A 72,089-nucleotide genomic window follows, 5' to 3' on the forward strand; every position below is an offset into this window, starting at 1 on the left:
TAAGCTCTTGGCATCAGGTCCTCATTTTTTCCCTTCCCTCCCTGCTTCCCCCTCCCTCATGAGCCCTTGATAATTTATAAATTATTATTTTGTCATATCTTGGCTTGTCTGATGTCGCCCTTCACCAATTTTTCTGTTGTCCACCCCCCAGGGAGGAGGTCACATGTAGATCCTTGTAATCGGTTCCCTCTTTCCAACCCACTCTCCTTCTACCCTCCCAGTATCGCCACTCACACCCCTGGTCCTGAAGGTATTATCCACCCTGGATTGCCTGTGTTTCCAGTTCCTATCTGTACCAGTGTACATCCTCTGGTCTAGCCAGATTTGCAAGGTAGAATTCGGATCATGACAGTGGGGGGACGGGGGACGGGGAGGAAGCATTTAGGAAAGTTGTATTTTTCATCCGTGCTACATTGCATCTTCACTGGCTCATCTCCTCTCCTAGACCCTTCTGCAAGGGGATCTCCAGTGGCCGACAAATGGGCTTTGGGTCTCCACTCTGCACTCCCCAGCTCATTCACTATGGTAAGATTTTTTTTTGTTCTGATGATGCCTTATACCTGATCCATTTGACACCTTGTGATCGCAAGGCTGGTGTGCTTCTTCCATGTGGACTTTGTTGCTTCTGTGCTAGATGGCCTTTTGTTTACCATCAAGCTTTTAAGACCCCAGATGCTATACCTTTTGATAGCCGGGCACCAAGCTTTCTTCGCTACATTTGCTTATGCACCTGTTTGTCCTCGGCGAGCATATCATGGAGGTGTGCAGCCAATGATATGATTATTTGTTCTTTGATGCCTGATACCTGATCCCTTTGACACCTCATGATCACAGTCTGGTGTGCTTCACCCATGGCATCACATATATCTTATGAGGGACTTCTCAGAAAAGCAAATAAACCAAAACAGACCACATGTATCACCAGAAAAGTCATATCTGTGGGGGAAGGGGCATGCGATAAGACCTTCAGCCTCATTTTTCATAACAGAATTATGAGTTTTAGCAATAAGATACCATTATAAACTGTTTGAAATGAATGGAAAAAACCCCCAGGAAAATGAGAAGTAAATACAACACAGACAATTCATACCTACCACTACTCACTGCATTTACAGTTGTCCGAGGGTATAGTCCCAGTTTAGAGGGCATTCTCTGTTACAGGATGCAGGTAAGATGTATCTTTAGACTCCACTAGAAAGTGTGACTTAAGTCACCATCCTTTGATTCCCAGGGTGTATGATTTGCTGAAAGACAAAAACCATACTTCCTTCAAACAATTTTATGTGTATAAGAGCCATCTTGGATGGATAGAGAAAGCCCAGGACCACTGGAAAAGCACTTTCCAGATCTCTGTTGGAAGTGACAGATACCAGAGGCACAAGAGACTATAGGACAGAGCAAGAGGAGCAGTGCTGAGACAATGGAACCCTGAAACAGAGTGACAGGTAGGCTTCTTGGTCCATGGAGGCAGAGCAAGGAACCACGTGGTGGGGAGGTTGGTAACAAGGGAGAGACTTAGTTGCTGGCTAAGGAGAGGTGTTCCTGTGGACCACTGACTGTATCTTTATTGTTTAATACTCTAAATTTGTGGCAACCTATTAATTTTCCCAATCAACTTTCATATTTGTGAGCATTGTCTGTGCGTTCTGTGTGACCATTGCAAAAAAATGATCCAGTCCACCATAGAAGTTGAGTGCTATGAAGTAATTGTTGGTGTCAGGATAGGTAAAGAAGGATGGAGTTGGTAAGCATGTTTGGCCCCTGCTTCTTGGCAATGAGGAAGGCCAGAGGAGGTCATAGATGGCCTTCCATGCCACATTATTGTAAGTCATTATATCATGTGTGGGAAAATGTAAGTTTTGCCCTATGCCTTCTATAATTAGTTTCTCTATGTCCATCCATCCAAGCGGGTTTTGGGTCTCTACTATATCCATGCCCCTTCACATTGATTTGGTCACTTGATTTTGAACTTCTGATAACCTTTTCTTGTTGACACCTCATGATCACACCGGATGATGTGCTTCTTCCATATGGGCTTTGTTGCTTTTCTGCTAGATGGGCTGCTTATTTAACTATAAACCTTTAAGACCTCAGACACTATATTTTTTGATAGTCGGGCACCATCAACTTTCTTCACCATATATGTATATTTCTTTCCTCTTTTTTCTTTTCTCCTAGTCTATTATTATGTTTACCTGCCATTTACCTCTCAGTAATTCCTCTCAGATACATTTTGATTGATCAAACATGACCAGAAAAGCTACACCCTCCTCATCATCAATTTTAGAACACTTACTATTCCCCTGTACCCATCATTTCTAAGCCATGGTATTTTCATATTTGACTCATAACCACATGAAAATTGGACACTGAATAAGGATATCTGAAGAAGAATTGATGCATTTGAATGGTGGTGCTGGAGAATAATATTGAAAGTACCATAGACTGCTAAAAGGACAGATCTATCTGTCCTGGAAGGAGTATAACTAGCGTGATCCCTAAAGGCAAGACTGGTAATAATTGGTCTTACATGCTATGGACATATTGTCAGGAGATACCAGTCCCTGGAGAGGAATATCATGCTTGGTAAAGTAGAGGGGCAGTGAAAAAGAAAAGAAGCTCCTGAATGAGATGGATAGATGTAGTGGCTGCAACAATGGGCTCAGGCACTGTAAGGATGCTGCAGGACTAAATCGTGTCCCATTCGGTTTTGCATAGGGTTGCTATGGATCAGAACTCACTTGATGTTTGGCTCTAAGAAAGGGGGTGTTAACAAACCCATGGACAAGGGAATGACAACTGATCTAAAATCAATAACAAGGAGGGTGTAGGATGCCTGGTGGGACTTAATCAAAGGCAATGTTTCTGAGAGGAATTACTGAAATCTGAATGAAGACCGAACATGATAATGGGACAAGAGAAAAGTAAAAAGATATAGAGGAAAGAACTAGGAGTCAAAGGACATTTATAAAGGTCTAAATATAGGCATGCACATATGTAAATATATATATAATGATAGGGAAATAGATCTATGTACATATAATATGTTAAGTATTAAGGTAGCAGACGAACATTGGGCCTCTACTCAAGTCTTTCCTCAACGCAAGAACACTTTGTTCTAATAACCCGGCATTCTGTGATGCTCACTTTCCTGACACTGTCATTGAAGACAAAATGGATGCATAAGCAAATGTGGTGAAGAAAGCCTATGGTGCCTGACTATTGTCTTAAGACTCGAAGGTAAACAAACAGTCATCTAGCTGAGAAGCATCAAAGGCCACATGGTAGAAGCACACAAGCCTATGTGATCATGAGGTGTTGATAGGATCAGGTATCAGGGATCAAAGACCCAGAACAAAAAATTATATCAATGGGAATGATGGGGAGTAAGGAGTGGAGACCCAAAGTTCATCTGTGGACAATTGGACATTCCCTTACAGAAGGGTCACAAGGAAGAGGTAAATCGGTCAGGGTGCAGTATAGCATCGATGAGACATGCAACTTTCCTCTAGTTTTTTAGTGCTTCCTAGTCCCTTCTATCATGATCTCAATTTTCCCTTAAAATTGGGCTAGACCAGAGCATGTACAATGGTACAGATAAGAGATCGACACACAGGGAATCCAGGACAAATAAACCCCTCAGGACCAATATTGAGAGTAATGATACCAGGAGGTAAGGAGAAGATAGGGAGGTGAAAGGAGGAACCAATCACAATGATCTACATATAACCCCTTTCCAGGGGGACAGACAACAGAAAAGTAGGTGAAGGGAGACAGCGGTCAGTGTAAGACATGAAAAAAAATAGATAAATTATCAAGGGTTCATGAGGAGGGAGGGTGGGAGAGATGGAAAATGAGGAGCTGATACCCAGGGATCAAGTAGAAAGAAAATGTTTTGAGAATGATGATGGCAAATGTGCAAATGTGCTTGACACAATGGATGGATATATGGCTTGTGATACGAGTTGTAAGAGCCCCCAATAAAATGATTGTTTAAAAAAATGTTATTTCTACATTTTCTTCTAACAATTTAATGGTTTTAGACCTCACATTTAGGGTTTTAATCCATTTTGAATTTATTTTTGTGTGTGTATCCTGTTGCATTTTGCTGCATGTGGAAACAAATTTTTCTAACACAATTTATTAAAGAAACTCTTCCCTGTTGAATGGAACTGGTACTCATACTAAAAAACAATTGACCGTAGATAGTGGCTATTTTTCTGGACTCTCAATTCGATTGCACTGGTCTCTGTGTCTACTGTTCTAGCAATTCCAGGCTATTTTGATTACTGTGGCTGTTGATTCAATTCCAACTCATAGTGACCCTATAGGACAGATTAGAACTGATTCATAAGTGTGTACAAGACTGTAACTCTTTATAGGAGGAGACAGCCTCACCTTTCTCTTGCACAATGGATATTAGATTTGAATCATTGACCTTTCGGCAAGTATCCCAATGCATAAACCACTGCCAGGAAGTATGAATCCTCCTATTTTTCCTAGTTTTTCAACATTGCTTTCGGTTTTCTGGACTTCCTGCCATTCCAGGTAAAGTTAAGGATTGGTTTTAAATTTTTTATAAAGAAGGCTGTAGAGGGGTGGGGGAGGGTAGGGGGGTAAGGAAGTGGTGTTAACAAACACAGGGACAAGGGAAAAACATGGTACCCAAAATGGTAGAGAGGGGGGAGTGGCAGGCCTGGTGGGGAATGATCAAGGGTAAGGTTGCTTAGAGAAGAGGTATACTCTAGCCCAGGTGGCGACGAAGCATGGTAGTAGGGCAGGAGGAAAGTCAAGGGAGATGGAGGAAAGAGCTAGGAGTCAAAGGGCATTTATGGAGGTCTAGACAAAGACATGTACATGCAAATATATATAGGAGGATGGGGAAATAGATCTATGTGTCTATATTTATGGGTTAAGTATTAAGGTGGCGGAAGGACCTTGGGCCTCTACTCAAACACTCCCTCAATGCATGAATACTTTCTTTTACTAAATTCGAACTCTATGATGCTCACTCTCCCGAAACAACTGCTGGAGCCAAAGGGGGTGAACAAGTAAATGTGGTGAAGAAAGCTGATGGTGCCCGGCTATCAAAAGAGATAGTGACTGGGGTCTTAAAGGCTTGAAGATAAACAAGCAGCCATCTAGCTCAGAAGCAACAAAGTCCACATGGAAGAACACACCAGCCTGTGTGATCGAGTGGTCCCGAAGGGATCAGTTACCAGGCATCAAAGAACAAAAATTCCTATCATTGACTGCACACCTCCATGATAGGATCGCTGAAGACAAATGGGTGCATAAGCAAATGTGGTGAAGAAAGCTGATGGTGCCCGGTTATCAAAAGAGATAGTGTCTGGGGTCTAAAAGACTTGAAGGTGAACAAGCGGCCATCTAGCTCAGAAGCAAAAAAGCCCACATGGAAGAAGCACACCGGCCAGTGCGATCACGAGGTGCCAAGGGACCAGGTATAAGGCATCATGCAAAAAAAAAAAAAGATATATGTGTGTGTGTATGTATGTGTATATGTATATGTATATATATGTATGTATGTATATATATATATATACACCATATTAAATGAAGGGGGAAGTGCAGAGTGGAGACCCAAGGCCCAAGTGTCGGCCAATGGAGATCCCCTTATAGAGGGGTGTAGGAGAGGAGATGGGTTAATTAGGGTGCGAGATAGTACCGATGAAGAACACAGCTTTCCCCCAGATCCTGGATGCTTCCTCCCCCCAACTACCATGATCCGAATTCTACCTTGCAGGACTGGATAGGGCAGAGGCTGTACACTGGTACATATGAGGGCTGGAGGCACAGGGAATCCAGGGTGGATGATACCTTCAGGACCAAGGGTGTGAGGGGTGATGCTGGGAGAGTGGAGGGTGAGTGGGTTGGAAAGGGGGAACTGATTACAAGGATCCACATGTGACTTCTTCCCTGGGAGAGGGACAGCAGAGAAGGGGGGAGGGGAGACTCTGGATAGGGCAATATATGACAAAATAATGATGTATAAATTAACAAGGGCACATGAGGGAGGGGGGAGAGGGGAGGGAGGGGAAAAAAAAGAGGACCTGATGCAAAGGGCTTAAGTGGAGAGCAAATGCTTTGAGAATGATTGGGACAGGGAATGTATCGATGTGCTTTATACAATTGATGTATGTATATGTATGGATTGTGATAAGAGTTGTATGAGTCCCTAATAAAATGTAAAAAAAGAAAAGGGAGAAAAAATATGATTAGGGCAAAGAATGTACAGATGTGCTTTATACAATTGATGTATGTGTATGTATGGACTGTGATAAGAGTTGTATGAGCCCCTAATAAACTGTTAAAAAAAAAAAAAAGAAGGCTGTAGAGCTCTGATGGTGTAATAGTTAAAATACTTGCCTGCTGGTAGAAGAAAGATGCAACACTGCTCCCATAAAAAGGTTTTGCCTTGGAAATCATATGAAACAGGTCTACTATTGAATCATTAAGAATTGGAATAGATTCATTGACAGTGGGCTTTTTTTTTACACAAAGATGTTGGAATTTTGATTGATATTACATTGAATCTACAGATAGCTTTGAGATGTATAGACACCTTAACAATATTAAGTCTTACAGGTGATGCACACAGAACATTTCCCCCTTTACTTAACTTAAGTCTTCTTTCGACTTTCAGCTGTGTTTTATAAACTTATAATTTTTTCACATTAGTGTTAAATTTATGCCATGGTAGTTAAGTCTCTTAGGTACTATTGTAAATGGAATTTCCCCCCCTAATTTTGGTTTTCAGATTTTTCATTAATGGTATATAGAGATCCAAATGATTTTTGTTTATTGACTTTGTAACCTGCAACTTTGCTTATTTCCTCTATTAGTTCTAGATATTTTCTTGTGCATCCTTTGGGATTTTCTATAAGTAGAATCATATCGCCCACAAATAGACATAATTCTACTTCTTTCTCAGTATGAATACCTTATTTTATTTTGTCTTATTTCCAGGACTTCTAATACAAGTTTAAATATAAGTGGGGAAAGTAGGCACCCTTATCTTGTTCCTGATTTCAAGTGGGAAAGTTCTCAATTTTTCTCCATTACATTTAATATTGGCTGTTGTTTTTTCATATAGTTATCATGAATCATATTGAAGGACTTCCTTTCTATTTCAGTCTTTTTGAGGATTTTCATTAGGAAAAGATGCTGGATTTTATCAGATGCTATTTCTGCATCCATAAAATGGATCATATTGATATTGTGTATTACACTGATTGATTTTCTAATGTTGAACTGTCCATGCCTTCCTGGAACAAATCCTACTTTGCATGATGTATAACATTTTTTTTGGGGAACGACTCTTTTAATATGTTGTCGGCTAGTATTTTCTTTAGCATCTTGAATTTCTATACTTATGGGATATTGGCCTGTAGTTTTCATTTCTGTGGTGTCTTTGTCTGGTTTGGGTATCAGAGTTATGTTTGCTTCACAGAATGAATTAGGAAGAATCCTTCCTTTTATATATTTTGGAAGACTTTAAACAGGATTGAAGTTGGTTCAATTCCTCAGTGAAATAATCTGGTACAGGATTTTTATTTCATTTACTTGGTTTTATGCTTTTGATCACTGATTCAATCTCATTTGTTATGAAACCTCTATTTCCACTTGTGTCAGTTTAGGTAGATTTGTGCTCAAAAGAATTTGCTATTTTTATCTTGTTTATCCACCGTGTTTCCATTTAGTTGTTTCCTAATGTTCCACCATAGTTCTCTTTCTTTTTCAAAAATTTTATTATGAATTGGGTGAAGTTTTACAGAGCAGATAATCAGTTTTACATTCAACAATTCATACACATTTTTCATCTCATTTATTAAAGTTCCATCAATGTAATATCACTTATTCTATTTCCTTTGTTTCCTGTTTCCATTCCTTCTTTCCTAATTCTTTTTCCTTTAGTAAATGCTGACTTTTCGATCTTAAGTGATTGATTATTCTAATGTATGAATAACTCACTAGTGCTGTTGTTACCTTATAGACCTATTATTTGGCTGAAAATTGAACCAAACCTGAAAACTGAAGAAGGGTCACAGTTTTAGGGGTTCTGACAGTACTTATCTAAACTTGGTCTCTTAAGATTTTGAGACACCCCCCCCCATTTTCTTCTATATAGGATCTATACAGGATCTTTTAATGTAGTGGTTCTCAACCCTCCTAATGCTGTGACCCTTTCATACAGTCATATAGTCCCTCATGTTGTGGTGATCCCCGACCATAAAATCATTTTTGTTATTACTTCATAACTGTAATTTTGCTACTGTTATGAATCGGGCAACCCCTGTGAAAGGATCATTCGATTCCCAAAAGGGTCGTGACCCACAGGTTGAGAACCCTTGATCTAGTTCTTTAGTGCTTCCTCCCCCATCTAGTTATTCTCGTCTCAGGATCATGGAGATGGATGTTCTAGTGGTCCATTAGTCCACTGGACTAATTGTTTCCATGTCTATTCTGTTTTCATTACTCTTACATCTAGGCCAGGAAAGACCAATAGTTGTACTGACAAGGTTTTAAAAGATATCAGTTGCTATTCACCAAAGTAAGATGGACACCATTGTCTTTGTGGACTATGTTATTGATCTTTTTTTTTTAAACAAAATTCTGCATTTATATAAAACTTGATAAAAAATAGTATTTCAAACTGTACAGTCACCAGAAGTACACAGTTATCAAAAATGCACACACTTCACTTAGCATCTCCAGCACCTTCAGCTCTCTGTGCCTGGTCTGTTTTGGCATCTCCATTTTCTGCAGGATTGTTCCCGTCCTTGCCAGCATCAGCTTTCCCCTTTTTCCCTTTAGGTACCTTCTCTCCTTTCTTCGCAGGGGCCTTTTTCAGCTTAGGCTCTGGTTTTGGAGGAGCGGGTTTAGCAGATAACCTTGCTGATCTCCTCTGAGGTTCATCCTTCACCTTGGCTTTATCTCCCTTAGCATCCCCTTCAGCCTTTCTCTTGGGCATGGTGACGACGGCGGCGGGGCGCAGGCGCTGGATGAGGGGATGCTGGATGAGGGGATGCTGGATGAGGCGCGCAGGCTCTGGGCGATCCGAGGGTCGTTCTCGCCTCTTCACACTGCTCCTATGTTATTGATCTTAATGTCCCTGAGACTGTGGTCCTGATTTCCCCGGGCCAGTGACTTATTCCCTCACGGTGTTTGGTTATGTCTAAGAAGTTTTCATAATTTGTTTTCTTATTTTGTCACTACATTTAAGAATCTATTGCCCTTTCCGCCCGCTCCCCCCACCCGCCGAGCGCAGCTCAGGCCGCACCGCGCTCGCTCAGAGCTCCGGGCTCCTGCTAAGCTAGCGCCACCGCTGTCTCCCTTCAGCCGCCATCATGATCATCTACCGGGACCTCATCAGCCTTGATGAGATGTTCTCTGACATCTACAAGATCCGGGAGATCGCAGACGGGCTGTGTCTGGAAGTGGAGGGGAAGATGGTCAGTAGGACCAAAGGTGCCATCGATGACTCCCTCATTGGGGGTAACGCCTCAGCTGAAGGCCCCGATGGTGATGCAGCAGAAAGCACCGTGGTCACTGGTGTTGATATTGTCATGAACTATCACTTGCAGGAAACCAGCTTCACAAAAGAAGCCTACAAGAAGTACATCAAAGACTACATGAAATCAATCAAAGGCAAACTTGAAGAACAGAAACCAGAAAGAGTAAAGCCTTTTATGACAGGTGCTGCAGAACAAATCAAGAACATCCTTGCAAATTTCAAAAACTACCAGTTCTTTATTGGTGAGAACATGAATCCAGATGGCATGGTTGCTCTGCTGGACTACCGTGAAGATGGTGTCACCCCATGTAGGATCTTCTTTAAGGATGGCTTAGAGATGGAGACATGTTAACACAGTGGGCAACTCATGAACGATGCCTCATCCCGACTGGCTGCTGTTCATCCACACGACACCAGGACTTAGACAAACGGAACTGATATCATCGTGAGCTCTTCATTTACTTTTGACCCTGATTTATATGGAGCGGAGGCTTTTTTTTTTTTTAAAGGAAAAAAAAATGTCGTGTAGGTTGTCTAAAATAAAATGCATTTAAACTAAAAAAAAATCTATTTGCAGCAGAGGTAAATATTGTTCTTGTTGTTAAATGCCATTAGGTCACTTCTGACTTGTAGTGACTCTATGGACAACAGAACAATGTGCTGCTTGCTCCTTTGCCTCCTTACAATTGTTCTCACGGTTAAACCCAACATTGCAGCCACTGTATCAATACATCTTTGCTAGGGTCTTCCTTATTTTCACTGGTCCTCCACTTTACCAAGCATGATGTCCTTTTCCAGGGATTAGTCTAGTCTGATAACATGTCCAAAGTATGTGAGATGATGTCTCACCATCCTTGCTGCTAAGTAGCATTCTGACTGTATTTCTTCCAAGACAGATTTGCTTGTTCTTTTGGCAGTCCAGGGTAGTTGCAATATTCTTCACCAATACCACAATTCAAATTCATTGACTTTTCTTCAGTCTTCCTTATTCAATGTCCAACTTTCCCATGTGTATGAAGTTGTCTCCTTCTCTCTCCAGGGCTTATTTAGGATTATAAAAGTTCAGATACCAGTTTTCAGCCTTCAGTATCTCCCAATCTTGCCAGAGAACACTCTGTAGTCAACCAGTCCAACACTTAGGTACAATAGTGTGCACAAATGAATCTGCCCCATAGGGTAGCAGTTCTTTTTTCTGATTACTGGTCCCTTCCATTTTCTGTTTATGCAATCACTTGTTCAGCCATATTATCAAGGAGTCAAGAAGGAAGAGAATGTTTTGAAGCAGACTGTGGTAGCAATTATAAAAAGTTATTACAAAATAACTGCTTGCACCTGGATCTATGTTTATAGCAGCTAAAGCCCTGGACCTGGAGGAGTCACGTGGAGACCCATGCCAATGCTGAGATGCTACCACTGTCATTGTCACTGGATCTACAAGACTTTCCACTCACTGGTCTGTGATCTTCCTATATTCAGCATCATTGCATGTGTTTTGTGAGTCTGAAAAGGACTTTATAGATTGGTATCAGACCTATGGGCTAATATCGGACTTATGGACTTGATCTGGACTGGGCTAAAATGTTTTTTCAGTATTCAATTGCACTTGTATATAAAGCTCTTTCTTATAAACACACACACACACAAATAACTGCTTGATGTGATTGTGCTATGGGATGATATGATATCTGTATTAGCCCCCAATAAAAGGGTTTTGAAAAAAAGAAAACACACGCAGTGAGCTTCCTTTGGCGTTAGGTGTTGCTTTCAAGTTTTGCTGAGGCTTCCCTCCTTGCTCTGTTGTAATTGCTCATATGTGAGCTGACATTCAAGGGCAGCACAGGCACGCGATCCTCCATTTCAGGAGAAGGAAGTGCTGGCACTCTCCCCAAAAGAACCTTTGAGAGATCTGTCTTGTTGGTTTCAGAGCCCCAGGACCTTGTGGTGGTTGGGAGAGTCATCTCAACAGGGATCTTCTAGCTTCACTCTAAGGAAATTTCTGTAGGAATTTGTGTCAGTTCATCAGTTTAGAGTTAACATGTGGCGGAGAGGCTGTAACACTGAATGGACCCCTAGGTAGTTCTGCTTGTTGCTCCCAGAGCCTCACCCTCACATGTAGCGTGTTGGCTATGATGCAGCCTACACTTAAAGAGATCTATCTTGTAGGATAAGAAGCCTGGGCTATGGGGTGCTTAGGTATAGTGTTGACAATGGGAGCAGAATACACTGTAGCTATTTGCAGCAGCCTTGTAGCTGATAGTCTGAGCAGGGAGATACTGGCCTGCTCAGAAGAGCCACCTGGGAATGCTGATTATGTTGATTTTAGAGGAGAAGGGGTCTCTTTGTTCAGGCAGGAGCTGTGGTGGTTAGGGAAGCAACTTCTCTTTCTGAGGTTATGTCCCCTCACTCATAACAGCCAGTGACCTTGGTGGGTGGGAGGCAGTGAGGAATCAAAATTCTCAATGCATATGAGAAACATTTTTATCTATGCAACTCATTACTGGTTCATACCTGTCTGCAGTTCTGTATCACTGTAATTTCCTCCCTGATTTGGAGTCCCTCAAGGCCAAGCATTTTTTCTTTCTTTTTTTTTTTGTATTTCTTATTGAATTTGTGGTAGAGCACTGGAAGAATCTTTTGATTAAACTGCAAAGTATAGTAGCAATTCTTAAACTTCATGTGCATAAGATTCAGAAAGCTTGTTAAAATAAAAATTCCCCTCCCTCTGCCACCTTCTCATCCTTGTGAACACTTGATAAATTATAAAGTATTATTATTTTCATATCTTACACCAGTGGTTCACAACCTTCCTAATGCCACAACCCTTTAAGACAGTTCCTTATGTTGTGGTGACCCCTAACCATAAAATTATTTTCAAGGAAAATGAGCTGATTCCAGGAACCTAAGTGGAAGGCGGATTTTGGGAATGACGAGGGCAATGAATGTATAAGGGTGCTTTACTCAATTAATGTATGTATGGATTGTGATAAGAGTTGTATGAGCCCCAATAAAATGATTTATTAAAATTATTTTCATTGCTACTTCATAACTATAATTTTGCTACTGTTATGAATCATAATGTAAATTGTAATGTTTTCTGATGGTCTTAGGTGACCCCTGTGAAAGGGTTGTTTAACCCCAAGGGGTTGCGACCCACAAGTTGAGAACGCCTATCTTACACCTGCTGTCTCATCTCTGGCACATTTCTGTTGTTTTCATCCCCCTGAGGGTTGGGTGGGGTGATCATTGTGATCAGTTTCCCCTTTGAGGAGCTGATGCGAAGAGCTCAAGTCGAAAGAATATGCTTTGAAAATAATGATGATAACATATGCACAAATATGACTGATGCATTGATGTATAAATTGTTATAAGAGCTGTAAGTTCTCTCAATAAAAGGATTAAAAAAATAAATAAAACAAAAATTTTTGTGGAAATCAGGCGCAGGGCTGACAAATTAATGTAACTTCAATGAAACCCATAATACAACAAGAAAGAAGTAAAATAATTACAATCAAGGGTTTTGCCATTAATCTTCTATGCTACTCATTTGTCACATTAAATATATTACTTTTTATATAATTCATTGTTAGTCATTTCTTCATGTATATACAAGTCCTATCTCCTTTGGTATACCAGAAATTCCTTTAAGACAGAATATCCTCTTTTTTCATTACAATATTACTGCAGTAAGTATGACATTCTTTTCCAGGGAGTGGCATCTTCTTTTTCAAAAAATTTTCAAATAATTTTATTAGGGGCTCATACAACTCTTATCACAATCCATACATACATCAATTGTGTAAAGCATATTTGTACATTCGTTTCCCTCATCATTCTCAGAACATTTGCTCTCCACTTAAGCCCCTGACATCTGCTCCTCATTTTCCCCTCTCTCCCCACTCTCCCTTCCCTTATAAACTCTTGATCATTTATAAATTATTATTTTGTCGTATCTTGCACTGTCCGATGTCTCCCTTCACCCACTTTTCTGTTGTCCATCCCCCAGGGAGGAAGTTATATGTAGATCCTTGTAATTGGTTCCCCCTTTCCACCCCACTCTCCCTCCACCCTCCTGGTATCACCACTCACACCACTGGTCCTGAAGAGATCATCTATCCTGGATTTCCCTTTGTTTCCTGTTCTTATCTGTACCAGTGTACACCCTCTGGTCTAGCCAGATTTGTAAGGTAGAATTAGGATCATGATAGTGGGTGGGGAGGAAGCATTTAGGATCGAGAGGAAAGTTGTATGTTTCATCGTTGCTACACTGCACCCTGACTGGCTCATCTATAGGGGATGTCCAATTGCCTTTATATGGGCTTTGGGTCTCCACTCCGCACTCCCCCTCATTCACAACAATATGATTTTTTTTCTTTGATTCCTGATAACTGATCCTTTTGGCACCTCATGATCACACAGGTTGGTGTGCTTCTTCCATGTGGACTTTGTTGCTTCTGAGCTAGATGGCCGCTTGTTTACCTTCAAGCCTTTAAGACCCCAGACACTATATCTTTTGATAGCCTGGCACCATCAGCTTTCTTCACTACATTTGCTTATGGCCAATGTATGTGAGGTGAAATCTTGCCATCCTGGCCTCTAAGGAACATTGTGGTTGTACTTCTTCCAAGACATATGTGATAGTTATATAATCTGGTGTTAATTTGGGACTTGGAGGGGATTAAAAGTGAAGGGGTTGAGTCTAATCTGTCAATCATGATATAGCCAATGAGGCCCCTGTGTCTGCATGGCCTCCCCCTGAGGATTCTGGAAACTCCTGGATAGAGGGAGACACACACTCTCTCTACTCACTCTTTTCATGACATCCCTGAAGAGAAGCCACATGGACCTACCCTGATGCAGCCCTGAAAGCTGGAGTAGCCATGTGGAGACCCCTGCTAAGGCTGAGAGCCTTACAATACCACTGGATTCACAAGACTTTGCACCCACTGACCTGTGATTTTCCTGGAGTTGGCATCATTGTGTGTTTCATGAGTCTGAAGAGGACTTTATAGATTGGTATTGGATATATGGGCTACTATAGGACTTATGGACTTTATCTAGATTGGACTGGGATGTTTCCTCAATATTCAACTGCTCTTGTATATAACATTCTTTCTTATACATATTTGAGTGTATATGGATTTGTTTCTTTAGTCTACCTGGACTGACACAACATATTCATTTGCTCTTTTGTCAGTCTACAATATTTTAAATATGCTTCTCCAGCACAATAATTTAAATGTAACACTTCTTTTGTTTTCTTTATTTACTGTCTGACTTTCACATGCATATGAGGTGACTGAAAATTCCATGACTTGCATCGGGCATACCTTAGTCCTCAAAATAACATCCTTCCTCTTCAACACTTTACAGAAGTCTTGTGCAGCAGATTTGCCTACTGCAATATATCATTTAATGTCTGTTTCCATGAACTATGATTATGGATCCAAGCAGGATGAAATCCTTGATAACTTAAACATTTTCTCCATTTGTCATGATGTTACCTTTTTGTCCAGTTGTAAGGATTTTGAATTTTAAAAAAATAGGGTTGAATTGCAATCCATATGAAGGCTGCAGTACTTAACATTTGTCAGCAAGTGCTTCAAGCCTTCTTCACTTTCAGCAAGCATGGCTGTGTTGTCTTCATATCGAAGTTGTTAGTGAGCCTTCCTCAATCCTGATACCACATTCTTTTTATAAGGTCCAAGTTTTCAAATTGTTTATTCAACAGACAGATTGAGTAAGTATGGTGTGAGGATACAACTCTGATACATACGCTTCCTAATTTTAACCAGTCATTTTTCCTTCGTTCGATTTAAAATACTTTTTCTCTTGTTCAGTTTGGTCCATGTATAAGTAATGATTAATGAACAATGAAGTGCTCTAGAATTCCCTTTCTTCCAAATGTTACCCATAGTTTCATATGGCCTGCACAACCAAATGCCTTTGCATAGTTAATAAAACAAGTAAACATCTTTCTGGTATTTTCTGCTCTCAGTTAAGATCCATCTGATATCAGCAATGATACCTCTCATTCCATGACATGTTCTAAATAGGACTAGAATTTCTAGCAGCTCTCTGCCAATGTACCACTGCAACTATTGTTGAATGATATTATGAAAATTTTACTAGTATGTTATTTTAATGATATTGTTAGATAATTTCCTCATTCTATTTGGCCACCTTTCTTTTTATTTTTAAAAATCATTTTATTGGGGGCTCATACAACTCTTATCACAATCCATACATACGTCAATTGTGTAAAGCACATTTGTACATTTGTTGCCCGCATCATTATCAAAACATTTGCTCTTCACTTAAGCCCCTGGCATCAGCTCCTCATTTTCCCCCTCCTTCCCCACTCACCCATCCCTCATGAACCCTTGATAATTTGTAAATTATTATTGGGTCATATCTTACACTATCTGATGGCTCCCTTTACCCACTTTTCTGTTGTCCATCCCCCAGAGAGGAGGCTGCATGTAGATCCTTGTAATCAGTTCCCCTTTCCACCCCACCCTCCCGGTATCGCCACTCTCAGCACTGTTTCTGCAGGGATCATCTGTCCTGGATTCCCTGTGTTTCCAGTTCCTAGCTATACCAGTCTAGCCGGATTTGTAAGGTAGAATTGGGATCATGATGTGGGAGGAGGAAACATTTAGAAACTAGAGGAAAGTTGTATGTTTCATTGTTGCTACACTGCACCCTGACTGGCAGGTCTCCTCCCCGAGATCTTTCAGTAAGGGGATGTTCAGTTGCCTACAGATGGGCTTTGGGTCCTCACCCCACACTCCCCCTCATTCACAATGATATGAGTTTTGTTCTTTGATGCCTGATTCCTGATCCTTTCGACACCTCATGATCACACAGGCTGGTGTACTTCTTCCATGTGGGCTTTGTTGCTTCTCAGCTAGATGGCTGCTTGTTTACCTTCAAGCCTTTAAGACCCCAGACACTATATCTTTTGATAGCCTGGCACCATCATCTTTCTTTACCACATTTGCTTATGCACCTATTTGTTTTCAGTGATTGTATTGGTTAGGTAAACACACAATAATATGATTTCTTTTATTCTTTGATGCCTGATACCTGATCTCTTCTGCACCTTATGATCACACAGGCTGGTGTGCTTCTTCCATGTGGGCTTTGTTGATTCTGAGCTAGATGGCCGCTTGTTTACCTTCAAGTCTTTAGGTCCCCAGAAGTTATATCTTTTGATAGCCAGACTCCATCAGCTTTCTTCACCACATTTACTTATGCATCTGCTTTGTCTTCAGTGATCATGTTGGGAAAGTGAGCATCATGGAATGCCCGTTTAATAGAACAAATTATTCTTGCATTGAGGGAGTACTTGAGAGGAGACCCAATGTCCATCAGTTACCTTAATACTAAACCTATAAATATATGCAAACAGATCTATTTCCCCATCCTCATATATAAATATGTTTACATATGTATATGGCTTTACTTATAAATGTCCTTTGCCTCCTAACTCTTTCCTCTATTTCCTTTTACTTTCATCTTGTCCCACTACCGTGTTCAGCCTTCATTTGGGTTTCAGTAATTCCTCTTGGTTACATTACCCTTGATCACACCCTACCAGGCCGCCTACACCCTCCTCACCACCAATTTGGATCACTTGTTCCCTTGTCCCTGGGTTTGTTAATGCCACTTCCTTTCCCCACACGTCCCCCTCTCCCATGCCCCCCAGGAACCATCAGTCCCATTGTTTTCTCCTCCAGATTGTTTATCCAGCCTATCTTATTTAGACAGACCTGTTGAGATAATAACACATACAAGAACAAGACAGAGTAAAACTGAGCACGAAAAGAAAACAACAACAACATCAAGCCAATGACAACAACAAGAAAAAAAAGTCCTGTAGTTATTTAAAGGACTGTTTGTTGGCCTTTAGGAGTGTTTTCCGGTTGAATCTGATGGGGTGCCATGCCCTGGCCCCAAAGTCTATTTCTGGTATTCCCTGGGGACTTTGTTGTTCTGTTCCCCTTGCTGTTCTGTTGCATGCTCTTAGTGTTTTACCTCGATGTGGTGGGATCAGATTGGGTGCAATTCCCATAGTGTCTCAAGTGTGAGACATAGTGTCTCATAGTGGGGCCGGCCATACGGTTTTCTCTGTGCATTGTTGGCTAGCTTTCTTTGGAATGGTCACAAATATGGATATCTTCCTGTCAGTTGGCCATGTAGCTCTCTTTGAAATTTCTTGACATAGGTGAGTGACTACTTCCTTGCTTCATCAGCGTACTGAAACATTTTAATTGATAGTCTGTCAATTCTTGGAATCTTGTTTTTTCACTAATGCTGTCAGTGCAGTTTGGATGTCTTCCTTCAATTGCATCAGTTCTTAATAACATGTTACCTCTTCCAATTATTGACTTTTGACCAAATCTTTTTGGGGTAGTGAGTCTATATTCCTTCCATCATCTTTTGATGCTTCCATTGTCCATCATCTTTTGATGCTTTCACTTTGTCTATTGAATATTTCAATATTGCAACTTGAGACTTGAAATTGTCTTCAGTTCTTTCAGTTTGAGATATGTCTAATGGGTTTTTCCCTTCTGGTGTTCTAACTCTTGGTCTTTTGCACATTTCATTATAATTTTTTGCTTCGTCTTCTTGAGCCCCCTTTGAAATGTTGTGTTCTGCTTTTTTACTTAGTCATTCCTTCCAATTGCTTTACTACTTGATTTTATTAGATTCTTCTAATATCCACTTTGGCATTTTCTTTTTTGTCTTTGTAATGATCTTTGCTTTCTTTGTTATGGTACTCTTTATGTCATCCCTCAGATCATCAGGTCTCCTGCCATTTGTGTTCAGTGCATCTAATCTGTTCTTGAGATGATTCCTAAACTCATGTAGGCTATACTCAGGATCACTTAAAAATTATTTAAAGATCATTATATTGGGGTTCTTACAGCTCTTATAACAACCCATACATCAACTGTATCAAGCATATTTGTACAGGTATTGCCATCATTATTTTCTAGACATTAATTTTCTATTGAGCCCTTGGTATCAGCTCCTCTTTTTTTCCTCCCTCCCCAGCCCCACCTGCATGACCCCTTGATAAATTACAAATTATATTATTTTCATATCTTACATCAACCGCTGTTTCCCTTCCCCCGCAGTTTCTGTTTTTCACCCCCCTGGAGGGGTGTGTGTGTGGTTATATGTTGATCATCATGGTCAGTTCCTCCTTCGCCCCACTACTCCCCAACTTCCCCTCTACTCTTTTGGTATCGCTACTCCCATCCCAGTTTCTAGATTCTGTGTGTTGTGGGTTCTTATCTCTTAGCTGTACCTATGCACATTCTCCTGTCTAGCTCACAGTGAAAGGAAGTACTAGGGTCATGGTAGTGGTGGGTGAGGAAGCCTCAATGAACCAGAAGGATGTGTTTCATTAGTGCTTTACTGCACCCTGATTAACTCATCTGTTCTCTATGACCCCTCTGTGAGGGGATGTCCCATTGTTGACAGATGGGCTTTGGGTCTCTGTCCTGACCCCTCTCTTTCTCAACAATATGTTTTTTTGTTTGTTTGTTTTACATTTTTGGATGCCTGTTACCCGGTCCCAGAGACGCCTCATGATCACCCAGGCTGGTGTGCTTCTTCCATGTGGGTTTGTTGCTTCTCTCCTAGATGGCCACTTGTTTGACTTCAAGCCTTTAAGACCCCAGATGCTATATCTTTTGATAGATAGGAACCATCAGCTTTCTTCACCACATTTGCTTATGTACCCAATTTGTTTCAGCGATTGTGCCAGGAAGGTGAGCATTACAGAATGGTAGGTTGTTAAAACAAAGTATTCTTGCATTGGGGGAGGGCATGAGCAGAGACCCAAAGTTCATTCACTACCTCAATGTATTGCCATATAAATATATGTACTTAGGCCTATGCCTCTTTTTATGAACTAATGTGTTTACATATGTACACACCTATGCTTATACCTCTAGCCATAACTTTGCTTCCTAGATCATCCCTCTGTTTCTCAAGGTTGCTTTTTTGGGTTCTTATGGAATTGTTGTTAATATTCTTAATCTTCAACTTGAATCTGCAATTAATGGTCTGTTCCACAGTCGGACCCTAGCCTTGATGATAATGAACTTCTCTGTTCTCTTTTTCACAGGTATAATAAATTTGATTTCTATGTATCCTATCTGGCCAAGTACATGGGTCTAGTCAATGATTATGTTGTTTACTAAAGGTATTTGCAATGAAGAATTCTTGAAAAATTTTATAATATGATCTCCCATTTCATTTCTATCAATGATGCCAACTTCTGTTCCTTTTTCTTTGTTTTCAACTTTCAAATACCAATCAACATGAGTTCAATGCATTTTGATTTCATATTTGACCAATTTCTGATTGAAGCAATTGGTAAATTCAATATTTCCATCATCACGGACTTTAGTGATTGATGTCTAAATTTAACGTATGGTTGTATAAATTGGTCTTCTTTGTAGGCATATAAATATTATCCTATCACAGACATTGTACATCATGCTAGACTTTGAAAGATCATTTTTGATGATGGATGCTGTTATTTCTCTTGAATGTGTCATTCCTGGAAGAATAAACCATAGGATTTTCTGATTCAAAATGATCAATGCCAATCAATTTCAGTGCAATAATGCCTAGAATGTCGATTTTTATGTGTTGTTCCCTGGTCATGTTGTGGTTACAGGTTGGGCTACTAACTGTGAAATCAGCAGTTTGAAACCACTAGCCACTCTGGGATAAAGATGGGGTTTCTACATTCATAAACTGTTCCAGTCTCAGAAACTCACTTATTTGTCCTTTAGAGTCTCTATGAGTCAACATCAACTCAATGGCAGTGTTTGATGACTTTCAATTTTCTTAGATTTGTACTTTGTACATTCCATGTTCTTATTATTAATGAATGCTTACAGCTGATTCTTCTTGTTTTGAGCCCTGCCCTACCAGTAAATGAAGGTCCTGAAGCTTTGCTTTTGAAGAGACATCTCTTCTTCATTGATATTTTGAGTGCTGTTGAACTTGAGGGGCTTATGTTCTGGTAATATATTTGGCAATGTTCTGCTGATATTAATAAAGTTTTCAGTAGTTAATTTTTCATAAATCGATGGATCATTTCTTCTTAATATGTTCTTAGTCTGAAAGCTCTGCTGAAGCCTATTCACTATGCTAGTATCTGGAATACCAGTGACATAACTTCCAGCATCATGGTAACATGCAAGCTACTTCAGTATGACAAACTGACAGGTGAATGAGGACATAATATTTATTAGATGTTAGTAAATACTATAGGATAGATCCAACAAAAACACTGGAAAAACTCAGAGCACTTATAATGGAAAGAGATAAACAGAAAAAAATCTCCATTAGATTAGCTATAAGTTGAAACACCTGAACCACTTCTAGTGGGGAAATGGCCTCATGTTACAAGAATGTAGCTAGATGTTACATGATTCAAATGGAAAGATAGAGTGTAGATTTGTCACAAAAGAAATCTTCAAGAGAGAATTCATAATTAATAACTACCCACGTGCCTTAATGTCTGTGTGTCCTGCTGCCATCAGCAGATGGTGTCCCGTATGTGTTGAGGTAAGCATCGTGGATGACTGTGTTTCCCATCACGTGCAGCACATGATCAGTGACAGTCTAGGTGCGAGGTATTGAAGGTTTGAATCTGAGAAGGGCATAATGGAAATGCAGAGGAGAGGATGGATGTGTAAATGCGAAGATTTGGGAATTCTTGGATGTAGACAATGAGGGAGGAGTAAGAGAGGAATGGTGACTTGAAACTTTTCCACAGAAGATCCATATTATTATTACAGAAGCCAGGGAGTGGTACTGCTTGTGAAGAAAAGTAGCATTAGTAAGGATAGTACTGGTAAAAATAGGAGTTATCACTAACTGAAGACTTGAATCTCTCACCATGCTACGTCTACATGTTTATGGCACCTTTGTTTCTTGAGTCTCAATGTATGAATGATGAAAGAGAAGCTCAGAATTTTAGTAAATTTTCCAAGGTTACAAGGTGCTAGACAGCAGCAGAGGTGATGTTCAAATTCAAGTCTGAGTCCCAAACTTGGGTCTGAAGCATTAATTAACTTATTGACAAGTGCTTGGTGAAGTCATCTCATGTTCTTTAGGGGATGGTGGGGGAATCTAACCATTCCCCAACAACTCTGAGGTCAGTGCCATGTTGGTTTCACATGACACAGATAATCCCCTGCACATAAGTGGAGAATTCCCTGTCTGGCTTCTGTAAAGCCATGGGAATGGGATTAGGTTATGGCTAGGTGAGGCCATAAGTGTCTTTTCTCCTTTTCTTCTCCTCTCAGGCTGTGCAGGGAGTTTGGCAGAAGTTTCTAACGTTAGCTTTGTTATAGATGTAGCCTTGGCTAAAGAGAACTTCCAAAGCCAAAGTTAGGAGATATCCTCTTATCTACTTATTTTTGAGGGTGGAGAGGAAAAGGTCCTAATATTTCTTGTCACCTGTAAAGAAACATCTTCATTAGTAGCATCATACCGACTTCTACTATGAATGGGTGTGCTGTACACAACTGCTTGGAGGATCAATGCTGAGAAATATCCAAGTTTAAAGTCAACAAAAGGATACATATCCTTAGCTGATGAAAAATTTGGAAAGTGAAAATAAAGGTTTCACATTTGTGAGTGGCTCAGCATTAATGTGTAAAATAAAGGGAGAAAAGTTCCAAAGTGGATTATGACAATGATTTCACAGCCCTTCTTGATATGATCAAACTATTGAATTGTATGATGTGCTAACTATATCTCAATACAAATATTGCCAGTGGAAGACTTACGTTAGCTTTGCACCTTGGAGAAAAAGATTAAGCTGGGAGGAAGTACAAAACAGGAACACATTTACAGAATTCTATAGGCAATCCTTCTCTTCCCCCAGTGTGATTGTATTTAAACCAGTTGCTGTCCATTAGGTTTTGAATCACAGTATCATGTATATCAGAGTAGAACTATGCTCCATAGAGTTTTTAAAGACTGTAGTTTCACAGATAGGTTGCCAGGTCTTTCTTTCATGGTGCCTCTGGGTGGAATTCGAACTGCCAGCCTTTTGGTTAGCCTTTAAATGCGTTAACCATTATCACCACCCAGGGATTCACTTCTCATAATCCCTGTTGGGCAGCAACTGATTTGTATTATGAGTAGAAGCAATGTAAGTTATTTGACAGGTGCTTCTCGAGGAGGTGCTTTAATTATCTGTATGCTGCTCTTACAGGAATATCACAAATGGATAGCTTTCGCAAACAGAAATGTAGTCTTTTCATGGTTTAGGAGGCTGAAAATCCAAATTCAGAGTGTTAACTCAAGGGGAAGGCTTTCTTTCTCTGTCAGCCCTTGGAAAGGCCCTTGTCACCTTTCAGCATCTTTAGGCTTGTCCGTCCTTGGAGACCATCATGTGTGCTGGCATTGACCTTTCCCAGCGCCCAGGAGTTACTTAGTGCAGTTTCTTGGACTCCAGGCGCAAGGGACTCATGCTGTTCCTGGGTCTTCTCCTTTCTGCTCGATTATTTCTCCTTTTATCTCCTGTAAGATACAGGTGCTGCAGGCCACATCGCAGGGAAACGCCACTTCCATCTGATCAGGACTATGATGGAAATAAGGTTTTTGTATCTCACTCTTAATTTGTTTTCAATGGATAGGCTTATCACCTCAGGAGACATCATTCCATAACTACCACATTATATCATTACTTAGCTGCCAAACAGAGAATCATGGTCCAGCAAATTGGCACATATTTAATCCGTTACAAGAAGTATAAGAGATTTCAGCAGATACTGGCCAAGGAGTTTAGGCATAAGTCTTTTTCAAAGATGAAATGGATTGGATCTGTTTATTCAGGTGATGGGAGAAGAGAGGACTGGGACATTCAATAGGATTATAAAAGAAATGGGTAATAGATTTTTACTATGTCCACCTAAGTCAACATTAAAGAGATTTATGTGACGTGTTCAGATGGATGCTCTATGGATGGAAGCGGTAGCATATGGGACGGGGTGCCCTTCATTGCAGACTTTTAAAGGATATAGTAAATGGGAGATCTTGTTTCTGAGCTTGGATAGACGTTTCCTCTTAGTTATGTGATTCTACGAGAAGCTTGAGACAAGCTTGCTTTGTGTTAGTTCTATGTTCAGTACAAGACAACTTGAACTCCTCTATTGTCTACTATTTGAATTGAGACTAATTGAGCATGTCTCCTCTTCAGAATAAAATAAGAGATTTCATAAAAATCTTTCCCCATGGTTATTAGAGCATTTTGATGTGCTTTTTATATTTAAAATTTTAATGTTCTATATTAATTTTTATCATAAATGCTTCCACACACATGCACACTGGTGGTATTATTCCATGTTTATTTTCTAATTTATACATTTTTTGAGGGGGCCAGTAGTGCATTCTGATTACTCATTAGGATACATGCCTGGAAAATTCTCATTTTAAAGTAGAATAGTTGTTAAGTAACATTAAAATTTAATTAGAACTCTTCACTGCATTTCATTTTGAGGTTATTCTGTAATTACTCAGCAGGTCTTGATGTTTACTAATGCAGAAGTGACAGCACATAATGCTGCTAAATTATTGCCACATTGCTGGAGGAGACAACTGGAAAACAAGGACCAAATAAAGGTATTATTTAAAGATCCCCCAGGGGAAAAGACAACTTCAGAACATAGGACTTGCTTTCTCTTTGCCACTTTCCCCTTGTTCATTCAGAGTAACATATGGAGCCCCCCCCCATCATAGATGAAGTCGCCTGCGTAATGGCGCCAATGGCAATTCCTACATTTTGCATGAAACTCTATTCTTGAAAGAATAGGCATGAAATGGGGGCCTATTAGAGTTTTAAATTGCTTGAACACATTACATGTGGGGAGAAAATCAACTTCCAAATAACTGTCATAAACGGATTTTTGTAACTAGTGTTGTACCTTTTAAGCCATCTTATTCTGTCTCTTTTCATTAGGATAGAGATATTATATGCAGAGAATATAATGGTATTAAAAAGCTCCAACAAATGTATCCTGACCCCTTCTGACCTGGCAGGGTTGTGATTTTCATATGTGAGCAATTGAAATTATTTTTTCATAACCTTGCTTTTAATTGAATTCTCTGTCATCCTTCCCCATTACGCCTAAGACTACCTATGCACGCTCAGAGTGAATTGAGTGAACTATTTTGATAATTTGGATAAAAATTAATTTTAACTAGGACATCCAGATAATAGGCGTAATGTACTTTAAACTATGGATTGGGTATGTTTTCATTTATATGTATAAAGAGTCGGCTTTGGAGTGGTTCTGGTGGGGAGTAGTGAGGTAAGGAAATAGATGATCTAGATACATTACCCATACTCTCCTTTTCATCTGCCTTCTTTAACACGATGGGGACTGCAGGCATTCTTGGTTTACCCCTGACCTTAAACAATCGTTAAGTTGGCTACCATGGATGATGACCCAGGGTGGGTCAGAGCCTAACTGTGCTCCAAAGGGTCTTCTTTCTTTAAAAATCATTTTATAAAGGGCTTATACAGCTCTTACCACAACAAAGGGTCTTCTTTCAATGGCTGAATTTCGGGACATAGATTGCTAGATCTTTCTTCTAAGGCACCTATGGGTGGACTCAAATCTCCAAACTTTTGGTTAGTGTCTGAGAGCCTTAACTGTTTCCCCCCCATCCCCCCCAGGGGCAGGCCAGTAAGGCTTGCTTTTATTGAGTGACTGATCAATAGAAATGCCAAGGCCACTATGTACAGAGGAGAGGGGGGGAGTTTATTTCTTGGTCTCTTCCTCCCTGGACAGAGTCTTGATGATCTCCTCTTTCTTGGCCTGGAGTCGCTCCTCACGGCGCTTGCGTGCTTCCTTGGTCTTAGACCTGCGCGCCTCAGCCTGGTCAGCCAGGAGCTTCTTGCGAGCCTTGTCTGCCTTCAGCTTGTGGATGTGTTCCATGAGAATCCGCTTGTTCGTAAACACGTTCCCCTTCACCTTCAGGTACAGGCTGTGATACACATGGCGGTCAATCTTCTTTGACTCCCGGTATCTCCTGAGCAGCCGGCGCAGGATCCTCATCCTCCTCATCCACGTGACCTTCTCGGGCATGCGGGCATTGGCAGTACCCTTTCGCTTACCTATGCCCATATGCCTGCCCTTCCTGCGGGCTAGGGTGTTTTTGCGGCATCAGGCCCGAGAATGGACGGTCACAGGCTTGCGGATGATAAGGCCATCTTTGATCAGTTTCTGGATTTGCTGACGGGAGTTGGCATTGGCAATCTCATTGGTCTCCTTGGGGTCCAACCAGACTTTCTTCTTGCCGCAGCGGAGGACGCTGGAGGCGAGCCTCTTCTGAAGCCTGAGCATAATTCTTAGTTCAAGCCTGAGCCAGTACGCTCTCGGGGTCGGAAAGACGTTTTGTACTTTATTATTATTATTATTATTTTTCGTTTTGTACTTTAAAACATGGAAAATAAACCCCTCCGAAGAGCAAAGTGGTATAGCCCAGTCTCCCAGTACGCATGCGCCCAAGGTCATCCGATCACGTCGCATTAACTGTTTATATAATTTATTCTTGACCTTTGAGGGCAAGCATTCAGTCTTTAATCAGTAAACATAATGTTAGCAGTAGATCTTTTTTTTTTGATAGGTACCTTCACAAAAATTATATTCTGTTTCTCTTTGCTGAGTTTTGCCAAAAAATTTTTTTTGCATAAGGTGATAAACTCTTTAGATTGTTACAATGAAAAAATCACATAGATTAACTTTTTCATATTGAACCAATTGTGGTGTATTATTCCTTATAAACCAGCGGTTCTCAACCTGTGGGTCGTGACCCTTTTGGAAGTCGAATGACCCTTTTACAAGGGTTGCCTGATTCATAACAGTAGCAAAATTACAGTTATGAAGTAGCAACGAAAACAATTTTATAGTTGGGGGGTCACCACAACATGAGGAACTGTATAAAAGAGTTGTGGCATTAGGAAGTTTGAGAACCACCTATAAACATTCCTGGATTCAATTTACTAATATTTTCTTTAGGAAGTTTGAAAAAAATATTTATAAGGTATATTGGCGTGTAGTTTTCTTGTAATGCCAACTGGATTTTGGTGTCAGGGTAATGCCGGTGTCATAAAATGAGTTGGGCCATATTCTTTATTTTATTTTCTGGGGAAGTTATGTAGAATTCATGCTATGTGTTTTTTAATTGTTTGGCAGAATTTAGAGTCAAACACTATAAGCTTGAGAATCTTTCCAGAAGGTGTTGATCCACTAATTGTATTTCTTTAATAGTTATAAGACTACTCAGGGTATCTGTTTAATCTTGGTAGTTTTATTTTTTTTTCAGGATAGTCCATTTATGGAGATCTATTTGTGAAATCCTCTTATTCTTTTAAAAATTTTAGTGTCTGAAGTGATATTCTTTCTTACATTTTTTGTACTGATAATCTGTCTTCTTGTTTTTTATTTTATCCATCTTCTTAGAGTTTTATCAATTTTGTTGATATTTTAAAGGAACCAGCTCTGGATATCATTGATTTCTCTATTGTTTTGTTTTCAATTTCATCGATTGCTGTTCATCTTTATTATTCCGTTCTTGTGCTTGCATTGGATTGATTTTGTTCTTTTTTTCCTAGTTCTAAAGGTAGAAGCTAACATTATTGATTTGAAACTTTTCTTGTTTGCTAATATGAACATTTAATGCTTTAAATTTCCCTTTAAAAGGTTTGAAGATGAACAAGTGGCCATCTAACTGAGAAGCAACAAAGCCCACATGGAAGAAGCATAGCAGCCTGTGTGATCATGAGGTGTCGATGGGACCAGGTATCAGGCATCAAAGAACAAAAATTCCTATCACTGTGAATGAGGGTGATTGTGGAGTGGAGACCCAAAGCCCATCTGTAGACAACTGGACATCCCCTTTTGAAGGGTTTCGGGGAGGAGATCAGCTACTCAGGGTGCAGTGTAGCAATGATGAAACATACAACTTTCCTGTACCTCTTTAATGCTTCCTCCGCCCTACCATTATGATCCCAATTCTACCATAAATATCTGGTTAGACCAGAGATGTACACTGGTACAGTTATGAACTGGAAACACAGGGAATCGAGGACAGATAAACCCTGATATTGAGAATAGTCATACCAGGAGGGTAACGGGAAGGTGGTGGTAGAAAGGGGGAACCGATTGCAATGATCTACATATAAGCCCCTTCCATCTCCCAGGGGGATGAACAACAAAAAAATGGGTAAAGGGAGACAGTGGTCTGTGTAAAATATGAAAAATAATAATTTATAAATTATCAAGGGTTCATGTGGAATGGAGGGTGGGAAAGGGGGAAAATAAGCTAATGCTCAGGGCTCATGTAGAAGGCAAATGTTTTAAAACTGATGGCAACATATGTACAATGATGAATGACACAATGGATGGATGTATGGATTGTGATAAGAGCTGTAAAAGCCCCACATAAAAGAATTAAAAAATATTTCCTTTTAAGCATCACTTTAGTTTCATCCCACAAATTTTAATATGTTTGTGGCAGTTACGTAATCTCCTGTCAACTTGGATGAAGGGGTGGAGGCTAGCCAATCAGGTCACAAGGTAACACCCATCAGGAGGATTCTAGGAACTTCTTCCTCTCTGGTGGTGGGACATACTTTCTCTCTGTTTCATCTTCCTGCTGACAAGCCACATGGAGCCGCTCTGATGGCAGCCAGAGCCCTGGAGATGCTTCCACTGTTACCGGATCCACAAGACTTTCCACGCACAGGCCTGTGATCTTCCTGCTGCATTTGGTGCCATTTGCATGTATTGTGCAAGTCTCAAGAAGAATTTTTTAAAACATTTTATTAAGGTCTCATAAAACTCTTATCACAATCCATACATACATCAATTGTGTAAAGCACATCGGTACATTCATTGCCCTGATCATTTTCAAAGCATTTGCTCTCCACTTAAGCCCTTGGCATCGGGTCCTCTTTTTCCCCCCTCCCTCCCTGCTCCCCGCTCCCTCATGAGCCCTTGATAATTTATAAATTATTATTTTGTCATATCTTGTCCTGTCCTACGTCTCCCTTCACCCCCTTTTCTGTTGTCCTTCCCCCAGGGAGGAGGTCACATGTAGATCCTTGTAATAGGTTCCCTCTTTCCAACCCACTCTCCTTCTATCCTCCCAGTATCGCCACTCACACCCTGGTCCTGAAGGTATCATCTGCCCTGGATTCCCTGTGCCTCCAGCTCCTATCTGCACCAGTTTGCATCCTCTAGGCTAGCCAGACTTGCAAGGTAGAATTCGGATCATGATAAGAGATGGGGGGAGGAAGCATTTAGGAACTAGAGGAAAGCTGTATTCTCATCGGTGCTACATCACACCCTGACTGACTCATCTCCTCTCCTAACCCCCTCTGCAAGGGGATCTCCAGTGCCTGACAAATGGGCTTTGGGTCTCCACTCTGCACTTCCTCCTTCATTCACATAGATGTTTTTGTTCTGATAATGCCTTATACCTGATCCCTTCAACACCTCATGATCGCACAGGCTGGTGTGCTTTCTCCATGTGGGTTTTGTTGTTTCTGAGCTAGATGGCCGCTTGTTTACCTTCAAGACTTTAAGACCCCAGATGCTATACCCTTTGATAGTCGGGCACCATCAGCTTCCTTCACCACATTTGCTTATGCACCTGTCCGTCTCAAGAGGAATTTATAGACTATTATCAGACATATAGGCTAATATCAGGCTTATGGACTTTATCTGGACTGGGCTGGGCTGTTTTCTTAATGTACAATTACTCTTTGAGATGAAGCCTTCTTATACACATTATGAGTATAAGAAGTCGCTGGATTTGTTTCTGTAGTCAAACCCACATTAACACAATGTTATATTTTCATTTCAAAATAAAATGTTTTTTAGTTTCTCTTGGGATTTCCTCTTTTGTCTATGGATTATTTAGAAGTATATTGTTTAATTTCCAAGTGTTTGGGAGCTTTTATGTTCTGCTTCTGTTAATGACATCTAGCTTAGTTTTGTCATTGTCAGAGCACACACTTTGCATGATTCAATTCTTTGAAATTGATTGAGGTTTTTATTTTATTACTTCAAAACAAAACAAACTCGCCGCCATCAAGTCTATGCTGACTCTTGGTGACCCTGGAGAACTGGATAGAAGTGCCCTGAGAGTTTCTGAGACGTAGCTCTTTATGGAGCAAAAATCTCACCCTTCTCTTGAGGAGCGGCTGGTAGTTTTGAGCTGCTGACCTCATGGTTCATAAGATATGCTTTATTTTGGCGACTCTTCAGTAAGTATTTGATATGAATGTATAATCTGTTGTTGGTGGTTTCAAACATAATAAGAATTGTGAGGATAGCTCAGGATCAGGCAGTATTTTGCTATGTTGCACATAGGGTTGCTATGAGTCAGGACTGACTAGATGGCACCTAACAACAACAACAACAACAACTACTACTACTACTTGTTGATTTTCTACCTACGAGTTCTATTGATTATGAAGAGAATTTCATCATATGCATGTATTCTATTGAAGTCTGTAGCTATATTTTTATATTTGTTCACTTTCCATTTCAGTTTTTTTAGTGTTTTCTTCATGAAACTTTGCTGTTAGTTGTCCACACATTTATATTTTTATTGAATTGATTCTTTGCCATTATGTAATGTCTGTCTTTATCCATGGTAACATTATTTCCCCCCCTAACTGACCTGGACATATGTGAACAGGCTTAGAAGAGTGATCAGAAGTGTGGGTTTGGGAATGTCATATATTTGTCTTTGAACTGCTAATCAAAAGGTTAGCAGTGCAAAACCACCACCTGCTCCCCAGGAGAAAGATGAAGATTTCTACTCCTAGAAAGAGTTACAGTCTTGGAAACCCACAGGGTCAGTTTTGCTCTTTCCTACAGGGTTGCCATGAGTCAGAATCAACTCGATGGCAGTGAATTTGTTGTCTGCTTACCCACCTTTGAACATGACAAGACTTTGACTTAAACATTACTTGGAATCATCAGGTAAGACCAGTTGTAGAAAAAGCATGCTTGGTAGTGAATCAGTGAAAATGAGATGGAGTGACACAATTGACCATTGAAACAATAATCACAGCAGTGGACTCAAATACATCAATGGCCACGAAGATGCTAAGAATAGGGCAACATTTTGTCTGGTCGTATGTACCTAAAGTAACTATGAGATGAAAATGACTCTTTAGCAGCCAGTTACAATAGCAACAAATATAGTTAAAATTTTAAAACATTTTATTGTGAATTAGGTGAAGATTTACAGAGTAGATCAGGCATTTTACATTCAGCAGTTCTTACAAATTTTGTTTCGACTCCCATATGGCAATCCCTCAATGTACCTTTACTTATCTCACTTGCTTCCTGTTTCTGTTCTTGTTTCCTTTCCTAACCCTCTGAATGTTGTCTTTGAGTAAATGCTGCCTTTTTGATCTTAAATGGTTGATTTTTCTAAGATGAAAGTGAGTTTCATTCCAGACTTGCTAGAGTGACTAACGGCCATGATCTTGGGCTCATCAGTCTCTACCAACCTGAAAAGCTGGTCTTTTTTTTTTTTTTTTTAATGATGCAATGGTTTATTGGAATGGGGGTGGGGAGGGTGAGGGGACTTGAGGAGGAAACAATGGAGGAGTGGGGAGGTAACACTAGAACTGATTGTGATGACGTATGTACAATTCTTTTTAAAAGTGATTTAACTATGAAAGTATATATTTGACTTGAAAAAATTTCTTTTATTGGGGGCTCATACAACTCATTACAATCTATACATACATCCATTGTGTCAAGCACATTTGTACATATGTTGTCATCATCGTTTTAAAGACATTTTCTTTCTACTTGAGCCCTTGGTATGAGCTTCTCATTTCCCCCCCTCCCACTCCCTCCCTCCCTCGTGAACCCTTGATCATTTACAAATTATTATTATTTTTTTCATGTTGTACACTGTCCGATGTCCACCCCCACCATCTTGTCTGTTGTCCATCCCCCTGGGAGCGGGTAATAGGTAGGACATTGTGATCGGTTCCCCCTTTATCCCACTACCTTCCCTTTCCCTTCCTGGTATGTCTACTCTCAATATTGGTCCCGAGGAGTTTATATGCCCTATATTCCTATGTTTCTAGCTCTTACCTGTACTCATGTACGAGGTCTGGTCTAGAATTAGGGTCATGATAGTGGGAAGGGGGTGGGGAGGAAGCATTAAAGAACCAGAGGAAAGTTGTATGTTTCATCAGTGCTACATTGCATCCTTACTGGCCCATCTTCTCCCCAGGCCCCTTCTGTAAGGGGATGTTCAATTGCTTACAGACTGGCTTTGGGCCTCCACTCCATACCCCCAATTCATATTATGGCTTTTTTGCTCTGGGTCTTTGATGCCTGATTGTGTTGAGAAGGGGAGCATCATGGAATGCCAGGTTAATAGAACGAAGTGTTCTTGCATTGAGGGAGTCCTTGAGTGGAGGCCCAATGTCCATCTGTTACAGTAATACCTTATAAATACACATATGTACATAGCTCTATTCCCTTATCATTGTATATAAATGTATTTACATGTATACATGCCTGTATTTAGATCTCTATAATTGTCCTATGCCTCCCAATTCTTTCCTCTATTTCCTTTTACTTTCCTCTTGTCCTACTATCATGTTCAGCCTTCATTCAGGTTTTGGTAATTCCTCTTGGATACATTGCCTCTGATTGAGGCCCCCCTCCCTCCCTCCCTCCAGCATCCTATGCCTTCCTTGCCATCAATTTTAGATCACTTATTCTTCCCTTGTCCCTGTTTTTTTTTTTTTTTTGGCACTGGCCTCCTTTTCCCCATCTCTCCCTCTCCTGTGTCCCCACTTCCCCAGAACATTGGTCCAATTCTTCTGCCCCTATGATTGTTCATCCTGCCTATCTTGTTCACATAGACATGCATAGACAATAATACGGGCAAAAATAAAGCAGAGCAAACCATAACAAAACAAAACAAAACAAAAACAAAGTAGAGCAAAACATAAAATAAAAAGAAGACAAAAAATAAATCAGCAACAAATAATACAACAAAACAAACAAATAAAATAAAGACATAAAGAAAAACCAACAGTAAAAATTAACAAGCCCTCAAACAGTTGTAGGACCTTTATGAGTATTTTCCAGTAGAGTCTGCTGGAGTGCCACGCCCTGACCCCTAAGTCCACTTTTGGTCTTCTTCAGGGACTTTGCTGCTTTGTTCCCCTTGCTGCTCTGCTGTACACTCTTCGTGTTCATCCCAGTGTGTGGGGTTGGATCGGGTACATCTCCCACACTGTGTCCCCCATGCTGTCCCTCTTAGCACTATGTGTCAGTGAAGGACACATCACCGTGTCTCACTACGGGGCTCACCATGTGATCCTCTCTGTGCATTGGCTTCTCTGAGCTGGAATATTGTCCTTAGGGCTTGATGGGTGGGTGTGTATTCTCCTTCCCTCTCCTGATCAGACTTTCCCACTTCTTGAGCTGCAGCTTCAGTGCTGTCCTCTGAAGTGCATTTCTCTAGGGTGGGGGATGGAGGGTGCCCTAGTAGTTAGAATTTGGGGTTGACCCTGCTGATCAAGGTCATAATTTGACTCTGGATGTATTTTCATTTTCTTCAGATTTATCCTGAACTTACATATGAGCAATTGATGGACCGTTCCACTATCAGCCTCTGGTCTGGTTTTAGCCATCAGTATTGAGCTGCTTCATTGTTTTTGCTGGTATTATTGTCTGAGCATGTCTTTCCACTGATGTAGTGCCCTTGGAGTCATCTTATTTCATTCAGTCAGAAGAACAACAGATCATGGAACAAATGGGAGGTATCTAGTGGGCTTAACCTGAAAGTAGTACATACCTATTCCAGAAAAAACTCAGGCACGGGACCACAGTTTACTTCAAATAAGCCAGAAAATGTAGTCTAGGAGTATGCCTAGAAGGAGGAAAATGTAGGTTCAGATTGAGTCCCTAGTATTCCCTGACATAGACCATTAGCTGACCTAGAGTTAGACTTGAAAAAGGAATTACAATTGCTTCCAAGCTCCACACTGGGATTCCCCTTCACAAGTATGTGGGAACCATAAGCATCAAACACTTTTCTAAGTGTTACTTTAGCAATCAATTCTAGATGAGAATTACACCTTTCCAAACTGCATTTGTTGCTCATGAACAGCCATCTAAGATGTATTATTAGTCTCTCCCTGTTTAGAAGAAAGAAGAGTGGCAAAAATCTAAAGATATATGGAAGCAATTAGTCCAATGGACTAATGGAACATGCAAACATCTGTCTTCACAACCCAGAGACCAGAAGAACTAGATAGTATCTGGCTACCACTACAAACTCATCTGAAATGAATCACATTAGAAGGTCCTGGATAGAGTGGAAGGAAATGTGGAACAGATCTCAAGGTCATATAGTTGTTTATATCTCCACCGGGAAAGAGGGAGCAGACTTCACCCCCGTTCTCCAAGACAAGAATGCAACACACTGACATGAAGCAGGGAACCAATAGAGAGATCTGAGTGGCCGGCCCCATTACCAACTAAATAGACAGCCCCCACCCTACCCCACCTCAGAAGAATTTATTTCATAGGACAGCACTGAAGTTATAGCTCAAGGAGAGGGACATATCTGATCACAGCACACAGAGCAAACAAGCGGGGAGGAAAAAAGAGTGAAGCATCCTCAACCACCAAGTCCTAAGAACAATATTTCTGCTCAGAGCATCCAATGCACAGAGAGGACCATAGGGCCGGCTCCACCACAAGACATGATGTTCCTCACTTACTGCTGATAGTTTATTGTGCCAGCCTGGTCGATAAACACAAGTGGGATTAATTGAAGGGCAGAGAGATAAATGGCTCGGTGAGCCTTGCCTTGCTTGTCTCTCACTCTTTAGTCATCGGACAAGCCTTGCTTGTTCTGTGCCTCAACTTAAAGGGTATACTACCTGTGGGATGCCTAGCCTGTGGACTGTGTTGCTGTAAGTTAAGGTCCCTTTAAGCCCATATGATTGGAATGTTCATCTCTGGAGCTGGGGACCGACAGTTGGTGACAGTTGGTGACTTGCCTTGCTGTTTGCTGCTTGGGTATATATAGCCTAGCTCTCTCTACAGAAGAGGAACTTGGGGCCCTCAAGACTTAAAGGACTGCTAGTGTCTCACTGCTTTATAATTTAACTGTTCATTTCTTGTATTATATATCTATCTATCTGTATATAATTTAATGGTTCATTTCTGTTACATATCTATCTATCTATCTATCTATCTATCTATCTATCTATCTATCTATCTATCTATCTATCTATATTTACTAGCAATCTGGTTTTGTCTCTCTTGAGAACCCTGTCTAACACACTGATCAATAGCACCACAGGGGACGACAATGGAGACACACAGCAGGAATTGTGCCTGCCCTGACCCCACCACATGGAGGAGAGAAGCTGGGGGTGTGCAACAGAGCAGCAAGGGGAGAAGAACAATGAAGTCCCTAGGGAACACCAAAAATAGACTATGGGGCCAGGCAGTGGTGCCCATCAGACTCGACTAGAAAAAGCCAACAAATAGACCTCGAACAATTTATTGGCTTTTCTTTTCTTTTTGTCATTGCCTTTTTGTTGTTTTTGTAGTTATTGTTCTATTTTCTATTGTTGCTTTGTCTTGTGTGTGCATATTGTTGTCACTGCGTGTCTATCTGAATGGGATAGTCAGAATAAACAAGCCAGAAGAGAGAACAACAGGACAACAGTTCCGGGGGGGACATGGGAGAGAAGGAGGCAGGGGAAGGGAAGTGGGTGCTAACAAACTCAGGGACAAGGGAACCACAAGTGACCAGAAATCGATGGCAAGGAGGGCATAGGAGATCTGTTAGGGCTTTATCAAGGGCAATGTAATCCAGAGGAATTCCTGAAACCCAAATGAAGCTAAACATGAAAGTGGCACAAGAGGAAAGTAAAAGGAAATAGAGGAAAGAAATAGGAAACAAAGGACAATTATAGAGGTCTAAGTACAGGCATGTACATATGTAAATATATTTATATGTGACGATGGGGAAATAGATCTATGTACATATATTTTAGGTTTAGTATTAAGGAAGCAGATGAACATTGGGCCTCTATTCAGGTACTCACTCCACACAAGAACACTTTGTTTTAATAATCTGGCAGTCTGAGATGCTCACCTTCCTGACATGATCGCTGAAGACAAAGTGGGTGCATAAGCAAATGTGGTGAAGAAAACTGATGGTGCATGGCTATCAAAAGATATAACATCTGGGTTCTTAAAGGCTTGAAGATAAACAAGCAGCCATCTAGCTCAGAAGCAACAAAGCCCACATGGAAGAAGCACACCAGCCTGTGTGATCACCAGGTGTTGATGAGATCAGGTATCAGGCATCAAAAACCTCAAAGAAAGCAAAATAAGCAAACAAATAAAACATATCAATGGGAGTGACAGGAAGGCAGAGTGGAGATTCAAAGCCCATCAGTAGTCAATTGGACGCTCCCTGTCAGAATGGCCACAAGTAAGAGATGAGCCAGTCAGGTTGCTGTATAGCACTGATGAAACACACAACCTTTCTCTAGTTTTTTAATGCTCCCCGCTCCCCACTACCATGGCACCAAATCTATCTTACAAATCTGACTAGACAAGAACCTGTATAGTGGTACAGATAAGAGCTCAAAACACAGGGAATCCAGAACAAATAAACCCCTCAGGACCTAAAAGGGGAGCAGTGATAATAGGAATGTAAGGGTGGCGGGGGAAGTAAGAGGGAACCGATCACAATGATCGATATATCCCAGGGAGATGGACAGCCAAAAAGTGGGTGAAATGAGACAGCAGTCGGTGTAAGACATGAAAAAAGAATAACTTTTAAATTCTTAAGGGGGCATGAGGGAGTGAGGAGGAAAAATGAGGAGCTGATGCCAGGGGCTCAAGCAGAAAGAAAATGTTTTGAAAAAGATGATGACAACATATGTACAGATGTATTTTACAAAATGGCTATATGTATGGATTGTGATGAGAGCTGTAAGAGCTCCCAATTAAAAAATGACCTTGATCTATCACACCTGAATTTTGAGAGTATCTCAAGAACAGATTTGCTGAATTGAACACTAAAGGCAGAAGAGCCAGTGAGTTGCGGGAGGACATTGTTCATTCATGAAAAAAGCAAAAGGCCATTAAAAACTTAAAAAAGAAAAGATAAAAATGGATGTTAGAAGAGACTCCAAAACTTGCTCTTAATCAAATGTTAGCTAAAGCAAATGGGAGAAAAGATTATGTCAAAGCGCTGGATAGAAAAATTCAAAGGGCAGCTTGAGAAGACAAAGTCAAATATTGTGACGAAGTGTGTAAAGACTTAGAATTAGAAAACCAAAAGGGAAGAACATGCTCAGCAAATCTCAAACTGAAAGAACTCTAGAAAAAATTCAAGCCTCCAGTTGCAATCTTGAAGGGGTCTATGAGCAAAATATTAAATGAGCAGGAAGCAACAAGAGATGAATACACAGAATAACTACCAAAAAGAACTAAGACATTCCACCACTTCAAGAGGTAGCAGATGAGCAAGAGCCAAGGAAGAAGTTCAGACAGCACATTAGTCAAAACAAGGCTCCAGCAATTGACAGAATACCAATTGAAATATTTCAGCAAGATGATGAGTTACTGGAAACATTCATTTGTCTATGCCAAGAAAGTTGGAAAGAGCTACTTGGCCAACTGACTGGAAGACATCCATATTTGTGCTAAAGAAAGGCAACCCAATGGAATGCCAAATTATAGAACAATATCATTGATATGACACACAGGTAAAATTTTGCTTAAGATTATCTAACAATGGTTGCAGCATTCCATTGACAGGGAACTTGCCAGAAGTTCAGGCCAGATTTGGAAGAGGATGTGGAATAAGGGAAATCATTGCTGATGTCAGATAAATCTTGTCTCAAAGCAGAGAATACCAGAAAGATGTTTACTTATGTTTCATTGATTATGCCAGACATTTGGGTGTGTGTATTATAACAAATTATGGATAGCCTTGACAAGAATGTGAATTCCATAACACTTCATTGTGCTAATGAGGAACCTGTTCATGGGTCAAGAGGCAGTTATACGAACAGAAAAAGGGAATAATGCATGGTTTAAAATCAGGCAAGGTGTGCATCAGGGTTGTATCTTCTCACCAAAATATATTCAATCTGTATCCTGAGCAAATAATCAGAGAAGCTGGTTTATATGAAGAAGAGTGTGGCATTAGATTGTTAACAACTGGTGATATGCAGATGATATAACTTTGCATGTGAAAATGTGGAAGACTTGAAACACTTGCTGATGAAGATCAAGGATTGCAGTCTTTGGTATGGATTGCAACTCAGTGCAAAGAAGACTAAGTTCCTCACAACTGGACCAATAGGTAACATCATGATAAACAGAGAAAAGGGTAAAGTTGCAAGGATTTTGTCTTTCTTGGATTCACGATCAATATTCATGGAAACAGCAGCCAAAAGATCAAAATATGTGCTGCATTAGGTTGATAGGCTGCACAAGATCCTTTTAGAGTAGGGAAGTATACACTTTAAAGGATAACCAGTAAGAAAAGGCTTCTGGCTCACCACAGTGGACACCGGCAAGGGTTTGACCTTAGCCCTGCCACTGTCTTGGCCGGGACCATTTGGAACTGGTGCAGGGGCTTTATCTCAACATAGCCACAGATTGCCACTGCCTTAGGGCAGGGATTAAACCCTTGCAGTCCCATGGGCAGGGATCCAGGCTCAGCTGTATGGCTACTTTTGTTTCCCTCTCTTCTCTCTATCTCCCCACAGTCTCAGTAGGCTTAGTGTTTTTTCCTCTTTGTCACTTCCCTGTTCTCTCACACTCCACTGCTGACCTCCAGGCCACTCCCCTTAGCCTAAGGCATTGACGCCTGCCCCACACCCAGTTAGGTGAGCTCCACTCTGTGCAGCATAGCCCGAGACTGGAGAAAGCACGGCAGACCTCCACCAGAAGATATTCCACCCAAATTCTTACTGGGGAATTCCTCCCTGTGTGGTTCAGGGAGCTCCTATTTTTCCTCTGTTGTCTCATGTGACTCAGGGAACTTTCTCCCAACTATCTTAGTGCCTCATATGTCCTAAGGCACCTCGGCCAACACTTGCAAAGGTTCCATGCTACTGTAGGAACGTGTGCCTGCCAAGGCAATTCTGCCCACAATTCCTGGTGTTCTACACCAAAGCAGACAACCCAGCAGCCTTCTGGGGAATTCTCCTGAGAAGGAAGCCACAGGAGGTAAAAGTGGTAGTCTAATGCCATAGTGAAATTAGCTGTAGGCAGTTCAAAGAAGCATTCCTACAAGTCTCCCAGAAAGAGCCACTACACTTTGACTACCTGGAAAATGGCACCTGACTCCTCTAAACAATGCAATGCAAACACAATCAGGCCCAACGACTCAACGAAAAAAAAAAAAAAAAGGAGAAACAAAAGGCAATGGCAAAAGATGTCCTGAACCTAACAACATGGATAGAAGAAGCAGACATTGAGCTTCCACAGAAAGAAATTTTCAGAATGCTGCTTGGAGTCATACAGGGTATGAGGGAAACATTACAGAAAAAGAATGAAATGATAGAGGAGATAAAAGCCATACACCAAAGGGAAATACAAGAGCTTAGGGCGGAGATAACAAAAACCAGTAGCAGACCCACGGACCTCAAGAATCGACTGGAGGAAGCAGAGAACTGCACCAGTGACTTGGGAGACAACCAAGCAGACTTTAACAAACACGAACAAAAGTCTAATACGATTACCAGAGAAGCTGAAGAAAACCTAAGAGCTATGTCTGATGCTATGAAGAGAAACAACATCAGAATTATTGGATTACCGGAGGAAGACACAATAAGGAAGTCATCTGTAACAATAGTGAGAGAATTCTTGGAGGAAAACCTCCCCAGCTTAATGAATGAAAATCAGGCAACCCATTCAGGTGGCTGAAAGAACACAACCTAGACTAAATCGCAAGAAGAAGTCACCAAGGCACATAATAGTTAAACTATCCAATTTTGAAGAAAAGGAGAAAAGCATTAGAACAGCTAGGGAAAACAAGCAATCACATATAAAGATACCCAAATAAGAATATACCCAGACTTATCAGCCAAAATTGAAGAAGAGGAGAGAATGGAGTAACATATTCCAAATTATGAAGGAAAACAATGCAAACCCAAGAATACTCTACTCAACCAAATTATCAATCAAGATAGATGGAGAATTAAGAGTCTTCCCAGACAAGAAAAAACTCAAAGAATATGTTAGAAGAAACCCAGCCCTACAAAAGATCCTTGCTGACCCAGTATGGGCAGAAGAACAACACTCACCAAGCACAATAAGAGACCGCTGTGTAGAACAAACTCACCCAGAGGGAAACAAAGAGAAAAGAGACCCCAAGATAGCATTGGCTTACATATGGAAAGAAGTCAAGAATGATCCACATACATACACATGCACAACACACTAACAAGAAAGGAAGGTAGAAAAACACCCAACACCAAAGGTATACGATGACCTCACAGACTCTGCAGATGGAGATAATAACCCTGAATACCAATGGACTGAACTCTGGCATTAGAAGACTTAGGCTAGTAGACTGGCTTAGAAAATTCAAACCATCAATCTGTTGCCTGCAGAAGACACATCTCAAGGCTACAGACAAAAATAGACTGAGAATCAAAGGCTGGAAACAGGGGTACCAAGCAAATAGCAATTAAAGGGGAAAAAAGCAGGGATTGCAATTCTAATCTCGGATAAAATTGACCTCAAAGTGAAAACCATAAAAATTGTTAAGGAGGGACACTATATAATGCTGAAGGGAACAGTAGACAAAGAACCACTCAGCACTGTAAACATATATTCCCCAAATGAGAAACTCACTGAATATGTCAACCAAACACTCCAAAAGAGGAAAAAAGAAATCACAGCCTCAAAAATTATATTGAGTGACTTCAATAAACCACTCTCTGAGAAAGATAGATCACAGGGAAAGAAACTCAACAAGGGGCTAGAGATCTAAGTACTACAATTAGACAATTTGACCTGATAGATATTTGCAGAGCTTTTCATCCAAATAAAAAAAAATTCACATTCTTTTCAAACCCGCATGGCACATATTCAAAGAGAGACCACATGCTGGGGCATAAGGCGAATCTACATAAATTTAAGCACATTGATATCATACAGAACCCTCTCTCTGACCACTGTGTCATAAGGCTGGAAATCAACAAAAGGAAGATGAAGAAAACAAGTGTAAACAATTGAAGGATGAGTAACTCTTTTCAAAAGGAGTGTATACTGGCAGAGATCAGACATGAAATTAGGAAATTTCTAGAAACCAATGAGAATGAGAACATGATGTACCAAACCTTATGTGACACACGCAAAGGCAGTTATCACAGGAAGTTTCATAGCAATACATGCACACCTAAAAAGGGAAGGGAGACTCATGATTGATATGCTGGCACAATATTTACAACAACTAGAGCAGAGTCAGACGTACAATCCCACTAATAGCAAAAGAAAAGAAATAATAAAAATCAGGGCTGAGATTCAGGAGAGGGAAAATAAGAAAACTATGGAAAAAAGTAATGGTACTAAGCGTTGGTTCTTTGAAAGAATAAACAGAATTAACAGACCACTGGTAAATCTAACCAAATAAAGGAGGGAACAAATTTTAATAGCAAGAATGAGGGATGAAAGAGGGGACATTACAACAAACCCTAATGAAATCAGAAGGATACATACACAGTACTACGAAGTATTGTACTCCAATGAATTCAACAACTTGGAAGACATGGACACATTCTTGGAAAAACAATCCCTCCCTAGACTATCCCCAATGGACAACAAGAATCTCAACAGAGCCATAGCAATAGAAAGGTTATCTAGGAATTACCAACAAAAAAATCCCCTGGACCAGATGACTTTACAGGAGATTTCTACCAAGCATCTAGGGAAGAATTAACACCAACCCTACACAAACTCTTCCAGGACATAGATAAAGATGGCAAACTCCCGAACTCCTTCTATGAAGCTAGTATAACTCTGGTACCAAAACCGGGCAAGGATCCCATACAAGAATCAAGAACTACAGATCAATATCCCTAATGAATATCGATGCAAAAATCCTTAACAAAATACTAGCTAACAGAATACAAAAGTACATAAAACAAATAATTCACCATGACCAAGTGGGATTCATACCAGGGATTCAGGGATGGTTCAACATATGAAAGACCATTAGTATTATTCATCATACTGACATGAAAAACTATAAGAACCACATGATAATATCGATAGATGAAGAAAAAGCATTCGACAACATCCAACATCAAATCCTGTTTAAGACACTTGAGAAGATAGGAATGGAAGGAAAGTTAATCAAGACAATACAAGCTATATATGAAAAACCAGCAGCCACGTTGGTAGTCAATGGACAAAAGACTAAAACAATCCCACTCTAAAAGGGGACCACACAAGGATGTTCCTTGTCCCCACTCTTATTTAATATTGTACTCGAGGTTTTGGCTAACAGCATAAGACAAAGAAAAGACATAAAAGGTATTCGTCTGTGAAGAAAGAAGCAAAACTATTATTATTTGCAGATGATATGATTTTATATATGGAAAACTCCAAAAGCTGAACAAGGGGAGTACTGGAAGCAATACAGGAATTTTGCAGAGTGGCAGGATACAAGGTCAACCAATAGAAGTTCATCGGACTGCTATACACATTGTACAAGTCCACAGAAGAGGAGATAAAAAAGGAGGTACCCGTCACAATAGCCAAACACAAATAGAAATATCTAGGGATATACCTGACTAAAAGAACAAAAGATCTATATGAGGATAACTACAGAACAGTATTACAAGAAACCAAGAGTGACCTCAACAAAAGAAAGAATATCCCAAGCTGGTGGATTGGGAGACTCAATGTAGTAAATATGTCAGTTCTGCCCAAGGCACTATATCAATTTTTAAAATCATTTAATTAGGGGCTAATACAATTCATCACAATCTATACATACATCAGTCGTGTAAAGCACATTTGCACATTCATTGCCCTCATCCTTCTCCAAACATTTGCTCTCCACCTAAGCCCCTGGCATCATCTCCTCATTTTTGCCCCTCCTTCCCCGCTTCCCACTCCCTCATGAACCCTTGATAATTTAGAAATTATTATTTTGTCATATCTTGCCCTCTCCGACCTCTCCCCTCACCCAATCTTTTGTTGTCTGTCCCCCAGGGAGGAGGTCACATGTAGATCCTTGTAATTGGTTCCTCCTTTCCAACCCACCTTCACTTTACCCTCCTAGTATCGACACTCACAGCACTGGTCCTGAAGGGATCATCTGTCCTGGATTCCCTGAGTTTCCAGTTCCTATCTGTACCAGTGTACATCCTCTGGTCTAGCCAGATTTGTAAGGTAGAATTGGCATCATGATAGTGGGGGAGGAGGAAGCATTTAGTAAATAAAGGAACGTTGTATGTTTCATCATTGCTACATTGCACCCTGACTGGCTGGTCTCCTCCCCAAGGGCACTATATAAATTTAATGCAATCCCAATACAAATTACACTCATCTTTTTTCAAAGAAATGGAAGAACTGATTACCAACTTCATATGGAGAGGTAAGAAGCATAGAATTAGCAGAGAACTCCTCAAGAAGAAGGACACAGTGGGAGGGCTTGCTTTACCTGACTTTAGCACATATTATACAGCCACAGTTGTCAAAATCACATGGTATTGGTATAATGACACATACTCAGACCAATGGGAAAGACCTGAAAACTCAGATATAAAATCATCAGCATACAGACAACTGATCTTTGATAAGGGCCCAAAAATATCCAATGGGATGCAGATGCCCTCTTCAACAAGTGGTGCTGGAAAAAATGGATGCATATCTGCAGAAAAATGAAGCATGACTCATACCTCACTCCTTGCACAAGAATAAACTCAAGGTGGATCACAGACCTTGAAGTAAAACCCCAAACTATTAGGGCCATCACTGAGGGAAGTGGGACCAACTTGAGGACTTTGGCACAGGTACATAGGCTATCAGAAATAGGGAAGGACACAAACACAGAGGACAAATTGACAAGGGGGATATACTGAAGATAAAACTCCTGTGTACATTGAAAGAATTCACCAAGAGAATAAAAAGAGAGTCCACAGACAGTGAAAACATCTTTAGCAATGACACATCAGACAAAGGCCTTCTTACTAAAATCTATAATACTCTGCTAGCTTTCAAAAAGAAAAATATGAATTGCCCACTGAAGAGGTAGGTAAAGGACATGAACAGAAGTTTCACCAGGGCAGAAATCCGGATGGCCAATAAACATATGAGAAAATGTTCCTGATCTTTAGCCATAAGAGAAATGCAAATTAAAACAACAATGAGATACCACCTAACACCCTCAAAGATAGCCCGATTTCAAAAAATCAGAAAGCAACAAGTGTTGGAGGGGCTGTGGGGAGACAGGAACTCTCATCCACTTCTGGTAGGCCTGTAGGTATGTACAGCCACTATGGAAATTGATCTGGTGATATCTAAAACAGATGGAAATCTCACTAACATACCACCCAGCAATCCCCCTACTGGGCATATACTCAGAAGAGGCAAGAAACAAACCATGGTCAGACATCTGTGCTCCAATATTCATCGCAGCACAGTTCACAATTGCAAGGAGTTGGGAACAACCCAAGTTTCCACCAACTGATGAGTGGATTAAAAAACTGCGGTACATACATACAATGGAGTACTACACATTGCTAAAAAGCAGTGATGAATGTATGAAGCACATTGCTGCATGGGAAAAACTGGAGGAAATCATGCTAAGCGAAGTGAGGCAAGCATAAAAGTACAAGTACAACATGAGTCCACTGAGGTAAGCTTAAAAAAAAAACACACAAGAGGGGCATAGGGAAGAAGCTACTGTATACAAGTATTCCTGGGTTGAGGACCAGGTAGTATGGCAGGGTCCAGATGAAATCCAGGGAGACATATGGTAGGCAACTAAAAAGGAGGTGGGATAAGGAAAAAAAAGAAAAAAAGAGAAATGGGTAGTGGGGGCACAGGGCACTAACCCACCGAAGGGGAGGATATTGATTATATCTCCACAGGGAAAGAGGGACCAGACTTCAACCCAGTGCTCCAAGATGCGAATGCAACATGCCGGCATGAAGTAGGGAAACAGTGGAGAGGTCTGAGGGGCCGACTTCAATTCCAATTAATTGGACACCTGCCCCTTCCCCCAGAAGAATTGATTTCAGAGGACATCACTGAAGCTGCAGCTCTGGGAGAGGGACATGTCTGATCAGAGCACACGGAATCAAATGAAGGAAGAGAGAGTGGAGCACATCCTGGCCCAACAAGCCTTGAGGGCGATATTCCCACTCATACAGCCAATCCACAGAGTAGCCTAAATGGCCAGCCCCACTATGAGACACGACATCTCTCACTGACCCATAGCCCTACAGGAGACAACACTGGAGACACAGTATGGGAATTGAGCTGGATCTGATCCCACCACACTGAGGCAAAACAGGAAGGGCGTGGAATAGAATAGCAAGGGGAACAGAGCAACGACGTCCCCAGGGAATACCTAAAATAGACTTTGGGGTCAGGGCATGGGGTCTGGTCAGACTCAACCAGAAACCACTCCTAAAGGCCAACAAACAGTCCTCGAACTAACTACAAGCTTTTGTTTCTTGTGTGTTTTTTTGTCATTGGCTTGTTGGTGTTGTTTTGCTCTGCCTTGTTTTTGTGCATGTTATTATCTCCACAGGTCTGTGTAAATTAGATAGGCTGATGGACAATCTGGAGGAGAAAACAACGGGACTGATGGTTCTGCAGGGACATGGGAGAGGGCGAGGTGGAGGGAAAGGAATGGGTGTTAACAAACCCAGGGACAAGGGAACAACTTGTGATCCAAATTGGTGGCCAGGATGGTGTAGGAGGTCTGGTAGGGCTTGATCAAGGGTAATGTAACTGAGATGAATTACTGAAACCCAAATGCAGCCTGAGCATTTCAGTGGGACAAGAGGAAAGTAAACTGAAATAGAGGAAAGAGCTAGGAGGCAAAGGACATTTATAGAGGTCTAAATAAAGGCATGTACATATGTAAACATATTTATATATGAGGATGTGGAAATAGATCTATGTGCATATATGTAGAGGTCTAGTATTAAGGTGGCAGATGGACATTGGACCTCCACTCAAGTACTCCCTGAATGCAGTAATACTTTATTCTATTAAACTGGCATTCCATGATGTTCTTCTTTCTGACACAATCGCTGAAGACAAATGGGTGCACAAGCAAATGTGGTGAAGAAAGCTGATAGTGTCTGGTTATCAAAAGATATTGCATCTGGGGTCTTAAAGGATTGAATGTAAACAAGCAACAAAGCCCACATGGAAGAAGCACACTAGCCTGCTTGACCACGAGGTGTTGAAGGGATCAGTTATCAGGCAACATAGAACAAAAAATCTTATAATCGTGTGCTCTCCTCCATGATACTGTTGCTGAAGATGAATGGGTGCTTATGAAAATGTGGTGGAGAAAACTGATGGTGCTCGGCTATCAAAAGATATAGCGTCTGGGGTCTTAAAATCTTGAAGGTAAACAAGCGGTTATCTAGCTCAGAAGCAACAAATCCCACATGGAATAAGCACACCAACCTGTGCGATCACAAGTTGTCAAAGGGATCAGGTATCATCAGAATCAAATATGATGTCATTGTGAATGAGGGCGAGTGTGTAGTAGATACCCAAAGCCTATCTCTCTCTAGGCAATTGGACATCCCTTATGGAAGGGTCCGGGGAGTAGATGAGCCCGTCAGGGTGCAGTGTAGCAATGATGAAACATACAAATTTCCTCTAGTTCTTAAATGCTTCCTCCCCACCCACTATCATGATCCTAATTCTAGCTTACAAATCTGACTAGGTCAGAGGATGTACACTGGTACAGATAGGAACTGGAAACAGGGAATACAGGGTGGATGATTCATTCATGATCAGTGGTTAGAGTGAGGATGGAGGGAGGGTGGGGTGGGAAGGGGGAACCAATTGCAAGGATGTACATATAACCTCCTCCCTGGGAGATAGACAACAGAGAAGTGGGTGAAGGGAGATATTTGACAGTGTAAGATATGACAAAATAATAATTTATAAATTATTAAGGGTTCATGAGGGAGAGGGGAATTGGCAGAGAGGGGGAAATGAGAAGATGATGCCAGGGACTCAAGTGGAGAGCAAATATTTTGAGAATGATGAGGGCAATGAATGTACAAATATGCTTCAAACAATTGATGCACTATGGATTGTGTTAAGAATTGTGTGACACCCTAATTAAAAAAAGAATTAAAATGATTGTAAGTAGTTAATAAAAAGATTACGATCTCAGCCTTTAGGCTACCTATGAAGCCGGTATTATGTAATGATTGCAGGGGTTGCCTTTGGGTAACCTCTTTTGTTTGTTATTCCCCATAAAGAATACTCAAAGCTGATCAGGCATTTGATAGACAGGGGGTTTGGGGGAAGTGGAAAGGAAGAAACTTAAACAATGGATGAGCTTTTCAAGATCTAGAAATGGACTGATACAGCCTCGAGACAGAATCTGAAAGATGAACCTGGAATCATTTGTATACAGAAGAAAGGAAACCCTTGACTTCAAAGTTGTCGGGAAATCAAACAAGGAGAATTTGAGAATAAAAAAGAATAACACTATAGTTGATTAAAGCACATCAAATATACAAAGAGAGAGAGAGAGAAGGAAGAATGGAAACAGGAAACAACAAAAATGTGGGTTAAGTGATGTAACATTGTAGGGATTTCAATCAGTGAGATAAAATGAAACATAAATGATCTTTTGACTGTAAAACTGATAATATTCTCTGTAAACCTTAATCCAATTCACAATTAAAGAATTTGGTTTAAGAAAATCTTGACCCGTCTGCAGAGTATCTAGTCAGAATGAGCTGCTGGCAGCTCGGTTCTAGGGAAAGGCAAGAGTCTTACCATCAGGTAGAGACCATTGTAATCTTGATTATGCTGGATTGAACTTGATACAGTTGACCGCATATAGACATGACCTGAATTTGTACAGGGTTCAAGTATCTCTTGCTTGTTCCATGAGAGAAATTTTCTCTCTGGCTATTTGAATGTTGATGGGGTCTTTTCCTTCTTACTCATTATTTGTACTTATTTGTATTTTGTCTTTGTGATTTTAACCTTACCACCTTAGTGCAGTTTTGCTATTGTTTTTTTTGTTGGGTTTCCAAGATGTGAATCACAGGTGGGGTGGAGGCACAATGAGAATAATTGATAGATGGGGCTATAGGAAATGCAGGGTTGAGGGATGGGTGACAGGGAGGGAAAGGGGATTTTGGGAGTAAATAATGAAGGTGGGAGGGGGCAGGGAGCACCAGAACTGCTTGTGGGGTGGGGGGAAGCTCTAAGATTGATGTGATGCTGATTGATATGATTGAAAGATTGAACTGTGGAATTGTATGATATGTAAATTATGTGCCAATAAAACTGTTGGGGGAAAAAGAAAGAAAAAAAGTTTAAAAGTATGTCTACAGAATCATGGAATCCTTTATTAAACAAAAATATTAAATAAAAAAAAAACCAACCCGAAAATCTTCACCATAGGCTTTTAAATATATACTCCTAATTTTCTTTTTAAGTTTTATTGATATAAAATTCACATATACACTTCCATATTGAAGTCACTTTTAAAAAGAGTTGTATACATGGAATCCAGGTCAGATAAACCCCTCAGAAACAGAAATGGGAGTACCGATACCAGGAGGGTAGGGGGAATGTGGGAAAAGGAGGTGGGAAGAAGAAACCATGGGGGTAGGGAGGCAGTGGTCATTGTAAGATATAAAAATAATGATAATTTATAATTTATCCAGGGGTATGAAGGTGGGAGAGAGAGATGGAGGGTAAAAAGAGGAGCTGATAACAAGGGCTCAAAAATAATATGGCAACATATGTCCAAATATGCTTGATACTATTGATGTATGAATTGTTATAAGAACTGTAAGAGCCCCCAATAAACTGATCTTAAAAAAATAAAGAGTTGTATATACACTACCACAATTAATTCTTGTGCACCTTCCCCCTCCAGCATTTATTATTTGCTTCTCAGTCACACACCTGCCCCCCCCACCATCCCGATAAACCATCAATTATTATCTTTATGTATCTACTTCTTCTGTTTCATAAACTGAGAAACATAACAGAAACACTAAAAAATGAAACACAGAACAAAAACTTAAAATAAATATGAAGACAGAAAAGACCACTAGCAATATTAAAATAAGCCATAGAGGAAATTTCTGTTGTGGAATAAGCGAAAAATACTTAAAACTAGAAAAAATTCAGGTTGGGTTAATAGGGAGGCCAACTGATCAGGTATCATATTATACTGTAGTTCCATCCACCATAATTACATCAACAATAATTGCTGACTGATAGCAAAGTTATCCCTTGACTGTGACCAGAGGGGAACGGCCAGAGGCTTAATCTGACTAGATACTATGCATGTGGATTTTGGGCTCCCACTGTCCTCCATAGCCTTTTACAAATTGGGTGTTCACAATTTAAGCTCTGATGCTTTTCCCTTAATCATATTTGAATTTTGTTATTGTTATCTTTGGATCATACAAGCCGGTGTGCTTCTTCCATTTGGACTTAGTTGACTCCTCACTTAGAGGTTAAGTGAGTCTAAATTTGAATACAAGTCTAAAAGACTCCAGACACTATTCCAGTTGATAGGTGGGCTCCATCCACTTTCTTCACTCCACTTTGTTGTAGCACCCATAAATATCTTCAGTGATCATTTTATTTATTTATTTATTCATTTATCTATCTATCTATTGATTGATTGTCATATGGCAGGGGTCTCCACATGACTGCTCCAGCACCCAGGGCTGCACTGGGGTAGGTCCATGTGGTTTCTCCTCAGGGATATCTCTCAGGAAGTGAGCCTTGCCAGCTAAAGCAGGAACTAGCTAAGGCAGCTGCACACTGGTCCGACCATCAGAAAGCAAGAGACTCGAGAACTTGAAAGGCGAGGATCACTGAGCCATTTATCTCTCTGCCCTTCAATTAACCCCACATGTGTTTATCGGCCAGGTTGGCACAATAAACTTTAACTGTCTCAGTCAGTTAAAAGTCTGCACAAACATGTTAAGGTTATGAACTGACGCTGCTCAAGGAACTGTAAGTCAAATGGCAAAGTTTAATTAAAATATTTTCCCCACTTGTCTTCAATTATTTAGATGCAATTTAATTTTATTCCAAAATGAAGTCTGGGGCTCAGATAATTTATGTGCTGAATATTTAAAATAGGTATCCCTTCTACCTGTATACAATATTACTGAGAAAGAGTCCTGTGTGTTTCCACTGGTTGTGCCTAAACACAGAAATTTGCAGGCACCCTTCCTGACTCACCTACCCCAATACCCTTCCAGCTACTCCTCCAGTGGTGCTAGCAAGTTCCCCTTTCTCATTTTACCTTAGACTCAACTGCCTTGGCAAATAGACATAGATAAAGCTGAGACCCAAGGTCTATGTCTGAAGGAATGGGACCTCTTCCTAGGACCTAGGACCTCTAGGATTTACTTGATTTAGGTTTGAATAGTTTGGTGCTCCTCTGGGTTCATGTACCTTGTACTTATTAGCCCCCATTCTGTCTTGATCATTCTCTTGTTTCTTTATCTCTATCCTTTATCTTCTACTGAGGGAATTATTGAAAAACAAATCTCCAGGAATTGACATAATACCAATGGAAATATTTCAACAAACTGATGCAGGACTGGAAGCACTCCCTAGCCTTTGCCAAAAATTTTAGTTATAGTGAGTCAGGATTTACTCAATGGCAGTTTTCCAGGGTTCTTACAACCCATTATACTGCATAGCTCAGCTGCCCAGGTGGTGGACATCTAGTCATCGTCCCTCTAGTTTACATCCTAGACTTAGTGGCAACTGACTTATTCTAATCATGGTAATTTTATGCTGAGAACTGACTGGTTTTAGACTCCAGCTGTATCCCTTGGAGCCATCTTAATTTTAATGCACAATCTCAGAGGAAAATTCTGGAATGTAAGCATTTTGCCTATATTTGTTTCATCCATTTTGCTGCCTACTCCTCTCAATTCCCCTGTATTTTAATACAACTTAGTGGCACAGATCATTAAACACGATGTTTTTATTTATGGCATCTAATGTCAATGCTTCTTACAGTGGTGAACTTCTTGATAGTTACTGAAAAACTATGAGTCAATTATGAATATGCAGTTTTATTCTTTAATGGTGGAGAAAAAAATGAATCTACAGTAATGTAAATCTTTCTAAGCACACACTTTGCTACCCTGTGGGAATTACTTTGCAGAAATGATGCACAGTATCTAAATCATGGCAGTTCAAATCACTACTTTGTGAAGAGGTACCTATTTAAAAATTGTTTTCAGCTCAAGACTGGCATACCAAATTGCTTTGAAAATGTACTTGTTAAAGCACCAAAAGCATTCTTAACAGCATTTAAGTTCTTTTGGGTGCACTGCTACCATTAAAAAGTGAGGTTGGCATTTTTCTCTCTAACCTCCAACTTGATGGTTTTAATACCCAAGCTATTAAAATTGCACTAGAAATAACTATGACAGATAAGTCTTTTAGCAAAGCTATTCAAGAAAATAACAAAACAAAGGAAAGAATAAACCATCTAACTTTTAAATAACAACTTTTACAAAGACTATTTTTTTAGTATTGAACAGTTGTTTAACAGTGAAGATGTTACATTTGATATTGACTTTTTGTGGAATCAGCTTCTGAATTCAACCATGAAGAGAATGCTTTTATTTTAAGTGTAGTATTGATGAATTACTGAAGAAATTTCTATTGGTGGTAAAACATTCTGAATTTTCCTTTTTTTATTACTTATTTTTAGAGGTCAATAACAATTTATTGAAGGGAAAATAAAAAGAAAATGAATCAATTTACTTTGCTTCACTTAAAAATAATCTTTGATCTTCTTCCCATTACCAAAGTCCAAAGGTCTTATAATCACTTACCACTCTTTCATTCAACAAACATTCATGAGTCTTCTACTACACTGAGAAAGGTAACATTGATGGCTCAGTGAATTCTCCCCTTTTATGCCAGAGTCTCTGTGACAAAATTCAGTCCTAGCCAATGTACCTCATGTACAGCTACCACTTGTCTGCGCAAACTTGCCTGTTCCTATGATACTGAACAGATTTTATGGAGTCCCCAGAAAAGAGGAACTGGGAAAATAATCACCTACCTACTTTTAAAATCAACCACTGAAAACCCTGTGGATTACAGGGGTCTGATTTTCAAGTCATCATTGGGATGATACATATTGTTTTATTGTGCGAGGGGTGCCTAAAGTCTGGAGGCAAGACCATGACAGCCAACACCACTGCAGATACCGGGAAGACAGAATTTATGCTAGAAAAAGATATACTTTGGGAGCTTCTCTGTGTCAGTTTGATGAAACTGTTTTAAAAGGAGAGTTGTGAAACAAATAGCACTCTGGAGCGTCTTTTCATTTTTGTTCTGTATTTCAATATGTATCCTTCCAGAAGATGTGTTCCTTTTCTTTTTGTAAGATCCACAACAAAGAAGTCTCTTTGTGTATCCAAAGAAATTGCCTGGTTTTTACTATTAAAGAAAAGTGCAAGGCTGGAACTGTTGGGGACAAGCACTGTGTTATTTGTGATAGAGGAAATAGGCTATTTAAAAAAAAAACTTGGGGAAGATGTGCATTTATTAGAGTGTTTATCAAATAATTTGTTTTCTCCAATACATTACCAGGAATTAGTGAGATTGGTTATGAACTTAATTATGCTCTTCTAAAAAACGTTTTTAGTAAGCTCTCAAACATTTTGAAGTGGACCTTTATTAGAGTTACCAAATTGTATGAAAGCATATTGCCTTCATCACATGAGGGTCACAGGTGGAATGTAGCAGGGTTGAAATGAAGGGTAATGGAAAAATCCACTACTTGTGCTTGCTACTTAAATGTCACGGCTGGGTAAATGGCTTTCTCTACTTCCTAGGATTCAGCTTCTACTACATTAGCCTGGCAGCAATTAGAGAGGAGAGGTTGTTCTGAAAATTGGCTCAGCGAACCACAGAGTTCATCTTTTTATTGTGCAAAACAGAAAAATTGCTTCTAATCAATCTACTTCAACTTTTAGTCTAAATATTATTTACCATCCCATCAATCAAAAGTACTTACAAAATCTTCTATTTGAATTAACTGGAGGGAGGAGGCATTTGTATCCATAAGCTACTTCTGATTATGGGCACAGTCTTGCTATGGAGCAATAAAGGGACCACTCTGTTGTTGAAATGTCCTTGCCAAATTGATTAATGGCTCAATGATAATTAATTGACATTTCAAATATAATTAGATTCTTAATGATGTAATCAGAAATGTACCATGTTATGACCATAATGCTCAAGAGATAGGTTTTCCTCCTAAATAGAAAATCATTAACATAGAACTTTTTGTAGTATTTGTATCTGATTCACATGGTTGAGCAGTCTGCTTTATAACTTAGGGTGCAATATTTGGGAGTGTTTGAATACCAGTTTATTGTCCTAGTTTTTGAAAGAAGTATAGATTAAATAACAAAGATTTGATGTGAAGTACAGAGTAAATTTACTCATTTTTACTTTACCAATTAGCACACTCAACAATAAAAAAATCAACACATGATTACACCTGTCAATGAAGTGTACTAATGAATTTGATATAGTTAAACCGGCAAGAGTTACTCCTGCAAGCAGTGCTCCACCACAGCTGCCTCATTGGGAAAAACACCTATAAACCTGATCCAGAATCAAATGGAAGCAGAGGGCAGAAAGGGCAAGCTGAGGGGGTGAAGGAAGTAGGTAGGGCTTGATGGGCATTGGCTTACGAAGTTTAGGCTGTCAGTGTGGGCAATTGGGGCATTGTAAACTGAGAGTCTTTGGCTTCATTTGAGGAAAAACTTCATTTTTAGCTCCAAACAAGGTAAACATCTTCATTGTTTGGTTTCCCTATGCAGCAGGAGTTCAAATTTTGAACAAAAATCTGTTGAAATGAGAAATTTCCCCCAAGTTTTAATTCTTTCCAGAAGCTAAAGTTGAGCTGTTAAACCAACAGTATCTTAAAAAAAGAAAAAGAAAACGATGTCTTTCTTTAAAGAGAAAACTCACCTCATTTTGTTGACCATTGATTATTCAAGGGGTAATGAGATGATATTTTAAAAAAAGATGATATTTTCAGATTCATGTCATGGTTTATTTGTTATGGAGGTTGAAACCCTAGGTTCTGATTGCAAAAAAAAAAAAAAAAGAACTCTGTTGAGAGGTCTCCTCTTTTGTGCTCTTTCCCTGGACTTCCCCTTCTGCCCCAGACAGGCTATTGATGGTCTGGGTTACGTCTACGGGGAGCAGGGCCAGCTGGCTTTTGCTTTGATTTGAGCTTGCGCTCCATTACCTTTCAAAAGCAATCCCTTCTCTTTACCATGCCCACATAGGCTATGAGCCCTCAAGAAAGCGTCCTATCTCTTGAAAGTTAAGAGGGTTTAGCTGAAGTGGACATTTTGCATAGGATACTTTGAAAGAGCCTGAACCACTGGGAATTCTATTGTTTTGGCTCATCACTCCCCATCTGGAAGGGCTTCATTAGAACATTAAACTAGTGCTCAGGAAAAGGGAGGGAAACAAGACGAGGGGAGGATTCCCATATACAGTACTTTATGTGGATCTGGGACCCTTGGGTAACCTCATTGCTATGGAAGGATTTTTACCTGGAATTCCTGATGCTTGCTATGAGACCTAAAAAACTGCTTCTAAGAGGCTTCCTTTGTCCTTAAGAGTTATTTAGATGTTTATGTTTTTGAATGTAGTCCCAAGTCACACACTCTCAGGGTCTATGTTCCCTTATTGCTAAAATGAGGAGGGTGGCCCAATAGATGCCTTTTGATGTTCCCTTCTATTACTAACATTTTATGAAACTTTGAAAATCTCTACCCCCTAATCACCCACTGTTTTGTCAAACAGGAGGAAACATGAGGTATGGATAATCAAGAATGAAAAAGACCCTTTAAAATCCACATGAAACACAATAGTACCATATGTAGTTTTTCCCCAAAACAAAACAAAACAGAATTCACATTTTGTTTGCATCCAAGTCTGTTCTGTACAAAGACTTGGTTAGCTTTCATTAAACTTTTTAGAGACAGGTGTTGCCCAAGGCATGGGTGTACAGGACTAAGCAAACACTAAGAAATGTCTGCTCTTACTCATCCTAATTCAAAGGTTCTGTTTGCTGGAAAGTCCGAGTCCATGGGCTCAAGTGAAAACAAGAAATTATATATATATATAATTGGACACACACCCATATATATACATATATATATACACCCCAGAAATTACAAACATATGTATGTACTTTCTTTGCTATTCATCATCTAAGAGAGACTACAAATACTATGACCTTCCTTTTCTTCCTCCCTCCTTTTCTCCCTCCTTCCATCCTCCCCTTCTTTCTCCTTTCCTCCCTCACTTCCTTTTGCCACTTTCCTCTTCTTCCCCATACTTCCTATTCCCTCTTTCTATCGTTCAGTTTTTTTCTCCCTCCCTCATCTTCCTCTGCCTTTCTACTTTGCTTTTCCTTCATTCTCCTTCCTCCATCCTTTCCTAACCCCCTATCTTTCAAAAAAATAATTTTATTGGGGGCTCATACAATTCTTATCACAATCAATCCATCCATCCATTGTGTAAAGCACATTTGCTGCCATCATCGTTCTCAAACATTTGCTTTCTACTTGAGCCCTTAATATCAGCTCCTCAGTTCCCCCCTCTCTCATGAACCTTCATAATTCATAAATTATTATTATTTTGTCATGTTACACTGTCCGATGTCTCCCCCACCCTCTTCTATGCTGTTTATCCCCCAAGGAGGAGGCTATACGTAGATTCCTGTAATCGGTTCCCCCTTTCCACCCCACATTCCCTCCACCCTCCAGGAATCACCACTCTCACTACTGGTCCTGGAGGGGTCATCTGTTCTGGATTCCCTGTGTTTCCAGTTGCTATCTGTACCAGTGTTCATCCTCTGGTCTAGCCAGATTTGTAAGGTAGAATTGGGATCACGATGGTGGGGAGGAAGCATTTAAGAACTTCATATGCGTCTAAGTAGACACTCTGGAGGGCTTCTTTGTTTCTTATTGGTCTGGTTTATCAGCCCTGGCAAACCAGGAATCTGTAGAGGAATCTGCTTTATATGAGTCAGAAAATGCCTTCAGCTTAACGTCTGACCTACAGACTTGAGCTGGATTGGACTAACCCACTTCTAAAAGTGTGATCCACTTTCTTAATATAAATTATATATGTGTATATGTGTGTGTGTGTGTCACCTGTTTTGCCTCATCCACCATTTCTCTCCCCTCTGCTGCCTTTCTCCTTCTTTTTTTGTTTTCCCTTTCTCAAATCAGAGATATTCTTAAAAAAATCATTTTATTGGGGGCTTGTACAATTCTTATCACAATCCATGCATACATCCATTGTGTCAAGCACACATGTACGTTTGTTGCCATCATCATTCTCAACACATTTGCCTTCTATTTGAGCCCGTAATATCAGCCACTCTTTTCCCCCCTCCGTCCCCACTCCCCCTACCTCATGAACCCTTCATAATTCATAAATTATTATTATTTTGTCATATGTTACACTGTACGACATCTCCCCCCCGCCCTCTTCTCTGCTGTCCATCCCCCAGGGAGGAGGCTATACGTAGATTCCTGTAATTGGTTCCCCCTTTCCACCCCACATTCCCTCCACCCTCCAGGAATCGCACCTCACCACTGGTCCTGGAGTGGTCATCTATCCTGGATTCCCTGTGTTTCCAGTTGCTATCTGTATCAATGTACATACACCCTCTGGTCTAGCCAGATTTGTAAGGTAGAATTGGGATCACGATAGTGGGAGGAAGCATTTAAGAACTACAGGAAAGTTATATGTTTCATCGTTGCTACCCTGCACCCTATCTGGCTCATCTCCTCCCCACAACCCTTCAGTGAAGGGATGTCCAGTTGGCTACCGATGGGCTTTGGGTCTCCGCTCTGCACTCACATTTGCAATGATATGATTTTTCGTTCCTTGATGCTTGATACCTGATCCCTTCGACAACTCGTGGTCACACAGGCTTTGATGCTTCTCAGCTAGATGGCCGCTTGTTTATCTTCAAGCCTTTAAGACCCCAGATGCTATATCTTTTGATATCTGGGCACCATCAGCTTTCTTCACCATATTTGCTTATGCACACATTTTTCTTCAGCAATTTTGTCAGGAAGGTGTACATCCTGGAATGTCAATTTAATAGAACAACATGTTCTTGCTTTGAGTAAGTGCTTGAGCGGAGGCCCAATGCCTATCTGCTGCCTTAATAGTACTAAACTTATAAATATATGCACATAGATAGGTTTCCCCACACTCTTATATAAATATATTTACATATTCCAGTCTTTAGACCTCTATAAATACCCTTTGTCACCTAGTTCTTTCCTCTATTTCCTTTTACTTTCCTTTTGTCCCATTAACATGCTCAGCCTTTATTTGGATTTCAGCAATTTCTCTCAGTTACCTTACCCTTGCTGAATCCCTACCAGACCTCTCACACACTCCTTGCCACTGATTTTGGATCACTTGTTGATCCCCTGTCCCTGGGTTTGTCAGCACCACCTCCTTACGCCCACCTCGTCCTCTCCCATGCCCCCTTGGAACCATTGGTCCTGTTGTTTTCTCCTCCAGACTATTCATCCAGTCTATCTTATCTAGATGGATCTGTAGAGATAATAATATACACCAAAAATCAAACCATAGCAAGATAGGCAATGAGTGAGAACACAACAATGACAACAAAAAAGGAAACCAATTACCCATAGAAGAATAAATTAATTAAAAGAAAAGAATTTTTAAAAGAAACAAAAACCTATAAATAGGTCAAAGTTTGATTTTTGATCTCTAGTCATGTCCTTCAGTCAGGCCCAATGGGGTATCATGCTCTGGCCCCAGAATCTGTCCTTTGTACTTCCTTGGGGGCTCCCTGCTTTGCTCCCACGGTTGCTCTGCAGCATGCTTTTCATGGTTTGCCTCGGTGTCACAGGGTCAGTCTGGGCCAGCCCTGACACTGAGTCTCCAGTGTTGTCCCCCTTAGGGCCCTGGGCCATCAAGGGACGACCCGTCAGAGATATTCTTGATATTATTCCACAACTGATAAGATCTTTGCTATTCGTGTGTTCAGTGTATCAAATCTATTCTTTTTAAAAAAAAGTTTTATTGGCAGATACCTCACATGTCATACAATTTAATCATATATTCATATTAAGAAGGGTTGTGCGATCATCACCAAAATCAATATCAGAACATGTTCTTCTCATCCTCATTGTTGTTAGCTTCTCATTCCCTCCATCCTCCCCTTCCATGCCCGCAGGCAGTTATTAATCCACTTCCTGCCTCTACAGATGTACCTATTCTGGATTTGACATACAGAAAGTAAACAAGAATCAAACAAAACTAAACAAAACCAACAACTAGATAAAACCTAGAAAAATCTCAATAGAAAAGAAGGCAGAAAATATTAAACACTGAGACACTTTTAAAGTGAATCAAAAGGGATTAAATGATAAGGTGTATTTTAACCTAACTACGTCTGCCATAATTGACTTTACAATGATGTCTGACAGCAAGGCCATTCACATCCATGGACTATGTTCAGAGAGAATTTGCCAGAGGATTAATCCATGTGGGGACCTTGAGAATGGATTTTGGACTTCTATTGTCATCCACAGATTTATGCAAATGGACTATTTAGAGTTTAAGCTCTGATTTGAATTTTATTGTTTACGATCCTTGGATCAAACTGGTACAGCTGTTGGTGTAGTAGCTATTTATTGTAGTAGTTTTTTGCCAACCATAAGGTCAGCAGTTTGAAACGACCAGCCGCTCTGGAGGGGAAAGATGGGGGTTTTCTATTCCTGGAAAGAGTAGAAAGGGATAGTTCTACTCTGTCCTACAGGGTTACTGTAAGTTGGAATCGACTCATGATGACAGTTACTGAGTAAGTTTTAGATCACACAGGGTGGTGTGCTTCTTCTATGCAGACTTAATTGATGGCAGACAAAGATAACTGCTTGTTTAAAGACAAGTCTTTAAGACCTCAGATGCTATTCTTTTTAATAGCTGGGCACCATTTGATTTCTTCATGATACTTTGTATATGGCATTCATATTTTCAGTGATCTCTCCATGAGGGAGAGTATGGAATAGGGCCATGTCACAAGAAGCAATAGTTCTCAGATTGGGCCTAGAATTAAGGGCAAACCCAAAATCGATTCATATGTCTATGGCTTATATATGTCTCTGGCTCACATGGAGGCATCATCATCATTTTATGATAGAGAACATTATAAATCATCCCCAGGAGCATAAGGTAATTCTATTGATAGTGTCATTAATTTAGTCAATGATATAGTATTTAAAGCATTGTTGAAAAAAATCATGCAAGTATAGGCTGACTTCAGACTACAACACATGAATCGTTGAATTGTACATATTAAACTATTCATGTGAACAATTTGGGTTGGTGATAGGGTAAAACTTTCTGGGACTTATTAAAAGTAAAACACCTCACATCAAAACACTTCATCAAAAGAATTAAACAAGAGCCCACAGAGTGGGAAAAAATCTTTAGCAATGACAGAATGGACAAAAGATGAATTACTAAAACTACAGAATCTGCAGTACCTCGATAGGAAAAAGAATCCAATTAAAAGATGGGCAAATTAAAAAACATGCAAAATATGTAGTGCAACATTTGCATAGGTATTTTTCCCACGGAGATGATGAACGTTAGTAAGGGTGGGGGGAGATTGTGGACAGGCTATTAGTCTCTAGGCCACTGAAGTGAAGTAAGCTAGCAACTAGCTTGATTGGAGTGACAATGTTCTTAGGAGGAGCAGCTTATGAGGTCATTTGAATTTGCAAAATCTCTGCATTTTGCAGAATTTCATAGAGGGGACGTGGAACTGTATCCTGTGCCTGCCATCATGATTTCCACATGCAAGCACTGTAAGGATTTCACATGAATGTTTTTTGAGATTGATGCGTATGGGCTTCTAAAATACTTCTTGGACTCATTTCCTCTCCAGGAGATTATTCTAAAGGAATTAGAAAAGAAAAAAGAAAAAAAGGTTTTGTATGTTCTGACATAATGCTTCCTCTTCCCTGTGAAAGCTGTATGTCTGTGCTGTGACTCACACATCATGAGATCGTTCAATTCCAGAGTACAGATTTTAACTCTGCCATACTATTCTTTTTTTAAAAACATTACTTCAGTCTACCCACTTCTTGCTTTATTATTTTCAAAGTGTTTTCTTGCTTTATGAAAAGGTTTATCTAATCCTGAAACTCCTCTTGGTTATCTCTATTATAAGGAAGCAATTACCCTTAAAACTGTACACTGGCCTTTTCCACATTAAAAAGAAAAAGATGGGCAAATGACATGAAACACTTTAGTTTGAGAAGCAGATGACTGCTATCCTAAGGTTATGGAATTAGTGGTCATTGGACTTTGGTTTGTATCTCTTGATTTGAAGGTGTCTAATGAATGGTGGCCCAGGACTACCGTATATTTACTATCTTAATGCTCTCCTTGTTTTCTTAGGACATATATTAGTCTGGTAGGCATGGTTCTGTCATTTCCTTCTTCCTCCCTCCTTCTTTCCATTGTTTCTCCCCCTTCCTTCCTTCCTTTCTCCCTCCCTTCTTCCCGAATCTTCTCTTCCTTTCTTCCCTCCCTACTCCTTCCTTTCCTTTCTCCTTCTATTCCTCTTTGGCCTCCCTCCCTCCATACTTCTGTCTTCCCTGCCCCCTTTCCCCCTCCATCCTTTCTTTCTGCCTATCTCCCTCCTGTTTTTCTCCTTTCCACTCATCTTCCTCGTCTCTAACTTCTTTCTCCCTCTCTCCCTGTGTAAAAGTTGGGTTCATGAGAGAGGAAAATCAGTGATTATGTATATATGACCTTTTAATTTCCTCTCTTCTCTGATTCTTCCCTTTTCCTCCTCACTTCTTCTATTTCCTTCCTTCTTTCCCTCTGTCCGTCATCCTCCCTCCAGTCCTCCTTTCTCCCTACTTCTATTTCTTTCCTGCCTTCTTTCTCTCCTTCTTTTCTCACCTTATTTCCTCTGTCTTCTATTTCCTCCCTCCCTCCTTCCTCTCTTCCTGTTTCTTTCTTCCTTCCCCTTTATTATCCCTTCTTCTTCCCGCCCTCTATTCCTTCTTCTCCACTTTGCCTTCTTTCCTCCCTGTTCACTTCCCTCCCTTCTTTCTCCTTTATTCCTTCTTCCTTCTCTTCCTTGTTTTTTCCTATTTTCTTCTTTCTTCCCCCCTTTTCGCTTCCTTCTCCTCCCTCATGTATGCCCTTATTCTACTTCCTTCCTTACTCCTCTTCCTTCTCCCTCCCTCTCCTTTTCCATTTCTTTCCTTTCTCCTACTTCTATTTCCTTCCTGCATTCTTTCCTTGACTCTTTTCTTCTTGCCTCCAACCTGTAGAGATCAAATAATTAAAAAGGAACACCAAAAAAGAAAAAGAAAAAGTGTTGTCTTGGGACTTACTCTGCACCCCCCCACCCCACATTTGTTTGTTTTTTTAAAAAAACATTTTATTAGGGGCTCATACAACTCTTATCACAATCCATTCATATACATACATCAATTGTATAAAGCACATCCATACATTCTTTGCCCTAATCACTCTCAAAGCATTTGCTCTCCACTTAAGCCCTCTGCATCAGGTCCTCTTCCCCCGCCCCCCCCATATTTGTTTTTGACTCTTTCTTGAATTACTTAAAAAAAAACACAACCCAAACTTAAAATTGCTACTATAATTATTGTATTTTTCCTCAAACCATACTGGAGGTGTTACAGTCAGTTAGAGGAGGTTATGGGCTAAGGCAGCATGGCTGATTTGATCTGGCCTTGCAGTTGATCACACAGTGAGCTAAGAAAACAAAGTTGAAAATTGCCCTTTGCTGGCATATTTTGTAAACATTTACATAGACAGAATTTTGAAATGGAAATGATAATTCAGCTTACCAGGCAAGGGCTTTGTAAAAAAGGGGTAGTAAAAGAATGGAGTGGGTTGGTGAGCTGTAAACTGTTTCCATTGATGACTGAAATAGTGCTCTTCAGTTTTAGGCTTGAGTCCTGGGTCACCTCTTTGGAGCTTGTGTCTGTCTCTATGTCTGCCTATCAGCGTGCCTTTTCTGCCAAGACACGGCCACTTATTCTGGTCGGACAGGGCAGAGGGAGTGGGCTGGCACTTTGCACAGTGATAGGTAGCTTCCCTGGCCCAAAAGAAGCGTTTTAGGGGCAGCATTCACAATGGAGACCCCTACGACATCCCCTACTCCTTGCCTCATTTCCTTTCCCACCTTCCCCTCGCCATCCCCTGTTCCCACAGCAATGTTTCTGACACCCTGGATGAGGAAGAAGGACGAAGAATTGTCTCCATCCCACCACTGTGACTACAAAGAGGACTTCCCCTTTTGTGAGACTCAGTAGAGGTGCGCTGCCCTGAACGAATCTAAGCGCTCAGAGTAACAGTTAACCATTTACAGACATTTAATTAATGAACCATTTCATTGGTTAAACAAGAAAAATGGTTTTATGAATGTAATAGAGTTAATTTGGGCAGCTGATAGAGAAGAGAGCTTATTTAGGAAGCACCGAAAACTTGCCATTTAGGGATAAAAGGTCTTTGAGGACATTTTGAGACAGAGATTGAAAACTTTCTTCTCCGTTCTGTTTTCATTTCCAATTTTAGATTTTTAGTGGGCTGTAGTTTTAGAAGAGAAATTTCTCTTTAAAAATTCACATAACTTTGGCATAGTAAATATAAATTTGGTAGCATTTGAAAAATTTTGGATTAAATAAAAACAAAGCAAAACAGCTTACAAATGATGACAGCAGTTGCAAGATGTTGTCTTCACACTTCAAAATTCTATAATTCTTACTCCTTGGGAGTGGTTTTACGTTTGCAAAATGTTCTTGTCATTTGGTGGGGAATTTGTCAGGATTTATGAATAAGCTTATGATAAGGATGGGAGACATGGGAGAGTTTTGATGGGCTTGTCATAATATTAAACCATTCAACCATATGGTTGCAAAGGTCATCTTTATATTTTATGTAAGTAAATCCAGTGTTAAATTCTAGAATATTAAGTGTGAGAGGCCTTTGTAACAAGCAGTCCAACCCCTTCCCTCGCTGATGATGGGCTGATTCCACGGTGCAAAATCTCTGTCATCCTTCAAAGAAATTGTGCCTTGCTGCTCTTTCTGTAGTGGGAAGCTTTCTGAAAATTATCTCATGTCTGAATCATTTTTGATGATAGAATCACAGCATAGACTGTAGGGCTACTTTAACACCTGTTTTCTGAGCATTAGGATCCATTGTATTTTACAAATAGCTCCCGCCTCCTCCACACTCCGGCCCCAATGAATGCACCAACTCCTGGGTTAAAAATTTGGTTACAGGCAAGGCCAGATAAATCTGGGCCAGGGTCCTTTCTTTGCCTGAGTTTGGGGAGAATAGACCCTGGTATGGAACTGGCAACAATTTATTCCATGACCATCCTCTTAGGTATATCTTTATTATGTGGAGACTCAGAGAGGGGAATTAAATTGTCTAAGATGATATATACAGTAATGAGATAGAACAAGGAATCAAGCTTTTCTTTATATTTCAGAAACAAGAGTTCTTAATCTCTGTTAACTCATCTGTGATTTCAGAGAATTGAAAAAAATGTTCACCTGGTTATAGTAGACCAATTGAAGTAAAATCCAAATCTCCCCTTGAGTTCTAATATTGAAGGATTAATGAGGTAGGAAATATCAAAAGAAGATGGAAGGAATTCATAGAGTTGCTGTATCAAAAGAGCTGGTCAATGTTCAGCCATTTCAGGAGGTAGCATATGATCAAGAACCAATGGCATTGAGGTAATCCAAGCTGTACTGCAAGCATTGGCAAAAAAACAAGGCTGCAGGAATCAGTGGAATACTGACAGATGTTTCCACAAATAGATGCAATGCTTTAAGTGCTCACTCTTGGTCAATAAATTTGGAAGATAGCTAGCTGACCAATGACTGAAAGAGATCCATATTTGTGCCTATTCAAAAATAAGATGACCAAACAGAATGTGTAAATTGTCTAATATGTTAGTCTGGGTAGACTAGAGAAACAAATCCATAGACACTCTTTTGTGTATAAGAAAGAGCTTAATATAAAGAGTAATTGTACATTAAGAAAACATCTCAGTTCAGTCCATATCAAGTCCATAAGTCTGATAGAAACCCATGTGTCCAATACCAATCTATAAAGTCCTCATCAGACGCACGCAACACATGCAATGATGCCAAATATAGGAAGATCACAGGCCAGTGGGTGGGAAGTCTTGTGGGTCCAGTGGTGATGGAAGAATCTCAGCACTGGGAGGGGTCTCCATGTGGCTCTTTCTGCTCCAGGCCTCTGGCTGCATCAGGGTAGCTTCATGTGGCTTCTCATCAGAAATGTCTCCCAGGGAGTGAACCTACATCCTGCCTCAAGGGAGCTATTTATCTCCTTATCACCTCTAAATGAGGTCATCAAACTGAGACCTCATTGACAGGCTAAACTCCACCCCATTCACTCTTAATCCTCTCAAATTGACAACAGATTATATAGCTACCAATCTAACAATATCATCAGTATACCATCAAAGCAAAATTTTGCTGAAGATAATTTTTAAAAAATTGCAGCAGTACATTAATATACACCTGCCAGAAATTCAAGCCAGATTCAGAAGAAGGTATAAAATGTGAGAAGTCATTGTTGTCAGTTGGATTTTTGGCTGAAAGCAGAGAACACCAGAAATGTTTATTAGTGTTGTATTGACTATACAAGGGTATTTAATTATGTGGTTGTAATAAATTATGTATAACATTGCCAAGAATTCCCATTTCAGAACAGCTAATTATACTCATGTGGAATCAGATTATAGACCAAGAGGCAGTCATACTAATAGAACAAATGGATATTTTGTGGTTTAAAATCAGGAAAGATACACAACAAGGTTTTATCCATTCACCATACTTAAATCTGTATATGGAACAAATAATCTGAGATGCCGGACTATTTGGAGAATATGCAGCTGACACAACCTTGCTTGCTGAAAATGAAGAGGATTGATGGAGATTAAAATATACAATTTTCCTTATGCATTATACCACAACATAAAGGAAACAAAAACCTTTACCCTTGGGCCAACAGGGGACATCATGATCAACAGAGAAAGTATTGCAGTTGCCAAGGATTTTTGGTTTCTTTACCTGGATCCAGAATCAACATCTATGAGATCAAATGAGATACTTCACTGGGCAAATTTGCTGCAAAAGACCTCTTTACAAAGGTGTTTCAAAGGAAAGATGTGGCTTTGAGGACTAAGGTACACTTGAGTCAAGCCGTGGCAATTTTAATCGTTCTTTTCCTCCTGAATACCTGTCCAAAGTTTGTAAAATGAAGTCTCGCCACCCTCCCTACTAAGCAGCATTCTAACTGTACTTCTGGAAGTGCTTGGTAAATTGTAATTGTAATTTCTTTACAACATCTTAATTCAAAGACATCAATTCTTCTTTAGGCTTGCTTATTTATTGGGCAGCATTCACATACATCTACAGCAATGAAAAATGCTATGGTATAGCAGCAGCGCTCCAACCCCTCTTTGGGATCTCCTTGGAAGATACTAGTGAAGGGCAAGCCTCTCAACTGGCAGAACTTTGAGCACTAGGCCTGATTGCTCATTTTGCCTGGAAGGGGTGATAGATAGATCTATGATTACTTACTGATTTATGGCCTGTGGTAAATGGTTTGATTGCATGGCCAAGAGCTTGGAAGGAACATGATAAAAAACTGGTGGCAAGAAGGATGGGGAAAAGGCATGTGGATACACATCTCTGAATGGACAAGAGAAGATAATTTGTATCTCATATGATTACTTACCAAAGAGTCACCTCAGTAGAGAGAGAGGTTACTAATCAACCAGATAGGATGAGATGTTCTGCTGATACCAGGTCCACTTTCCCCAGCCACTACTGGCATTGCTCTGGCACCATGGCCACTTTGCTCATGAGCCTTTGGAATAGGGATGCACATTATGGGAAGTTTAAAGCTGCTTTGTTTACAGTTATGAGTCTGAGTTGGTGGGGAGGGAGGTGGGTAAGGAGGTTCCTAAGGTGGGGGAAGTTCTTTCAAACTCTGCTTGTTTGACTCCCCTGCAATTTAAAACCGATGGTTACTGATATGAATATGACATATCCTTTGTTAGACCCCAAAAGAATAAAAATCAAAACAGCCAAACAAACAAAAACATCTCACTTGTTAGAAAGGAGTTCAGTAAATGGTAGTTGATTAAGTATAGTCAACTCATTATCTTACTGATGGAACTATGAGGATCTCAGCACACCCGTTGTTTATTCCATTGTTTCTGCTCCGCAGATCAACCCCCTCCCCGCTGCTCCAGCTTCAGGGCCTTCTCCAGAGCCGTAATTTACTTAGGGGATGAACTGTGCATGCTACATATGTGCTTTGGGAATGGAGTTAATGGAGTGCTGGTCCCAGAGGTACCGGGACTTGTTTTTTTCAGGAGTCCCTGATGTCAAAGAGCCCTGTGGTCATTTGCTGCTTCCTCAGAAGGTAGAGCAAGGCACGAACAGTTGCCTGACCCCTGGGCTGACTTATGTGCCTGCCTTCCTCACAAACGAATTAGCAGGGCTAAGGAAAAAGCAACCTTTCCCCCCAAGTGATTTCTTGCCTGCAGAAAATTACTATCTTGCTATCTGTATTCAACAGACTCCTGCAGAGGCTGATCTAAGTAAGGTATGATAAGTATGTCTGAGGTGTCACTTGAATGGGTGCCACTGAGCAGTTTCTATTAACCCTGTGTAGCCCTCAAGTATTGCGATGTTCATGTAGTGCCATATTGTGTAGAGCAAAAGATTAATGAAATTGACTTGTGTTCTTGAGTTGATGTTATGGTAAAGTTATCTAAAAGATGGTGTCAGGTACTTAGACAGGACACCATTCAAAAACTTGTATATTACTTCTAGTCACACTGACATGAGCCATGCACTCCTGCTTAAAGTTCGTGTTTTTATTGGAGTGCACATCTAATGCCACACAGTCAATTGTAAACTCTGACACACATAGCAAGACTAAACAACAACAAAAAAAACTAAACCATTGAGTCTCTTCCAACTCATAGAGATGCTCCATAGTTTTCAAGGATATAAATTTTATAGGAGCAGTCAGCCTTATCTTTCTCCCTCAGAGTGACGGGTGGGTTTGAATCCATGTTGTCTTGTGGTTAGCAAAGGAGTGGCACAGTGGGCTAAGCGTTGGGCTGTTAACCAACCAGTGTCTGAGTTTTACCCACTACTCAGCCAGCAGGAGAAAGATGAGACTGTCTGTTCCAGTAAAGATTTTCAGTCTCAGAAATTTTAGGGAGTATTTCTACTCTCTCCTATAGGGTCTCTGGGTGTTGGAATCCACAATTAACCATGATAGCAGTGAGCAAGGGGGAGAGAGAGAGAGAGAGAGAGAGAGAGAGAGAGAGAGAGAGAGAGAGAGAGAGAGAGAGAAAGAATATGCATGGGTTTAAGTATGAACACAAATTGGCGAAGCTCACAGATTGGTAAAGTTTTCCACTCTGAGGAATTTGGTGTCTCATCCATTAAAAAAACACAAAACTATCCTTCTACTCTGACCTAATTTTCTTAAGTATTTCAGGTTGTCCTCCATGTTTTTAAGTAGTTCAATGTCAAGGTACAGTAGGACTGGCTGATCTTGCTCCCACAGCTTCGGAGACACTTTGTGTTTTGCTTTGTCTTCTCTATTTCTTCTGGTTTATTTAACTCATATGGCGCAGCACTTGGCATAGAGGCATGTAGAAGACTGTTGATACATTTGGAGTTGACTTGATGACAACTAGTAAAGATTATAAAGTAGATGAGATATTTATTTTCTAGCCTACTATGTAGCTTTGTAGTAAGCCCGGATGTTGCAATGGGCTGTTAGGCTGCTAACTGCAAAGCTGGTAGTGTAAGCCCACAAGTCAATCCGCACGAAAAAGATGAAACTGTGTCCATAAAAATTTGTAGTCTTAGAAACCCTACTCTGTACTGAAGTGTTGCCAGAATAGATTCAATGACAGTTTTTTATAACAGTTTTATTGACACTTTATCCACATAACATACAATCCACATAACATGCCATTCAATAGTTCACTGATATCAAGAAGAGTTGTATAATCATTACCCCTCTCAAGGTTAGAACATTTTCTTCTTCCTTGTACTAACTTTATTCATGTATATTTTTAAATTGTGGCAAAAAACACACGACAAAACATTGTTCAATTCCACAACTTCTACATGTATAATTAATTCAGTGCCATTGATTATAGTCGTTGTGTTGTACAAGCATTATTGTTATCCTTTTCCAAATTGTTCCACCACCACTAACATAAACTCAATGCTCCCTAAGCAAAAATTCTTCCTCCTTAAACCATAACCATTGGCCAATTTTGGTTTCTTTCTTTCTTTTTAAGTAGTTTGGCAGTGGCTTGACATTCTCATTTAAAACAGGCTAAAATGAAAGAGCTATGCTCATTGTTGAATTTACCTTTATGTTTCCCATGACTCTAGTTGTACCAGAGAGGGAATCTGCTGCTAGTTAAAGGTTTTATTTTAATATATTGTTCATATATGTTACTTAAAGGTTATATTTTAATATATTTTCACTTATAATACAACATTAAAATTTTTTTCTGAGATTGATAAATTTAGTAAGTTGTGATTGTCATGGTTCAATGAATAGATTATTTAAATTGCTTTACTATCCTTTTAATTTAAGAAAAATTATTATTTTTAATGATGACTTGAGAATGGACATTTCTTAAAAACTAAGTGTATTTCATTGATCTTAGGGGTTGATTAATTGGTAGAGTTTTCAAGCACTTTGTTTTTCTTCCCTCTGCTCTCGTTCATTATTTTATGCAAGTTCTTTATATATATATATCTATATATATATTAATTAAAAAAAACAAGTCTTAACTCGTATGATACTCTATGCTATCAAAGTAAATTTTCTGTTATTTTAAAAGTTAGATTTCTAGAAGATTTTAAAGGAAAATATAAAGTTTAAAGAGAAACCCAGTATAGAATATAAACTATTGGCTTTATTTAACTACTTTAGTTTTTGTCTCTTTACCGTTGTTCTTTAACTTTTGCTCTAATGGGCCAATTCTTTATTCCAGTACCCAAACACAAATCTTTTAATGTGAGAGCTAACAAGATGGACAATAAAGAGGGGAGGTAGAAAATAAAACCCATCAATGGCACTGAATCATACATGTAGGAGTTGTTGAAGTGAAGAATGTTTTGTTTTACATAATTTTGCCACAATTAAAATAATCACATGAATAACAATGAGTACAAAGAAGAGAAAATATTCTAGAGTTGATGGTGGTGATGATTGTACAGTCCTCGACATGACTGAATTATTAAATTGTATGACAGGTTGATGAAGCGCCAAAACACCTGTTAAAAAATAAAAAAATAAAGCCCATTAAGAAATTAAATGAGGAATAAACATTGCCTTTGGATCATCAAAAAAATAAATAAAAAGAAATCAAATGAAATAAAGTCACAAAAAAAGAGATTAGAAGACACAGTAAACAGATTAGTGTCCTGGACATAAAATAGGATGGTCACCCCTTTGTATAGTTCCCTTCCGCTGGAATGTGGGAGAACCTATTGTTTCCCCGGCATGTATTTTTAAAAAACATTTCATTGTGAATTGAGTGAAGGGTTATAGAGCAGATTAGATTTTTATTCAACAATTCATACACATTTTGTTTTATCTCATTGATTATAATCCCCGAAATGTAGTATCATCTTTCCCAATTCCTCACTGTGTTTCCTGTTTCCATTCCTCCTTCTTTTTTTTTAACTCTTCTGAACTTTATTTTTGGGTAGATGCCACCCCTTTGATCTCAAATGGTCATTTATTATACAAAGTGTACATACCTCCTTAATATGATTGTTCCCTCATCCCTAAAACCCACTGCCATTGAGTCAATCCTGACTCATAACAACCCTAACTAGGGCTTCTGGGACTATGAAATCTTTCCTGGAGCAGGCAGACTCACCTTCTTCTTTTAGAGTGACTGGTAAGTTTGAAATGCCTACCTTTGGGTCAGTAGTCTAACACTTACCCAATATTGCCACCAGGGCTCGTTGGGCAAGTGCTGTCCTTTTGGTCTCAAATAGTTGATTATTCTAGGGTGGGAGTATCTAGTATTAGTATTCTTCTTTAAATCTGTCTACTATTTATTTGGAGATAGAGCGATGAAGTTTATTTCCAGATTTGCAGGATGAATAAGGCCCAAAGTCTTGGAGTCCCATCAGTCTCTATTCTTCTAGTAAACTTGATCTTTTTAATGATTTGATAAACTATATATGTATATGTAAACACACACTCATAAACATTAAGACATAGTCATAGCAGACTGGCTTTGAAACCCTATATAGGGTCACTATGAATGTGAACTGACTCAGTGGCAATAAGTTAGTAGACTGGAGAGGGAGGGAATCTCCTTTTGGCCTTGAAGTATCAAATGGCATGACATGGATGACCTATGGAGAAGACCTTGTGACAGAAAACTGTGGGTCATCTGCAAAAGCTACAGAGTGTCTTGCTGACAAAAACCACTAAGAAGCCAGGGTGTTCAGTTCTATCATCTGAAAGGTATGATTTTTTTCAATTAGGGGCTCATACAACTCTTATCACAATCCATACATATACATACATCAATTGTATAAAGCACATCCGTCCATTCTTTGCCCTAATCATTTCAAAGCATTTGCTCTCCACTTAAGCCCTTTGCATCAGGTCTTCTTTTTTCCCCTCCCTCCCCGCTCCCCCCTCCCTCATGAGCCCTTGATAATTTATAGATTGTTATTTTGTCATATCTTGCCTTATCCAGCGTCTCCCTCCACCCCCTTTTCTGTTGTCCGTCCCCCAGGGAGGAGGTCACATGTAGATTCTTGTAATCCGTTCCCCCTTTCCAACCCACTCACCCTCTACTCTCCCAGTATTGCCCCTCACACCCCAGGTCCTGTAGGTATCATCCACCCTGGATACCCTGTGCCTCCAGCTCCTATATGGACCAGTGCACAACCTCTGCTCTATCCAGACTTACAAGGTAGAATTCGGATCACGGTAGTGGTGGTGGGGGGGGGGGGAAGGGAAGGAAGCATTTAGGAACTGGAGGAAAGCTGTATTCTTAATTGGTGCTATGTCGCACCCTGACTGACTCATCTCCTCCTTTAGACCCCTCTGTGAGGGGATCTCCAGTGGCTGACAAATGGGCTTTGGTTCTCCACTCTGCACTTCCCCTTCATTCACTATGGTAAGGTTTTTTTTTTTTTTTGATGATGCCTTATTCCTGATCCCTTTGACATCTCGTGATCGCACAGGCTGGTGTGCTTCTTCCATGTGGGCTTTGTTGCTTCTGAGAAAAGTATGAATTTTGCCAATAGCTTGGAAGTGAATTCATCCCAAGTCAAGCCTCCAGATAAGAACACATCATAATGCCCAGTAATTTGTATTTTTTAATGCTTCAGTTGATTCCAATGCATTTGTCCATAGATAGGCATTTGGGAAACATTTTGCTGGTTGGTACCGGAGAGGTAGAAATGAGCAATACAGACATCTTGCCCACTAGGGGTTTAGAATCGGTGAGGTTGTTAGACAAGTACATATGTTGTTGTGAACTGTGATAAGTCAAGCGTTATCCTTCATAGTGTTCCAGTTCCTACATGCACGGGTTTATTCCATATATAACATGTTCACACACACCTCTGTGACCAGCGGGAGAGCTACAGACAAGTCTATCAGCACTACGCTTATCTTGTTCTTGTTAGAGTACCCTCAAAAATGAGGTCAGAGGGAATCTGCTGGGCAGAGAAGTCAATTCAGAATGTACTCTTGATAGACTTTCTTGAAGGGCACCAGGATGCTCAGAGGGCATTTATTAGGGAGTGTTAAGAAAATTTAAAAATTGCATTGACAAGAAAAAAACCAGGTAAGTTGTGAGGATTTTTTCCCCCATCACAGGGCACCAATTCATTCTTCGATGGTAGCAAGATATGTCCTATGAGAATTTCCTTGGAAAATCTTTCCCTATTCAGCGTACAACCCCAATCTTGCTCCTTCAGACTTCTCTTTGTTCTCAACAATCAAAGTACATTGAAAAGGAGCACAAATTTAGAACCTGAAGAATACTA

The 72,089-nt window shown here is 40.0% G+C and overlaps 1 protein-coding gene and 2 pseudogenes across 1 annotated transcript; 1 reads left to right on the forward strand and 2 right to left on the reverse strand.

Annotated features, from left to right (window-relative positions):
- Positions 1-8,637: 8,637 nt before the first annotated feature.
- Positions 8,638-9,029, reverse strand: LOC142448902 (non-histone chromosomal protein HMG-17 pseudogene; annotated as a pseudogene).
- A 339-nt stretch (positions 9,030-9,368) lies between these two features.
- LOC142449228 (translationally-controlled tumor protein-like) lies at positions 9,369-19,682 on the forward strand. The gene is made up of 2 exons (XM_075550870.1): positions 9,369-9,698; positions 19,677-19,682. Exons 1-2 carry the CDS (start codon positions 9,369-9,371, stop codon positions 19,680-19,682), a joined length of 336 nt encoding a protein of 111 aa, XP_075406985.1.
- Positions 19,683-25,314: 5,632 nt separating this feature from the next.
- Positions 25,315-25,932, reverse strand: LOC142448903 (large ribosomal subunit protein eL19-like; annotated as a pseudogene).
- Between the last annotated feature and the right edge of the window lie 46,157 nt (positions 25,933-72,089).

Source organism: Tenrec ecaudatus, chromosome 5 (genome assembly GCF_050624435.1).
Source record: "Tenrec ecaudatus isolate mTenEca1 chromosome 5, mTenEca1.hap1, whole genome shotgun sequence".
Lineage (NCBI taxonomy): Eukaryota > Metazoa > Chordata > Mammalia > Afrosoricida > Tenrecidae > Tenrec > Tenrec ecaudatus.

What these genes read in the sequence shown, in the direction of transcription:
- LOC142449228 (XM_075550870.1), top strand. Translation starts at nt 9,369, where the DNA reads ATGATCATCTACCGGGACCTCATCAGCCTTGATGAGATGTTCTCTGAC.